Source organism: Protomyctophum bolini (assembly GCF_963924005.1).
Source record: "Protomyctophum bolini genome assembly, chromosome: 13".
NCBI lineage: Eukaryota > Metazoa > Chordata > Actinopteri > Myctophiformes > Myctophidae > Protomyctophum > Protomyctophum bolini.
Genome location: NC_137874.1, coordinates 26,261,499 through 26,333,587, shown reverse-complemented (window position 1 = coordinate 26,333,587; position 72,089 = coordinate 26,261,499). Strand labels below are relative to the sequence as shown.

General features: G+C 43.1%; 2 protein-coding genes across 2 annotated transcripts in view; both read left to right on the top strand.

The window, feature by feature from the left end:
- med13a (mediator complex subunit 13a) overlaps positions 1–18,487 on the top strand; it is an 81,313-nt gene extending 62,826 nt beyond the window's left edge. The window contains exons 14-30 of the mRNA XM_080780763.1: positions 1,096–1,307; positions 2,050–2,231; positions 3,835–4,775; positions 5,821–5,988; positions 6,324–6,547; positions 7,857–8,049; positions 8,326–8,770; positions 9,086–9,317; positions 9,424–9,615; positions 10,979–11,202; positions 11,563–11,705; positions 11,824–11,982; positions 13,183–13,371; positions 14,096–14,238; positions 14,824–14,988; positions 16,317–16,417; positions 17,297–18,487. Of these exons, the coding sequence (XP_080636889.1) occupies positions 1,096–1,307; positions 2,050–2,231; positions 3,835–4,775; positions 5,821–5,988; positions 6,324–6,547; positions 7,857–8,049; positions 8,326–8,770; positions 9,086–9,317; positions 9,424–9,615; positions 10,979–11,202; positions 11,563–11,705; positions 11,824–11,982; positions 13,183–13,371; positions 14,096–14,238; positions 14,824–14,988; positions 16,317–16,417; positions 17,297–17,429 (4,046 nt within the window). The 3' untranslated portion in view covers positions 17,430–18,487. The remainder of the gene's footprint in view (positions 1–1,095; positions 1,308–2,049; positions 2,232–3,834; positions 4,776–5,820; positions 5,989–6,323; positions 6,548–7,856; positions 8,050–8,325; positions 8,771–9,085; positions 9,318–9,423; positions 9,616–10,978; positions 11,203–11,562; positions 11,706–11,823; positions 11,983–13,182; positions 13,372–14,095; positions 14,239–14,823; positions 14,989–16,316; positions 16,418–17,296) is intronic.
- A 3,047-nt stretch (positions 18,488–21,534) lies between these two features.
- ints2 (integrator complex subunit 2) lies at positions 21,535–42,075 on the top strand. Its single transcript, XM_080779647.1, has 25 exons — positions 21,535–21,679; positions 22,355–22,669; positions 22,776–22,914; positions 23,609–23,711; positions 23,918–24,031; positions 25,402–25,532; positions 25,760–25,930; positions 26,230–26,447; positions 27,785–27,910; positions 28,248–28,319; positions 29,445–29,559; positions 29,990–30,058; positions 30,335–30,469; positions 33,073–33,252; positions 33,900–34,011; positions 34,794–34,898; positions 35,415–35,579; positions 36,832–37,036; positions 37,835–37,954; positions 38,844–39,048; positions 39,625–39,933; positions 40,446–40,553; positions 40,875–40,980; positions 41,200–41,376; positions 41,486–42,075. Exons 2-25 carry the CDS (start codon positions 22,377–22,379, stop codon positions 41,668–41,670), a joined length of 3,663 nt encoding a protein of 1,220 aa, XP_080635773.1. The 5' UTR covers positions 21,535–21,679; positions 22,355–22,376; the 3' UTR covers positions 41,671–42,075.
- Positions 42,076–72,089: the final 30,014 nt, after the last annotated feature.

Genomic DNA, 72,089 nt, shown 5'->3' with positions numbered 1-72,089 from the left:
CTCCTGTATGACTGTCACACTGACATTGTTTTGTTTGTGCTCTTATCCATATAAATGTGCCATAATCTGTTGCTCAGTAAACATGGAAGACATAAATATGAAAGCAGGATTTAGGCATAGCCGGATTGGATGGTGTTTGCAGTAGAATTAGATTTGAATTATTTAGCAATTTGAGCAGGAGTAATAATTTATGATCTCTGATTCAGGCAACACGGCAACATGTATTTTCCCACAACTAAACGGGCGTGCTGGTCATTTGGCACCACTGGTGTAGATGAATAAATGAATGCTGGTCATTCGGTACCACTGGTGTAGATGAATAAATGAATGCTGGTCATTCGGTACCACTGGTGTAGATGAATAAATTAATGCTGGTCATTCGGTACCACTGGTGTAGATGAATAAATGAATGCTGGTCATTCGGTACCACTGGTGTAGATGAATAAATGAATGCTGGTCATTCGGTACCACTGGTGTAGATGAATAAATGAATGCTGGTCATTCGGTACCACTGGTGTAGATGAATAAATGAATGCCATCTCAGGTCTAGTGTTTTCACCACAAATCCTGTTTGTGAGACGCCTCCCATGATGCATCTGGCTATTATGAGATGCCATTGCTGTTTTTACACAAGGCTTCTGTGAGAGGAAATTAGGGTGTTCAGTTGCAGTGTGACATTGTTCATCGCTGACTGCACTGTGCTGTAATTTGGAGTTGTCTTTCTTTAAACAGACATGTTGTTGTGACCTGCAGCCGTTCTGTTTGCTAGAAAGTTTTTAAACCTATTTTTACACACTAGCTTTTATGCTTTATTAGCCTTTATTGCATTTCTAAACCTATTTATTTAATATGCTATATGTTTAGAATTGTGTCATTTCATTCGTTTTACTTAACTGCAAAGCATTTAGTTTTAAAAGTTGCTATATAAATAAAGTTTATTTTGACACGCGTACTTTCAGTATCTCTACTCTGACAGCCCGTGTCTTTCCTCTGCTCCAGGCTCAGCAGAATGTGTCTCTGACAGCCTGTGTCTTTCCTCTGCTCCAGGCTCAGCAGAATGTGTCTCTGACAGCCTGTGTCTTTCCTCTGCTCCAGGTTCAGCAGACCTGCACCAGATGTTTCCCACGCCTCCCTCGCTAGAGCAGCACATCATGGGATACTCTCCCATGAACATGTGCAACAAGGACTACGGCAGCATGGAGGCCCACCAGGGTATGACCTCGCTGGACGGCACCTCTTCGCTCGGTGGCCACTTCAAGATCGAGGTGGAGGAGAGCTTCTGCAGCCCGAAGCCCTCTGAGATCAAGGTGAGGCTATGGCTTGTTTGATCTGTCTGTAGTCCATCTGTCTGTAGTCCATCTGTCTGTAGTCCAGTCTGTCTGGAGTCCACCACAGCAGTGGTTCTGTCTGTAATCTCCCACAGCAGTGGTTCTCAAAGTAGGGCCCGTCAATATGTTCTAAACTACCACACTACTGCTACTTTTATTGGACAGTCAGAACATAACGCTTGGCAACATGCCAACGGGACAAAAATTGTCAACAAAGTTGTGAAGAAAGTTTTACCAAGTCCCTACCGAGCATCCAAAGTGTTGCTGTAGTGGCAACATGTACAATGAAAGGTCTTTTTTCAAGTTCACAGTACATAAAGGTAATGGAGTTTTACACATTTTGACTCTCCCTGCACATGGACCTTGATGATGATTGTGTGTGCGTGCGAGAGAAAGAGAGATTTTGATTACTGTTTGTGATCAGTAAAGAGACCCAGAGTTGAACCGTTGATTACAAAATTTGATAATTAAATATTTCTTGTTTAAGTAAGTCACCAGAAAAAAAGAAAGAACGAGAAAACAAAAATGTGGTTTCAAAACTGAGGGACCAAAATGTTTCTGTACGGTCATACCTCTATTATTATTATTATTATTATTATTATTATTATTATTATTATTATTATTATTATTAAATGTTTCTGTACGGTCATACCTCTATTACTGTATAATATTGTACTTCTATGTGCTCATCGCCCTTGCTGTGCCTGCTTGTCTTCCTCAGGACTATTCATTTGTGTACAAACCAGAGCTGTGCCAAGCATTTGTGGGCTGTTCGATGTTTGCCCCTCTGAGGACGCTACCCAGCCAGTGTCTGCCCCCCCTCAAGGTGCCAGACGAGTGTATCTACAGACCAAGCTGGACCATGGGCACTGTGCCCATCATGACCTTCCTCAACAAGGACAGGTACAGCCATGTTTGTGCTACCGCTTTGAATGAGACTCCTCCCAAATGAGAAATGTTCAGTTAGTTCCACAGCTTTGATATTTGATATAACTGCAATAGAGAAGAAAGTACTGCCGAAGCAGACAACCCGCAACACTCCAGAAGCAATGCTTCTAGGTGTAAGGCTCAATGATGCATGATAAAATGAAGAAAATGCCAGCACTCAATATATGTCCTTTTCACAAGATTTATTTACGTCTGACGAGCAGACAACCACCATATACACCAAGGTGCCATTAGCTAGTGTGTAATTTGGTCTCTCTCTCTCTCTCTCTCTCTCTCTCTCTCTATCCATCTATCCATCTTTCTATCCATCCATCCATCCACCCCCCTCTCCCCTACCTATCTATATCTCTCTCTCAGTCCAGACACAGGTCTATCCCCAGGTCCCCCTTAGCAGGCTGCTTTGTTTCTCATGCATGGTTGCCATAGGGCAGGCAACCCATAGGGCAACCTAGGTTGAAGATGAGGATTCTGTAAGGAGTGCTTAGCTGGTGCGCATGGTGGCTCCATGTCATCTACCCAGCCCCTTCCTGAAACTAAACAGGCAACACACAAATTGGTTTGTAATGGGTGGTAGTCTTGTTCTTATTATTACCTGGGATAATATATGGGCTATGCAGGCCAGCCATGCAATAGGTACCTTACACACAGCGAAGACTGGCCATTAAAGTCTCAAAGTTTCAAAGGAGTCCTGGCAAAAGGGACTCCCTTAGTGTTTTTAAAGGCTGCATTATTATTTTAAATGCCTGCCTTCCTTAACCTGGTTGGCTGCAGGAGAGAGGCGTGCAGGGACTCCGTTCTGATGGAGCCTTGCCAGGAGTCGGTTCCCACATTCTGCTAGGGACAGGATGTGCTCCCTTCTCCCTCACACATACACAAAGTCTCTCTCTCTCTCTCTCTCCACAGCTGCTTGCCAGCCCATAAATAGACCTTACCTCACAGGGAACGCTTGTTGAAATGCTTGTCTCTTCCTTACGCTCTCTCTCTCTCTCTCTCTCTCTCTCTCTCTCTCTCTCTCTCTCTCTCTCTCTCTCTCTCTCTAGATCTCTCTCTCTCTCTCTCTCTCTCTCTCTCTCTCTCTCTCTCTCTCTAGATCTCTCTCACTGTCTCTCGGTCACTCACTATTTATCTACTCTTCTCCTTTTTCCTGTTCTCACTGTCTACCACTCTAGTTCTCTCTTGTGTAAACATGTGTGCAGTGTGAGCCTACACTGCATTCCTCTTGCAGCGCACGTTGTCGCTGTCGCCCTGCTGTTCTCTTATTATTAGTTGACCTATTTACAGGAATGCAGTCCGAACAATAGGATGGTGCAAATAAAATATTTTAGTTTGATATTTTACCAGCATAACATCAGCATTAGCTTTTTTCTTTTTATCCCCTCGAAAACAAGATTAAGTAAACAGTATAGTCTAGTGTGCATTTCTACATTATTGTTGTCAAATAAACATGTTCTTACCTTCGGCTTCATGAATCATTATTTTGATAATCCACACATTCCTGTCTCTAACTCCTCTTTTCCTGTTCTGCTCTCTCCCCATCCCCCCATCCCATCGTCTGCAGTAACATCCCCAGTGTGGGCAGCACCATGGACCAGGATTACAGCCAGAGTTACACGCCTCAGACCCATACGCCCTTCATGTCCAACAGTGCACCGCCCAGCAACAGCGGAGCTGGTATCCTGCCCTCCCCTGCCACGCCGCGCTTCTCTGCCCCAACCCCGCGTACCCCCCGCACGCCTCGCACACCCCGCGGCCCCAACAGCGTCCAGGGCTCGCTCAAGTACGAGAATTCAGACCTGTACTCGCCGGCATCCACGGCTTCCACGTGTCGGCCACTCAACTCGGTGGAGCCCGCCACGGTTGCGTCTGTCCCTGAGGCTCACAGTCTCTACGTCACGCTCATCCTTTCGGAGTCTGTGATGAACCTCTTCAAGGACTGCAACTTTGACAGCTGCTGCATCTGTGTGTGCAACATGAACATCCGTGGCGCCGACGTGGGCGTGTACCTGAGTGAACCCGTAGGCGAGGCCGAGGAGCCTTGCGGCTGCGGTTTCAGCGCCGTGGTCAACAGGCACTACGGCAACGGCTCAGGGCTCTTCCTGGAGGACGAGCTGGACATCATCGGACGTGGTTCAGACGCGGGCCGCGAGGCAGAGAGGCGCTTTGAGGAGCTGCGGCTCGCCTCGCTGGAGAGGACCGGCGTAGGTCGGGGCTCAGCCGAGCGCGTCCCAGACGAGCTGATCCTCCTCCTGCAGGACCAGTGCACCAACCCCTTTTCGCCCATCTCGGCCTCCTCGCCAGAGGCCGACGGGCCTCCATGGGGGCTGAGTGGAGGCATCAGCGCACCTCCACCATGCCTGAGGGTAGAGGAAAGGGACTACCACAGCGACTGCTACATGGCACTGGAGCACGGCAGGCAGTTCATGGACAACATGTCTGGGGGCAAAGTGGACGAGGCGTTGGTCAAGAGCACTTGCCTGCACCACTGGTCCAAACAAAATGGTAAGATGATATCTGCATGTTATTAAAATAAATCTACAATGTTCATCCCCAAAGCTGCCCAGTTCACACGCCCCTACTATCTGATAGCAGTGTTTTTTTAAGACACCTAAAGTCAACACAAACTTAAAAAAAACAAACAGATGAATATAGATGGCCAGTTACTGAAATGCAATTTATACTTTTATTATATGATTATTATTATGATCATTATGATTTATTATATTCATAATTTAAACAACTGTAATGTAATTCAAATATCAAATCATATAATGCAGGCAATTTAAGCAGGATACAACTTATATATTCCAAAAACAACTATTTGTGGGTATAAATTAAGCTCATCTGCTTATAATTTCAATGGTAGAGCAATAAACAACCGTTGTACATACTATAAGTGTGCTAGCACTTGTGTGTTGCAACAAATACCTAAATGGACATTGCACTTGTGTTCCCCCGCATGCAACACAACTTAATTCATCCAAACTTCAAAGGAACTGTAGAGATCTGTGGACTTATTATTCTTGGACGCACACAGTCTTGGAGTTTGCAATAGGAAGGTTTCAAGTAGGACGTGACGAACAGCTATCAGCGTATCACCCCCGGCTGATACACGTTAACCCAGGGGGGAGACTGTTCCATAACCTGGGAGCCAGGACAGCAAAAGCATCAAACCTGGTGCATAGCAGAGAGCAGCACCTGTACTAATTCACAGTAGCAGCTAAGCCCCTCCCCAAACTGCTATGGCCCAATCACAGCTAAGCATAACATGGTTTAGACAAACCTCTCCACCAATAGTTTTCCTATATGATAAAACATTGTTTTAAAACAGAAATGTCACGCACATATTTTTCCAATGCATATGGCAGGCCTTGTTGACTGATTTGGAAGAGATTTTGAAGGTTCCAAAAATTAACCAGTATTTAATGTGTAAATTCCATGATATTTACATGGAATGTGTGGGAGTGTCTAAGTGGGAGAGGGCGGGGCTTAGCTAAAGGTGAATTAATCTGGGCCCCCTTCCTTTTCTTCCTCGTCCTCTCTCCAGCGGTGGACGTCAGTGCACTGTGCTCTCAGGATGTTCTGCGAGTGCTCATGACCCTCCAGCCTGTACTGCAGGATGCCATCCAGAAGAAGAGGACCGTGCGCTCGTGGGGCGTGCAGGGACCGCTCACCTGGCAGCAGTTCCACAAGATGGCCGGACGTGGTTCCTACGGTAATAATGTCACGCACGAAATCCAGCTTGCTCTTTGGTTCTTACCTTAAAATCAGCGGATGTTAATTGATACCCAGTAGGAGATTGACAATCGCATTTGTTCATTTATTTTTTTACTGGGTTTGTGACTTTGTGTGTGCAACTGTGCACGCGCATGCGTGCGTGTGTTTTGGGAGTAGGGAGATGCTTTGCATGCTGTCAGATCAATAGGCAGCACAGTCCCTCTGCTGTGAGCCAGATGTCTGCTCTGTGGGGAGGAGAAGCTGCTAGCTGACACTTCCCTCGTCTTACACCACTTACTCATCACTCTGTCTGTCTCTCACTGTCTCCCACAGGCACAGACGAGTCACCAGAGCCTCTTCCCATCCCTACCTTCCTGGTGGGCTACGAGTATGACTTTGTGGTGCTGTCACCCTTTGGCCTGCCCTACTGGGAGAAGCTGCTACTGGACCCGTTTGGCTCCCACCGTGACGTTGGCTACCTGGTGGTGTGTCCCGACAACGAGGCCCTGCTCAGTGGAGCCAAGAGCTTCTTCCGAGACCTCACTGCAGTCTATGAGGTGGGTACTGCAGCCTCACTGCAGTCTATGAGGTGGGTACTGCAGTCTCACTGCAGTCTATGAGGTGGGTACTGCAGTCTCACTGCAGTCTGGGTACTGCAGTCTCACTGCAGTCTATGAGGTGGGTACTGCAGTCTCACTGCAGTCTATGAGGTGGGTACTGCAGTCTCACTGCAGTCTGGGTACTGCAGTCTCACTGCAGTCTATGAGGTGGGTACTGCAGACCTATCACTGCAGTCTATGAGGTGGGTACTGCAGACCTCACTGCAGTCTATGAGGTGGGTACTGCAGACCTATCACTGCAGTCTATGAGGTGGGTACTGCAGACCTCACTGCAGTCTATGAGGTGGGTACTGCAAGTTGCTTAGTCAAAAAGTAAGTACTTTTTTAATATATCTGTCTTAAAAGATTCCCCCCAAAATATCAATAATAGTGAAAATAGCTTCCCTCTCCAGTACTTTGTCCTTTCCTAGACATTTAGTGTATTCAAAACTCAAAAGTACAATATTTGTCTTTGAAATGTACAGTGTGACAGTCATAAGTTTAAAAAAATAGTATTCAAGTAAAGTACAGATACCCCCAAAAATATATGTACAGTTTTTAGTACAGTACAGTAAGTGTTTTTTTCTACTCTCCACCACTGACTGCCAGCCAGGTTGTGTGAAGTTTTTACCAGCAGACGGATCAGCAGCAGCAGGTCCACTGTGCCGCGATTCATATACCAAAAGAATCCCTGGCTAATAAGCCAAATATGTCTAATATTAGAATTGCCCTCAGAACAAAAAATGGGGGGGGACACAAGTTGATGATGTCATTTGTCCATGTGTGGTCCAGGTAGTTTTTTTGTCATATTTTTGAGGGGCTACCTACAGGTTTAATGTTTGTTTTAGTTCAATGTTTGTTTTAAAAACTCCATTGACAATGAAGGGAAATTTTACGTCAATTGTCCCTTGTCCCTAACACAAACATTAAATGCCATTAACAATAAAGAGAATTTTATGTTTGTTTTGTCACCATTACATCACCTAATCATAGCAACATGAGTTAGACTTATGTTAGCGCCCCTCACTTCACACAGGTGTGATTTTTCATCCCAGAAACTACTAGAGTACTATGAAAATCATGATATTACTAATGAACCACTAGAGTACTCGTAATAACTGTTATGTTAGTTGAAAACAGCTTGTTAGTGGAAAGCTTGCACCTCCGTATTGTAAACCATGAAGACGTTATAGAAATTCAGGCCTGTTACCATTTACGTGTGTGTGTGTGTGTGTGTTTGGTGTGTGTGTGTGTGTGTGTGTCACAGGCATGTCGACTGGGCCAGCACCGGCCCATTTCCAAAGGACACCCTGACGGCATTGTGCTCGTGGGCGGCAACGCGGCCAAGAAGCTAGCGGAGCAGCCGGTGAGCGACTGGTTCCTCAAGGCTGCCAGCAGTAGCAACAGCGACGCCTTCACCAAGCTCAAACTCTATGCACAAGTGTGCCGCCATGACCTCGGTAAATCAACTGCTGCCACGTTTCTGGGGCCTCAGTCACGTTCGGTAGGGGGGAAGGGTTCTTTTGCTGTTTAATGCACAACTTTGAATTCCTGAATGTACACCTGTAAAAAATCCTTGCTTCTTGAAGAAAGAATACTAGCTTTAGAGCATTGGCGTTTGGAAGTGAAAGAAGCTTTGATTTATGAAATAAGAATTAAGATGAAGTCAAATTGTGAAATCCTTTTGATCACAGTGTTCACAGTTCTCGTATTAATTACATTTGATCTCCCCTCAGCACCGTACCTTGCCTCACAGCCATTGGACAGCTCCCTCCTCACTCAGCCCAGTCCCCTGCCCTCGTCCAACCAATCCTCATCAACGCAACTGTCTGGCTCCTCCTCCTCTTCCTCCACCTCAGGCTTAGCTGGCCAACCAGGCTCTGCGACCCCCGGAGGCTCCTCCTCCTCCCTTCCCAATAGCAGTAGCAGTAGCAACGCACCTGGCAACACTTCCAGTTCAGCCAACAGTGCCAACAGCTTGGTGGCACCCTCGGGCCAGTCTGGCAGTGGGATGCCGTCTGCCAAGCCAAGCTCTTTCCCCCCCTTCGGGAGCACGGGTAACCAGGGCCAGGGTGGCCTCCAGAGCGGACAGCTGGGCCAGCAGGCTGGGACCCAGAATGCTGCTGCCTCAGGGGACAACTCCACCAGCCAGGCCCAGGGGCCCACTGAGCCTCCAGAGAGGTAATACACCAACCACACACACGCACATACGCACGCACGCACGCACACGCACACGCACACACACACACACCACAAACACACACACACACACACACACACACACACACACACACACACACACACACACACACACACACACACACATACACACACCAACACACACCCACACACACCCAAACACACACAACACACCCATGCCAAGAACACACCTCATCAACTCACAGAAAAGTCATGTCGTACATTTGGATGATTTTTATCGTGTGCTGTCGGGGTAAAAAAAAACGTCCCTCTCTTTTCCTCTCCCCCCCCCCCCAGCACTTTGGAAAGAGACAAGGTGGGCGTGCCCACAGACGGGGAGTCCCACGCCATCACGTACCCACCAGCCATCGTGGTTTACATTGTTGACCCCTTCAGCTACGAGGAGACGGAAGGGGGCTCTGGCCCCATGCCAGCTCCCTCCAGCGTGTGGACTCTTGGCCTACTGCGCTGCTACCTGGAGATGCTCCAGTTCCTGCCGCCACACATCCGTAGCTCCATTTCTGTACAGGTGAAAATAGAAACATGCTTTAAGATTTAACATGGCATTTTGTTAATTGTTTAAAAAAATGGTTGCATAAACTCTAGAGACCTTCCGTTGTTTGGCGTTCCCACAGATCATCCCATGCCAGTACCTGTTACAGCCCGTCAGAGGCGAGGACCGCCACATCTACGCCCAGCACCTCAAGTCTCTAGCCTTCTCCGTCTTCGCCCAGTGCAGACGCCCACTGCCCACCTCCACCAACGTCAAGTCGCTGACCGGTTTTGGTCCTGGCCTTGCCATCGACACAGCACTGAAAAGCCCAGAGGTAAATGTTGGCCGCGTACCATTGGTGTTCGCACGGTAACGACTTGTGTTTTTTCTGGATAATCGGCATTGGCCTATGCCTGTGCTCTCGGGGCTCATTAAACACATGTCTGCAGACACATCTCTCATTTCTGTGTTCAAGTGAATAATATATTAGTGTTTTATGTTCATTGGGACCACAAATGTTCGTTCTCTCAGAAACAAGGAGATGCTGCTGGATGAATGTTGTTGTTAAATGCAATATTTTTCATTCATGTTTTTTTATACAATTATCAACTATTTTGTATTAATTTAAAACAAGTGTACTGCTGACAGAGAATTTATTATTAAATTGTCGTATTCATCAGAGGCATTATACATCAGCCATCTGTCCTGCAATATAAATATTGGCATCAGCCATTGAAAAATCGGTTGACCATTTCTGGCAGGTGATGACAAGGGACAACGTTTGAACTCAGGCACGTGAGTCAGTGAGAGCAATTCTTCCATCGATAGCCTGTAAACATAGACTGACGACACGCCCCCGCAGTGGCAATTTCATCTTCCTCGGCTTGTGTTTGGCCCCGGCAACCTGAATTGACCTGACCTGACCCAGCCTGGCCTTTTGCCCCGGCCAATCACTCTACCAGAGAGAAGGAGAGCAAAGGCAATGAGACGCAGAGCTTTTAGCGCTAACCGTCCTAGTAGTCTTTTCCTTCCTGGAACAGCACCAGGGGAACCTGTAACCCACGGCTTCTTCAGAGTTTTCTTTCCATTATCTGCTTGGCTGACTCCCTGAGACCTCCCTAATGGGATCTCGGCTCCAGGTTTAGACAGGGGGGCGCTTCAGACCACGACCCAATTCAATTGACTTCCTCCTCCACAGTCAGTACTACCTTTTACACACGACACAGCGTGCTGCCGAGTTGCAAGAAATGGAGGAAACAAGATTTCATTGGGTTGGGGCCAAAGGCAGCGACAGAGAGAAGAGAATACTCGTTTGTTTTCCAAATACTAACTGGGCAGAAATAATATTCACGGCCCAGGCCGCCGGCATCGTGGTCCGGGCACCCTAGGCTGCAATGACAGTCTGACAGCATGTTGAATCCCGATCCCGACAACCTTTGCTGCATGTCACTCCCCATCTCTCTCCCCATTCCTGTCAGTCTACTACTGTCCTATCAATAAAGGCATAAAAGCCCAAAAACAAATAACGAGATTCACTGGGGAGACACCCCACAACCTCCCCTTTCATTGATATCACATGAAAGCTAAAGAATTCTAAAATATGTTTATTTTTCCTCCAACCTCCGTGTATGTGAGCATTGCCACAGACTGAATAATCCCTGTATTTAACATGTGACATTGTGCCCCGCCGTCCACAGAGACCTGAATGTCCACGTCTGTACACGCCTCCCTTCATCCTGGCGCCGGTGAAGGACAAGCAGACGGAGCTGGGAGAGACGTTCGGCGAGGCGTCGCAGAAGTACAACGTGCTGTTCGTTGGCTACTGTTTGTCTCATGACCAGCGCTGGCTCCTGGTCACATGCACTGACCTCTACGGCGAGCTGCTGGAGACCTGCATCATCAGCATCGACGTGCCCAACAGGTGGGTGGGGAGCAGGTCTACAAGGAGCATTATCATCAGCGTTCTCAATGTTTATTGTTTAACACCATCGTAGTATCAGATTGTCATAACAACGGATGAAGTTTGAACAAACTTGTAACACAATATACATATACGGTACACAGGTATGTGATATTAGAAGAGCAATTCAAAGAGCATAAGTATACCACATACTGTAGTCTATTATTTTCCATGCAGAATGTATATTTAGAGGTCTTCTGAACAGCTGTTGTTTTTCTGTGTGTGTGTTTGTGTGTGTGTGTGTGTGTGTGTGTGTGTGTGTGTGTGTGTGTGTGTGTGTGTGTGTGTGTGTGTGTGTGTGTGTGTGTGTGTGGTCCACAGGGCGCGGAGGAAAAAGGGCTCTGCACGGAGGCTGGGACTGCAGAAGCTGTGGGATTGGTGCTTAGGGCTGGTGCAGATGACATCAGTCCCATGGAGGGTGGTGATAGGCCGACTGGGCAGGATGGGGCATGGGGAGTTAAAAGGTAAATGTTTGACTGTTATACAAAGCCTTTTTTATCACCAGAAGTTGTGGTTAAAAATGTTATGTCATTTGTGTGTCTATTTTTTCTTCTTTTTTCACTCATTGTCTTCTTTTTTCAGACTGGAGTATCCTGCTGAGCAGGAGAAACCTGCAGTCTCTGAGTCGTCGTCTGAAGGAGATGTGTCGCATGTGTGGCATCTCCGCCTCGGACACCCCCAGCATCCTCAGTGTGTGCCTGGTGGCCATGGAGCCACAGGGATCGTTTGTCATCATGCCAGGTACAGTGTGTCCCTGCATGTTGTCGGCCACAAGTGTGAAAGAAAGAGTTGGACGAGCTCATGCAGTCCATAAACATGCCATTACAATCTGTTTTAAATCTGGGGCGATTCCTGTAGCCCTGTGAGACATATTGCTCCACTGAAAGTGGCAGCCCTGTCATGTCTTGTGTGTGTGTGTGTGTGTGTGTGTGTGTGTGTGTGTGTGTGTGTGTGTGTGTGTGTGTGTGCGTGTGCGTGTGCGTGTGTGTGTGTGTGTGTGATGGATGGCACTAGCATATCACAATGCATGTCCCCTCCTTGCCTGGGCAGATTGATGGCAGAGAGGATGGTGTAGCCACTAGCCCTCTCTCATAAAGCACTGCCTCTCAGATGCCCATTGATCTCAGTGTGGCGTGATGGAGAGCTAGATCAATGAGTTTATTTTCAGAAACGAGGCGGGGGGTTATTTGTCAGCGCATCACACCAGCATCCTGTTGAGAGGTGTCAGGGCCTGGGGAGCACTCCCTCCCTCCAAGCAGTCTCCTCAGGCTGATGGAGATTAGCCAAGGCTGTGTTAGCCATATACACTGTGTGTGTGCGTGCGTGCGAACATGCTGCTCTGTAACTTTGTTTAAAGACAGATATACAAGTAGTGGTTCTGAGAGTGATGCATTGACTTTTCTGGCTCAAACTATCATATATAGGGTAGTTAGTTGTGTTTGTTGTTTTGTATCTGTTTTTCTCAATATGTTTTGTTAACTGTAGCATGCATGGAGGAAGGACAGGAAATTGAATATGTAGATGTACAGCAAGCTTGCCGTTTGCAGTTTTATACAGATAGGACTGTGATGTGGTTCTTTCATGGAAGGTGAAATACACATACCAAGGAGTAATTCCTCAAAGGGCTTTTTCGGGTGACTTTTTTAGACAAAAGGAGCTTAGTGTTTTGTGTGATGAATCAGAATTTGGTGTCCAAAAAAGACGACCTGGTAAAATATTAATAGTTTTTTGTTTTAGCCATTTAACCCTCTGTAATTAGTCAAATGGATGTGAGTTGCAACTGTGCCTGGCTGCTCCTGTTTCTTTCTACACTGAATCTCACTGTTGCGATGTGTTGTGCGCTTGTACATTGTCTATTTCTGGTGAATATTCCCCCCAGAATAGGGGCCGTTGGTGTTCAAGTGGTTAACCGACCCGTCTCTCTCTCTGTGTGTGCCTCAGACTCTGTGTCGACCGGCTCAGTGTTCGGGCGGAGCACCACCCTCAACATGCAGACGTCCCAGCTGAGCACGCCGCAGGACACCTCCTGCACCCACATCCTGGTCTTCCCAACCTCCGCCTTCGTCCAAGTCGCCAGCTCCAGCTACACCAACATTGATACCAACATCGATATTCTCAACGCCACCACCGGTCCGTAGCACCTTTTTAAAACATACGATCGCCTCTTTGTGTTGTGACTTGATTGTGTTGATTCTGGGGGTCCTTGAAATGAAAATGTTTGAGAACCACTGATATAGAAATGTTTCTATATCAGTGGTTCAAGCAATTTCAAGGACCCCCAGAATCATCTGTATTTGGCCGCGGACCCCCATCTGAAAATGTTTTTTACCAGGGACCCCCAGAAGCAAACATTTGAGTTAAAAAACGTCCGCTGTGAGAATATATTCAAAGATTTGTGCCACATTAAAAATAATATAAAAAATACAATATCTACATGCTCATAGCGCAGCACTGCTGTTTTTCAACAGCTACAGTTTTAAATAATGGTTAAAGTGGTTAAAAGCTATAAGCTCAGGTCTAAGTGGGTTGTCCCCCAGGGCTCTAGGTCTGCTACTTTTTTGTCTACACCAAATATCTTCGTTGATAATAGCCAATCTACATGCTCGCAATGCAAGCTTGTAGATCTGCTATATTCGCCCCAGATTAGGAACATTAGGGTTCATGTGGTTCAATTACAACAGCAAATGTACGTTTCCAAGGAGTTTAGTAGTTTAATTCCCATTAGAGGCGTTGCAATCTATTCTTAAATTCAACGTTTCTGACCTGGATAGAGGCGAATGAAGAAGAGGCAAATCCCACCTCACTGAGCATGGGCAAACAGACTTCTATTAACTGTTGTCCTTCCTCTCTTCAGATGGGTCCGATGCCATTGGGATCTTTGATCTGCTGGACCCAGCAGATGAGCTGGTCGACCCGGATATCATCAACATCTCACCCACCACCTCGCCAGTGCACTCCCCAGGCTCTCATTACCACCACGGAGGAGATGGCAGCAAGGTGAGCACGCATGCACACAAACGCATATACATGTATGTATATACTGTACATACATAAACCATTTGACCATTTGTAGGCAGCATTAACCCAACCAATGAAACCTGTTTCTGAAGCCCTATCCTATGATACAATCCATCTTCTTAATAATATAGTATTCATTAATAGTGTGTCTCACTTTATTGCGTCTCTTTTGCGTGTCGTCCCTGTCCCCCTTCACAGCAATATGTCCAATAAAGCAGAAATTACTGTTAAACCTAATTTTTTATGCCAAACATAGCTATGAATATGACTATGGGTTCACACATATTGGTAAACAGTGCTCTTATTTCACATTCCACAGATCAGAAGTCTGAGTGCTCTGGCCACGTTCAGGTAGACAGATATCTCGTGTTGTTTATAGATGGTTGCGTCTCCTCTCAAACGAGCACTTGCCCGGTCGGGCAACCTGAAAGCCAACTCCACCGGCCTGAAGCTTTTATTTACCTGCCAGGGGCAGGTGGGCAAGCCTTAGTGTCAACGCCTGAGAATTGTATACTTGTTCCATTGAACCTACGGTGTTTTTTTTGTCTTCTGTGACCATGGCAGGGCCAGAGTACAGATCGTATGGAGTCTCATGAAGAAGTTCCTAACCTCCTGCAGCAACCCCTGGCCCTGGGCTTCTTTGTCTCTACGGCCAAAGCTGGTCCACTGCCGGACTGGTTTTGGTCAGCCTGCCCGCAAGCTCAGAACCAATGTCCACTTTTTCTCAAGGTAGGGAGACTGGCTGCAAAGAGCCCAACCATGCAGCAGTTGAAAACCCTGTTTAAAAGTTGAAAAGGTGTGAATGTGTAGTCTAGCACCTAACTTACGTTTATATGACTAATTCTCTGGACCTTAACACCTTTTCATAAGCTTTCCCCAATTGTCTTACTACACACTGCAAGACCCGGATTTATTTATACTTTTTTAAATATTTTTCAAAATATATCAATATTGTTTTTTTAAGAATTAGTTTTCTGGTTCTTTTTTCACCTATACATCATCATTGGGTCCTATTGTTTAGTCTTACAATGCAATTGGCCAGGATCTTTGCATATAAATACCCCCCACAGAGGCAGCAATTCACACAACTTCAAAATATAAATGTGAGAACCTACCATCGCGCAACCTCCAGCTTTTCAACAGAGAAGAAAAACTTTTAAATCCAAAATGAGTTAATAGCACAGGCAGACACTTCACATACTAGAGCATGTCTGAAATAAGTGTCAGAGCTGAAATCGATGTACATATGAAATAAATGCTTAAACATGTAGCTAGGTGTAATGTTAGAGACCACAGAAGTGAACCTTTCAAGCCTGTTTTCTCAACTCGCTGTTTTCTGCAAGACATTACTCTATAAGCCATATCTCCAAAACTGGTGGGTCAAACTGAACAACCAATGTCAATTTGAAGTCAGTATTGGCCACAAATGTTGCTCAAAAGCATCAGTGGGCCTTAAATGGTCGCAAACTTATTTTATATCAATTATACACCCCAAGAAGCCTTGAATTTAATAGATTGTTTTAGTTTTTGAGAGTGACTCAAAAGTTTTTTACAGGTTTGTGAGAATATCACACAATGAAACCGTTTTCAGACTGACTTTGTAATAAAAAAAAATAGAATCACCCCGTGGAACTTCAAGTTGTGTAAAAGTAACCCGCAACTAATTCTCAGTAATGTCCTCATCTCCCTCATGTCATCTCTGATTATTGATTCCTTCTCCTCAAAGAGGAGAAGGAATAAAATAAAATGTGTCCAGGCATGTGGGTGCATATGTTTGAGGGCTGTATGCTTGCTTGAGACATGGCTGAAAGCAGAGGGAATACCAGATATTCTCCCGCAAACCTAATCTGGTTATGATTTGTGACAGATCTTTTCCGCAGGCCAAGGGGAACAGCAGCAAGCATACATACACCCATGTACTGACATGCCCCTGATTTAAGAGTCAAGTACTGTAGGCACTCACTGTGGAGGAAAATACACTTTGTTTAAAAGCAATGTAATGGTGGATATGTTTAGACGTATACTGTTGACACCTCTTTTCCTCTTGTCATGTTCAGGCCTCTTTGCACCTCCACGTGTCTTCAGTGCAATCAGATGAACTACTGCACAGCAAACACTCCCATCCCCTTGACTCCAATCAGACCTCAGATGTTCTCAGGTAAACAGCAAGCATTTACTGCTTATCCGCTGACAGGGCCCTCATAATGATCATATCAGTTACAGTTACACATCCTAGTCCCACTACTGACTTTGTGTTGTTATTTGTTTGGTGGAAAGTTTGTTTTATGGCAGAGGTTTACAGTTGTAATGTTTGGGCTCATTGTAACGATCATGACGTTTTAGATGATGTTTAATTGTCATACATATAATTGCGATTCATTTGTGTGTTTTTGACATTGAACATTGATGCCACAACATACAGTATAAATATAAATAGCATTTCTCTTTGCCTTTTAGGAATAACTTAAATATGACAATGAATGACCAGTACCAATAATCATAAATTAATAATGTACTATGGTCCAAACTGTCCATATTAAATAATGTTTTACTTTGTGTTGTGATGTAATACGTTGTGAGCGTGTAGATCAGCTATTTCTGCTATTTTTAAAAAAATGTATGAAAATAAATGGACAGATCAATTTATACAGTTGAATGGAAACTATTCTGATCATGTAAAGAGAGAAAGACTGAAAAACATAACATACATTTACATCAACCAATAAAACCACTGCAAATGGATAATGACACGATACAAGATCTGCATCAAAATAAAGTGGAATTTTGAAAAGGTTATCACTTCTGTAACTTTTAGCATGACATTTTCTTAATGCATCAATTGTGAATGACTGTTTATCATCAATTAATTGTGTGTGTGTGTGTGTGTGTGTGTGTGTGTGTGTGTGTGTGTGTGTGTGTGTGTGTGTGTGTGTGTGTGTGTGTGTGTGTGTGTGTGTGTGTGTGTGTGTGTGTGTGTGTGTGTGTGCGCGCGCGCGCGTGCGCTCGCACTTGCATGTACTTGCATGCACTTGGGCAGATTTGTGCTAGAGCAGTACAACGCCCTCTCCTGGCTGACGTGCGACCCAGCCACACAGGATCGACGCTCCTGTCTGCCTATCCACTTTGTGGTGCTTAACCAGATGTACAACTTCATCATGAACATGTTGTAACCAAACGGGGCGTGCAGCGAAGCACGGGGAGGCGGAGTAACGAGGAAAGCGGCTGTCCTCCAAAATGGGTTTCATCCTGACAGACGGGAAGCACCGCGAGCACCAAACCCAACGAGCAACGGAGCTGGATTTGGCACAGGGTGTGGATCGGAGCGCTGCTACCATTGTGACAGCCCCTGTCACTGTGAGACACACACATGCACAGGCGAGGAGAACTGGAGTCGCAATGAACAAGAGAAAGCGAGACGATGAAATGGGGTTGCCACGGTATCCAACGTGGCAGCGCAGTGATTGGCCAGTCTTTGGAGAAACATGTCTGTATTTGTAAAGTTATCGGACGATAAGGGACATAATTTGATTGAAGAAGGAAAAAGAAACTCAGAAAACTCAAGTATGGATTTTTTTGGTTTTAAGACCTGAAATTCCTTTTTATTCCTTTGGATGAAATTGTATCCAAATGAAATGCCTGCATCTATCTTATTTATTGTAAGTTTTTAAGTGTATAATTTGTCTTATTTCTTAACCTCTTTTATATATAAGAATGGAGAAGGTTTATATCACCTTCCTGCTTTAAAGCAATTGGTCTAAGATATATGTAATCGTCTTAATTACAAAAACAAACAGGAGAGAAAAAATCCCATAAAAAGGAAATAAAGTCACAGTAGGATGCTTATAGAGTATTATTTTTTGTAATGGAGACAGAATATTTGTATTGTCACAATGTACAGAAGAATTAGAGTGGAGAATTATGTTCCATGCTTTTGAGCATGGCGGACTTACAGCAAAGCTGTAGCTATCAGAGGACTTGTACAGCAATGAAGTTCACTGTGTTCAAATAAAGAGGTACATTGTCGTATATAGTATTTTATACCACACATTTAGACACAAAAACCAAACGGCAATATATATATATAAATAATTATATATGAATGCCATGCCAGCGGTTGGTGGTGCGGCTTCTGTTTTAGGAATAAAGTACGTCAACTTATTTCCCTGTGCTTGTGTGTATTACTTCGGGATGAGGACTGTGATGTGCAATTGGACAAGAACACCAATAGTGGAGTTGACGTTGGGTGAACTATTGGCATCTCTTGGAAGTAAGTAGCTGACCTCAGGTTTGACCTTTTAGTTTTTGAGGGGCACTAGCCCATTCAAAATCCATGGCTTTTGAAGATTACGTCATATGGCAGCCACGTCTATGTTTTTTTTATGTTTATTTAGAGCACTTATGACCTAAATCATTTGCAAGCCAAGTCTATGGACTTTGAGGATATTATGTTTGTAGAGCACTTATGACAAATCCTTTGCCAGCCAGGGTTTGTTTAGGGCACTAAATGACGTAAGATGTCACATGGCCGATATAAATACAGTGGACCACCTCTGTTTCTCAAACATCCCATTTTCTTATTACTACATTTAAAAAGTATATATTTCAAGAGATTATTCTTAACTGTAGACGTGCCTGCTGCTATTTCCCGATAACACCACAAGGTGGCAGGAAATCCTTATAGCTTTTCCTGCTTTAGAAATGACGTTATAATCCTGCTACCCTAATAGACAGGGGGTACATGAGCACATGGCCGTTCATTCGTGCTCTATCTCCGACCAAACCACACTTCCACCACACATCTCTCTATGCAAAATAAAACCTGCACACTCCCACAAAACATATAGACTACATTGCATTCGCCAAAAATGTCTTATTTACTGTTTAAATATTACTTTTCTGACCTAATAGACAGGGGGTACATGAGCACATGGCCGTTCATTCGTGCTCTATCTCCGACCAAACCACACTTCCACCACACATCTCTCTATGCAAAATAAAACCTGCACACTCCCACAAAACATATAGACTACATTGCATTCGCCAAAAATGTCTTATTTACTGTTTAAATATTACTTTTCTGACCTAATAGACAGGGGGTACATGAGCACATGGCCGTTCATTCGTGCTCTATCTCCGACCAAACCACACTTCCACCACACATCTCTCTATGCAAAATAAAACCTGCACACTCCCACAAAACATATAGACTACATTGCATTCGCCAAAAATGGAAATTGCGGAAATGCGGAAATGGAAATTGCGGAAATGGTAATTGCGGAAATGGTGGAAATGGAAATTGCGGAAATGGAAATTGCGGAAATGGTAATTGCGGAAATGGTGGAAATGGAAATTGCGGAAATGGACATTGAGGAAATTGCGGAAATGGAAATTGCGGAAATTGCGGAAATGGTAATTGCGGAAATTGCTCTTCACTTATAGCTATCTATTTTCAGGTAGATTGTTTTATTTTACTCAGTCAGCCATATCACTACTCATTTTTTTTCATGAAAAAGGTCATAGCTGGGTAATCTATTTTCAGGCAAATTGTGTTTATTGTATTTTAGTGGACAGGCAGGCAGACAGCTACTCATGGACAATTGGACAGGCAGGAAGGCAGACAGCTACTCATAGACAGACAGACAGCTACTCATGGACAATTGGACAGGCAGGAAGGCAGACAGCTACTCATAGACAGGCAGACAGACAGCTACTCATGGACAATTAGGCAGGCAGGCAGACAGATACTCATAGACAGGCAGACAGACAGCTACTCATGGACAATTAGGCAGGCAGGCAGACAGCTACTCAGACAGGCAGACAGACAGCTACTCATGGACAATTGGACAGGCAGGCAGACAGACAGCTACTCATAGACAGGCAGGCAGACAGCTACTCATAGACAGGCAGACAGTAAGACAGCTACTCATTGACAGACAGACAAATAACTACTCATGGACAGACAGACAGACAGACAGACAGACAGACAGACAGACAGACAGACAGACAGGCAGGCAGGCAGGCAGGCAAAGAGCTACTCATGTTATGTTATTATGTTATTATAACAGCTACTCATGTTATGTGCAATAATTTGTGCAGTTATGGAAACAGCTCTTTGTGTTTATGCAAGAAAATGTAACACATTTATTTATTTACATATTGTGTGCATGCACATTGTACTTTGATACATTTTGCGAAAATAAAGCAATTGAAAGAGAGAAGTTATCAAGTATCATTAATGTCGTAATTTTATCTACTGGCCCCTGGCCCCTTGCCATTTTTGTAATGTGGCCCACAGGTAAATCTATTTGAGTATCCCTGGTCTATAGTACTGCAGTGGGTTTTATCAATTAAACATCTTCGCTTTAATACAATTTGCTGAATCTCACGACTCTGATTTCTGCCAAAGCATCAACTTGAAATACACTATAGTTTTCAACCCTTTTTGTATCAAGGGTCGTTATTTATTCAGCATTTGAGCCAATAGGACCACCATTTGATGATATTTACCTCAGACCCAAAAAGGTTTTGTTGGATAGGTTGGATACAATTCCACGCTGTATTGTGTTGGTATGATAGAAGAGATAACAGGCAACATTGATCAAAATAACAATTATTCTACAGTATGTATTCTACAGTAGCCTATCTAATTGTGTATGTAGACTTCTTGTAAGTTAAGTAATGCAGATATTTAACAATAATGTAACTCTTGAGAGTGTAAAATTAAACCAAATGGACACGTACAGGTCCATTTGGTTTCAATTTACACTCACAAGAGTTAAAGATCTAGAAGGGTCCATTTGGTCACAAACTCTCCATCATTTAGCTGGGGACCACCTGAATCCCCCTCAAGGACCACTGGTAGTCCCCAGACCACTGGTTGAAAACTACTGGACTACTGGAAGCCCCCATAGGTCCCAAAGGCTCTGGGTCCCATGCATAGACTGTAAAAAGAAATGTTGCTTAGTATAAACCTTTATGATTCAAATGTTATATTATCTATTGTTTTTGACCATCTACCTTTGATGTCACAGCTTTGAATCAAAACAATATGGTCTTATGATGTGATCACTGCCTGTCCAATACTGCATTGAAAATATATTGCACAGAGATCTCTCTCTCTCTCATATATATTATTAACCCATTTCATTTTGAGATGTATTACCCTACCCCCATCAAACACAAATGTTTGGTCAAACCAGTCCCATTGGAAAAGCATTGAGGCGGCCATCAAACACAGACAGAACACAGAACATGCGTTTGGTACGTGTGTATGAGGCCGGATCATGCAGCCAGCACACAGCCACAGCCAGTGTGTTTGTTGACAGCACTCCTTTGTAACGTTAGGAAACGCATTCGCAGTCTGAGGTCTCAAATAGTACATTTATATTAAAAAGACACAAATCATAATCATACGTATAGGGTAAGGCGATTATTTGTTTGTTTGTTTCCGTGCACGTGAAGACAAGAAATACTGAACTCTCAGTTGTTAGCCTAGCTTGCCTTAGCCTATAGCTTGCTGTGATACCAATGAATGGAATGTTAGCTGGCTTTAGATAGCTACTGTACTGTCATGTGTTTACTTTTTAGGCAGTATGTTTGCGGTGTTTCTTTGCTAGCATGATACAACTCGAGTTTTCGAGGTTTGCTTAAATGAACCGTTCGGCAAAGCAAGTACATATTGCAATTTAATTGAAGTGACAGTGAACTTTAGCCAGCCAGCTAACGTTAGTTCGTTAGCTTAGCTGCTGGTTGTTGATATAACTTCAGCTCTGCGATAAGATAATGTAGAAAGTTAGTATTCTGGTCAACCTTAGCCAATTTAAATTTGAGATACATTAATCCTATAATACTGTAGTTTGAAACACATCAGCCCAAGACAAACACATCCATCAATATCTGATTTAGCTTAAATCATGATCAAATGTATGTCATTAAAGGCTTTGGGTTCAATTATTGTTTGTTGTGTGAAACCTTTAATTTCATGCAGGCATGTTATGTTACCCAAGTCCCACAAAACAGATTATAATTTATGATGCCTAACTGCTAGTACGAGATGGTCACCAGTAGATTCTTTCATTGTCTTTGTTTCCTCCAGGTTTCACCCAGTACTTGCAGAGATGACGGACAGTGCAGGGCTGCAGTTTGTCAGCCCCTATGCTTTTGAAGCCATGCAGAAAGTGGATGTAGTGCGGCTTGCTGCTTTAAGTGGCCCAGAGCTGAGGCTGCTTCTGCCATGCCTAGTGAGGATGGCTCTCTGTGCCCCAGCTGACCAGAGCCAGAGCTGGGCTGAGGACAAGAAGCAAATCCTCCGCTTGCTGTCTGGAGTGGAGGCTGTCAACTCTATTGTTGCATTGTTGTCAGTTGACTTCCATGCTCTGGAGCAGGATGCACGGAAGGAGCAGCAACTCAGGTAAACTTGGTGTTTGTGAGATGAAGTACTTGCCCATTCGTGTTGTACACACAGGCTATATATTTAAGCTATATTTTATGCTATTAATGTTTTTGGTACCCTGTAGACACAAAGCAGGAGGCTCTAATGGAGAGAGCATCTTAGTTTCTCAACTCCAACATGGCCTGACCTTGGAGTTTGAACACAGTGATCCCCTCAGGCGACTCCGCCTGACCCTCAGTGAACTGTTGGCTATCATGAATAAGGTGAGATTGCTCCTTGATTGGCTTTGCCTCCCAGATTATGAGCTCTTTCTTCTTAGGAAATGTACAATGGATACTACTAATGGCTTTTAAGGACACTGTAGTATGCCGCTATGTAGCCCCCACGTCTAGAGTTCTTAACTTCTTGCCGCTATGCAGCCCTCTCTCACAAACGTTGCACTGACAATCTGACCAATTTGCCCATATGGAGATCTTTATCTGTCAGTCCTGTTCCGACACATTTAGGTTAGACAACACACTCCATATTTGGGCGTAGTTGGGAACTCCTTAGTGACATTTGATAGTGTGACAACATGGACTGCCAGAACTTTACCCGTTTCCTATCTTCATTATATGTATATGTAATTTGTAAGTTGATTAGCGGGTATACTGTGGTTATTTGGGTCGTTTGATGCGCAAACCACAGGGGCTCCTGGAAGTGGTATTTACTTTCTTCTGGGGATTTACGTGTATAATTGGGATACATAATTATTTCGCCCTGGAGGGGTACAGATAGTACTACATTTACTACATTTATTAACTATGTACATTATGGCGACATACATTACTATTTTATGTATCTAAAAGACATTGGTATGAATCCATTGTACGTTTTTTTTAATGAGATTGTGTTGAGAATATTGAACTTATCCCATATAGTTTAATTTTAAAAGCCTTTTTTGCTTTTCACTCTCAGGTGGCAGATTCAAATGGAGAGTTTTTCCTAAAGTCATCTGAACTCTTTGAAAGCCCTGTTTACTTGGAAGAGGTGGCAGATGTACTTTGTATTCTACAAGCAGGTACACACAGAAGTGCATACGTTATTCAGATAATTATTACGTGATTATTCAAGTAATTAATTAGTTCTTTCAGTACAACAATAAATCTGAGACTGAGCATCAGCTCTGAATGCAGTTGTTGGCATCTTTTACATATTTCTTTATAACAACTTAAGGATGTCCCGATATGAGCATTAGATTGTTTTTCAATTCTCTCTTTTCTGTAGAGCTGCCCTCCTTGCTGCCCATCGTGGATGTGGCAGAGGCGTTGCTTCATGTTCGTAATGGGGACTGGTTTCTATGTTTGCTGGTTGCCAACGTCCCAGACAGCTTCAATGAAGGTAATTCTTCTGTTAACGTCATGAGCCACATCACCTGGTTATTACAGTTAGTACAGTGCTTCATATACTTTGTAAGCTGATCCACCACATCAGGAATGGACCCTTCACTTAACATAGGCTACAGCAGGAGTCTGTCTTTGAAAGCTGTAATTTTATGCAGACAATTGACTTGTCATTACATGTTTTTGTAGTCCATTTAGTTGTTGCCATTCTAATTCTCCTTTTGATTGATGATGAACATTATGGTCTCGCTCTGGCCCACAGAGTGTTCTGTGTGCTTGCAGAGACACATTAGCAGGAAATGGAATGTCCCACTCCCTCCAGTGCATTTTTATCACACGGAGGGTCAGTGTTGAGTCAATAGCTTATTTGCATGAGTAACATAGCAGTCAACATCATGGAATCCTTTTTAGCTTTGTTAATGGAAACGCACACACATTTTATTAAATTGAAAAGGAAATGAATCAATTTTGAGGGTGAAGCGCTGAAATTGTCTCTCCTCTACAAGCATCAAGTACCATCATATTGATCATGAGCGGGTAACTATAAGCTCATTTCATGTGAAATGATCCAGGAGTGGTGGAGATGGAAGCTAATATCATTTCAGTGTCATCATGTCACAGTCTCAGCCCAGCTATAAACATTTTGCCTTTTAAACTGTCAACCTTGGTGAAGTACAGGCAAAGTGAGACGTGGCTTTGGAAGTGCTGTCTTCTGATGGCTGTTAAATCTTATTTACGGGCAAATAAATGAGTCAGGATTCTACACTTTAGTGTATTTATAGCTGTTCCAGAACCATGCCAAAAAGCAAGCAAGGAAACCCAGAGCTATGGCTTACAATATAAAAGCAATCATGACCATACAAGATAAAGAATTCAGTTACCGGTATACTAAGTACTGGGATCACATATTGTTGCAATGTCAATTTGTGTAACCACTTTCCATAAAATCTAAATTTATGCTAATTTAGGAATGAAAGCTGCATTTATCAATAAAATATTTGCTTGTTTACTTTGGACACTTGCTGTCTTTGATGTCCATTGCTCTCCATCTGGTTATGCCATGCTTGAGAAATTCATGTCCATATTCCACAATTTATAGCTTAACAAACACCAGAGGGTAAATACATTCTCAACAGGCAAAGAGAATAGACGGATTTGTACAGTTGCTTTTAGTTACCCTCTGATAGAGTTAGGCGTTTCAAGTTATATCTTTGGTGTAAAATATTTCATTCTGAAATTGCTTTTGGCTGTTTCTATGACAATGAGCTTTTTCCCTCAAATTGATAAGCATCTTCTTTTTATAACTAAATCCAATGTAACTGATCTAACCGATTTAAACAATGCATGTGTGTACTACTGTGTCTGCAGTCTGCAGGGGTCTGATCAAGAATGGGGAACGTCAAGATGAGGAGAGCATTGGGGGCCGTCGCAGAACCGAGGCCCTCAGGCAACTGTGTCAGATGAACCCATCACAGGCCCTCAACATCCGAGCTATGGTGGTCAGTTCTAACTATATTACCAGCATACAGCTGTAAACCCATTCTGTTAGAAAATACTGCAACCCACTGTTTTTCCCCCTGTTTGCAGGTTGGACAATACACAAACGGATCAATATCTTTCTTATGACAGCTGCTAGAGATGAAGACTATTATGTAACCTAACCTAATCCCAGTGTATTTATGAGGTTAGGCACTAGTAATGGGTGACTGTTTTACCGTGTCTGCAGGTGGAGGAGTGCCACCTACCAGGACTGGGTGTAGCCCTTACTCTGGACTACAAGCCAGACACTGCAGATGAGGCCGTCAGCCCCCTGGTCGCCTACGTCAGTGGTCTCCTGCTGGGCACCAACACCAAAGTCCGTACCTGGTTCAGCATGTTCATCCGTAACGGGCAGCAGGTGAGAGACTGGCCATTAAAGGACCCAATGCAAGGGTGTAATTGGTTTTCGATGGGGGCGTAATGACGATATGTTTTAGTGTCGAGAGGATTATACATGTATATATACATGTATATAATCTGACACCGCTGCCATATCAAGCACAAGTAGTCATTACGTCATACTCTGGCACGGCGCATACACATCAAACAGCGTCATACGCATCGAAGCACTGGACGAAAACTATTACTTGCGCACTCTGCTTGCGCAAGTAACACGCACGCACGCACCAGTTGACTTCTTTGTGTCTTTGCTGCTAGCGTAAGAGGGAGAGCAGCTCGGTGCTTTGGCAGATGCGCAGACAGCTGTTGCTGGAGCTGGTGGCTATCCTGCCACGCTCGTGCAGCTCCCGAGTGCCCAACGACAGCAACATGGAGGATAGCAGCTCAGGCTCCTCTGGACTCAGAGAGGAGCATGTGGTCAAGGCCAGCGCCCTGCTCCGCCTTTACTGTGCCCTCATGGGCATTGCTGGTCTCAGGTATACTGTCTCTAAAACCTCCAAGTCTGTAATTACACCTAGCAGGTTCTGTCTGTTTTTAGATGTTGTGTGTTGACAGACACAGCTCGTTACTGTGTATAACTTGTGAAAATACAGTATTTTCCTGACTTTTGTACTGTATCTTCATGTTAATCCAGTTAGTACCTTCCCCATGTTCACTCTAGCCTGTTCACTCTAGTCTTCATAAATGTAAACACCATTTATAAAACTAATATTTTGCTGTGGCAGTAATTAGTATTATCAGAGCTGTGCATGGCAAAGACATGCCCATGTCTCCACACACACACGCACACACACACACACACACACACACACACACACACACACACACACACACACACAAACAGTATGTAAACAATAGTCAGGACTTTGGTGCTGATTGGTCCATTCATTTGCAAGAATAGCAGCAGCCACATAGACGCCTTGCACCTATAGGCCAGGACATGGCCACACCTTTCTCGTATGAAGGCAGTTGGACAGGTGCTTGTCACTTCTTGGTAGCTATGTGTGCCCCCCCCCCCACACACACACACACACACACGCTCGCACACAATGTGCATCATGTGTTTCTATATTCTACATCTCCAATCCTGTTCGAAGGTGTTTAATGTTTATTTACAAGATCACTTCACTTTTTTTTTGCCGGGGAATTTTTCATAATAAAGGAGCTAGAGTGCCAAGCAGATGAGGCAGATTTTACTCTGAAAAGCCATTACCCCCGAAACCGGGAGGATAATCTTCCGTTACCACCTAGAAGAGCTTATATTCCAAATGAGATGCTAGGTTAAGTCAGAAATGAAGACAGAACATTGCCGTTTTCATTTCGATATACTTCGATTGTTGAAATTAAAATCAATTTTTCAATGCAGTTACTATATCGTTACACTCCTAAATGATAGTCAATGGACCAGCGCTGGCAAGAGCTGCAATGACAAATTCGGCCACTATGTCCATTTCGCCTCAGGGTTTCTTCCGGGTGCCGTCTCTATTAATATATACTCTGAGGTCCAAGCCCCCCACGGTTTGATTAGAAAAGACTTGTCTATGCAGGGTGCAGTAATTAGTTCAGAAGTCATTGGTCTGACAAACGACAACCTACCTCAAACCATAACCGCAAGCATGGGAGCAGCGCATGTTCGAGCGGTTCCCACTTCCCGCATGTCGGACTAATGCTCCGTCGGAATTACGTGCGGATCCCGTCTACGCATCCTTAGCATAATTAGTGTTAACTTGAAGCTCTCTTACGAGCTCACTTAAGTGAAAGAGCTCTCTTAAGTTAAATGGCTCACTCTAAATGTCTCCCTGGTTGCCCTCAGGCCCACAGACGAGGAGGCAGAGCAGCTCCTTCAGCTGATGACCAGCCGCCCACCGGCCACCCCTGCTGGTGTGCGTTTTGTGTCCCTCTCCTTCTGTAAGCTGCTGGCGTTCCCTACACTGGTCAGGTAAGTGAAGCTCAGCCACACTTCAGCCTGCCCTACACACATGGAAAAGCTGTTATCCTCGTGAAATGCCATTTCATGGTGGGTCTGGTCTCACTGCCCCACTTGAATAACCGGTAGTCTTGTGGTTTGATTCCCGGCCAACGCAGGCTTCCTGCCAAAACACTGCAGCCTTTTACGATTCAGTCCATATCCTGGACTATCTTGTTCATGAATGGTGTTTTCTCTCTCTGTCTGTCTGTCTGTCTGTCTGTCTGTCTGTCTGTCTGTCTGTGTGTGTGTGTGTGTGTGTGTGTGTGTGTGTGTGTGCGTGTGCATGTGTGCGCGCACGCGTGTCCAGCACCCCAGAGCAGGAGCAGCTAATGGTGATATGGCTCAGCTGGATGATTAAAGAAGAGGAGTACTTTGAGAGGTGAGTAGAATCTAATCAGACAGTTGTGTGACTGCTCGGAAAGTCTTCAAATTCTATTAGTCTTTAATGATTTATTATTCGTTTTTGTCATGTGACAGTATAAAATGAAATATTATACAACAGGTAGTTCCGACCAAGCAATCTGACTGGTTGAAATAGGCTCTCTACCTGTGCTTAAACCAGTATGATGAAACACCTGATAAACTTGACCTTGACACCTGGACAAAAAATAACTCTGCAGTCCGCACCTGATCAGACCATTATATGGCACAGCTGCGATGCTCACTTCAGCTGCGATGCTCACTGTCGTACCAATAGCCACTGTCATTGTATGGGCATACATTTTTTTTTGTTTTTATTCCACAGTTTTTTCTTTTAATTAGCTTACATTATATTATATTATATTATATTACCGACAAAGGACAAGAAGACAACCGATAGCTAAACATGAGATCATGAACAACGTTGAATAATGTGGATCTCTAGATCCTCTAGATCTAGAACAGTGTGTCTCCATTGTGGACGTCATGTAGCCAGCGATTGATGTCAGACATCTATTGTCTATGACATATTCATGACATGACTCTAAACGTCATATGTAATCAACTCTAAAACGTTTCAGCCTGATCACAGTCACGTTGACTTCCATTATGAAATTCAAGTTATAAATATTAAAGAAAACAATTATTAGATGTACTTCTGTGGCCTATAGGACAACCATTCACCCACACACGTTTTAACATATAACCATATTTATGGTTTTCTAATTAAAGTAGGGCCCTATTTCTTACAAAAGTGCCATATTATCATGAATGAACGGACAACGGACATTCAATCAACTCCAGATTGTTATTGCATGTTGAGCGGCCTGTATAGAGTGTACCTCCAAAGCACTTTCACGTCTGCACAAACTTAAACTTAGAGGGTGCCACAAATGCAAAAGGTTGCACCATATATCGCAGAAATGCTATTCTCTCCCCCAGCTTCCTTGCATCGATTCGTGACGGCTGCAACCCACATTTACATAAGTTAATACAGTAGGCATATTCAGCTTGTAGCGCTCTCCTCAATGAATGCAGAATTAAAGTTTAAGTCTCTTGTGTGTGCTCGTCTCCCTTCTCCTAGTGCTGCGGGCGTATCTGCCTCTTTTGGAGAGATGCTATTACTGGTTGCCATGTATTTCCATAGCAACCAGCTCACCTCCATCATCGAGTTGGTGTGCTCCACTTTGGGGATGAAGGTAAGGTGGGGGTGATCCATACATAGTGTCTGTCTGACTGGCCCACCGGCCCTGTTCCTTCTCTGCAGTGGAGGAAATTATACAGAATAGACCATAGAAAAACACCCACCAGCCAATGCCTTACCTAGCAAACACCACTCTGCACCCTGCAGCCAGTTCTGCTGTTTGTATTGCTAGAGTCTGCAGCTGTTGTCCACCCTGTCAGCGAAGTAGGTTTTCCCCCTGTTGCAGTGTGTATTTCCCTGCTAAGATATGAACACCCAACCCCCAGGGCGGTCTTATCAATTCACCCTCTATGCCTGCCATGTAGAATTTATCTTCTGAAATGTGAGGGGAGGGAATTACTAAATGCCCATGCCATTTCCTGCAGGATGTTTTTCATTCACTGAGTGTGTTGATCTTCTTGTGTTTTTTTATTTCCTTTCTTCAGATTGCCATAAAGCCTAGCTCTCTGAGCAAGATGAAGACCATCTTCACACAGGAAATCTTTACTGAGCAGGTACATATGCCGCATAACCACCCACAGGAATGACATTGCCTCACGATATATCCCTTAACCACATTGACCCTAACATCCATATTCTGATACGATGTGAATATAGGCTAAACTTATGTGAAAATCAAGCTATTTGCTTTGCAAATTGATTTTGTGTAAATGGGTAAAAAAGAGTCGATCAGGTACATTCCCTGTTTTTACTTTATATTTGATACTTATCATAGTTACTTTCATAAATCATTCTTGTTTGTTTTTCTTGGTGTTGTCCTTTATTTTTAGGTTGTTACTGCCCATGCTGTGAGGGTTGCAGTAACAAACAACCTGAGTGCCAACATCACAGGTTTCCTGCCCATTCACTGCATCTACCAGCTGCTGCGAAGTCGGGCTTTCACTAAGCACAAGGTCTCCATCAAGGTAGGGATGGTCTACTCTACACCTGAACGGCTGCTGACTGCTTCACTGTCTTTAAACACAGCTGTCCTAATGTATACATGGCTGCATCTGCTCCATATGTTGCTGCAAGCCCAGCTCCAGTATAGGGAATGTTGGCGATTCAGTTTATTTCAAGTGAAACTAGAAAAAGTGCCTTAATGGGCACAGGTCTCCACCAGGAGGATAGGAGTGTGTGTGATGTTTGGCAAAATGTTTAGGAGTAATATAAACATGTTTTTGTGTTTTTGTGTGTGTGTGTGTGTGTGTGTGTGTGTGTGTGTGTGTGTGTGTGTGTGTGTGTGTGTGTGTGTGTGTGTGTGTGTGTGTGTGTGTGTGTGTGTGTCACGACTTGGCCTGTTGTAGCGCCACTATGATGTCTTCCTCAGCCTAGTGGGAATATGCATGCACAGTTTTACCGCAATTGGACGCTGCGTTGAGGAGTTGTGGCGATTTGTACAAAACGGGTACAAAGCGGGCTACTCCTAAAAACTTTAGAAGCCAGTCGTAGCCAATCAGGATGGATTATGAGAAATTAAACAAACCCGTCTTGATCACATGACTCTGGAGAGTATGTGTACAGATTTACGTGAAATTTTGATAAAATCAAGGGGCACGGTGGCACAGTCGGTAGTGCTGTCGCCTTACAGCTAGAAGGTCCTGGGTTCGATTCCCGCTGGGGGCGTGTTCCCTCCTCTGCGTCATCAGTGCCCAGTTTGCATGTTATCCCCGTGTCCGCTAGGGTAGGTACCCTCACAAAAACATGCAGTAATCCTGGTCTCTAAAAGCCACCCGGGGCGCCTGATGGAGGGGAAAGGAACTGGTCGGAATAACGTGTTCCTTCCACGTGCTATGTCCGGCCAGGGAAATTCCCCCCTGTCAGATGAAAAGAAGCAGCTTTTCCTCATGCATAGAAGGAGGCATGAGGTCAGTCCGCTGCCACCCCAGGTTGGCAGAGGAAGTGTAGCGCCCAGGATTACATTAGATAATTGGCACTGGGTGAAAAAACTGGGTTGCAAAATCGTGGGATAAAAATTATATAAAGAAATTATAATAATTTGGATAAAATCTGATAATAATAATATAATCTTTTTTTTTGTTATCAAATGTTTTTTTATTAAAGACAAAAAATCACAATAAGATACGTTAACATCATGAATGACTAAAGAAAACAAGAAACAAAAAACACAAAAACAAACAAACCCACCCACCCCTCCCCCCGAGACCAAAGATGCCAAAAAATGTCAGTACTCTTACTACTGTGCAAATGGGAACAAATAATAATATAATCTGAAAGTAATATGACAATGTGTTTTATATTATGTCGGCCTCCTGGTGGCACTATAAAGAGCAGATGTGAAAAATTCCAGGCAAAGGTTTTCTTTGGTCTCTAGGGAGTGTGCATACAAAGTTTTACACAGATCAGTGCAGTTAGAGGTACAAACACTAATTGGCCAGTTATAGCGCCACCACTCGGCCTAGTGGGAATGTGCGTGCACAATTTCACGGAAATCACACGATGTGTTCATGATTTGCGGCATTTTGTTTGAAGCCGTGCACTCCTGAGAACTTAGCCAATCAGGATGGAGTCTGAAAAATCTGAAAGACCCGTTTGTGTGATGTTTGGACAAAATCTGTAGGTGTACTGTCCAATAAATTGTTTTGCACAAAGCAGCCTCCTGGTGGCGCTATAAGAGGCCAATGAGAAAACCTTGGGGCAGAGGTTCAGCTGTGGCATTCAGGGAGTGTGTGTGCAGAGTATGGCTGCGATAAACCCAACGGTGCCGGAGATTAGCTGTCCACACATGCAAAACATACTCTCTCCCCATGCCTTCGGCCTGGTGGAGACAATTAAGCGCAGTGTAGCTGCATGTCTTCATGAATACAGATTAACTGCTCCAGAGCATATTATTAATTATTATTATTTCTGTACTAGTTTATAGAGAGGAGAAGCCACATTGCATTAATTGAGGTATGGCCACAATAGTGGTTTTGTGATGTATTGGGTTTGAGAATTGTTTAATCCATGGATTGAGAGCATTATGACACATACCTGCTGAAGTTATTTAATATTTTTTTGAAAATCACTAATAAAATGTTAATAAAACAAAACCCACAAACGACTACATATTTTACTTATTTTCCAGTGAAGTAAATATTTACTGCTTATACTTGTCAGCAGCCTGGTTCTTACATGGGGGCTGGAAGTGCAAGTTGTAAATTCCAGGGCGCTTTCACAGGAACCTGCTTTTTACAGGTGTGCAGATTATTTTGTTCACTCAACTTACTTTGCAGCTACAACTCAACCTTGTAAGGAGCGCTTGTATATATTGGGAAAAGGTTAGGCGGTCAACTATATTCTGTGCTACAAAACATGGTCACCACCAGCTAGGTACTGTAGCGCGTTACCTGTTTACTTACTTCACTTATGGATAGGGTCCTCTATCCTGGGCCTTGTGTCCCAGCTGTTTCCATGTCAGTTCACACTGCTTGATGTCAGTCTCAAGGTCGCTGTGCCCGGTGTTCTTCAGCCTTCATTTTTACCTGTTTGCCACAAATTAATTTCATGCATGTGTTGTCTGTTCTAGGACTGGATCTACCATCAGCTATGTGAAACCACCACCCCTCTCCACACCCAGCTGCTGCCCCTCATCGACGCCTACATCAACTCCATCCTCACCCCGGCCTCAAAGGCCAACCCTGAAGCCACCAATCAGCCCATCACAGAGCAAGAGATACTTAATGTCTTCCAGAGCTCTGCTGCTGGGGTGAGTTGTTGACTCAGGTCTAGAATACAGCACACACACTAACTGCACTAACAGAAAATGTGTTAGTATTGTGTTATTTTGCATGTTGGTTGCATCTGATAACCGCACTGGTTGCTACTTATTACAGTATTTGACATCCACCAAATTAGGTGCTTGTTTCATGAAGCTATAGAGCGTCGCGGTCCCTCCCCCTTTCATGACGCATTTTTCCCATAGATATTTCAAGAGGTGGCTTTGTCCACTGCGTAAACGTCTTTAAATAAATACTTTTTGAAATGTCTATGAGGAAAATGAACGGAGAATCATTTCCTGGGCCCTGGTAGGGGGCGGGACTGCGACGCTCTATAGAGGGTATGCACAAAGTGAGGGGAAAATTGAGTGGCAAAGTTTAATGTTGTTTAATGCAATCAGATAAGACTTTACTGTTTGGATGTATGGGCCAGAAAGTAGTTTTTTCATTAAAGAATGTTGCGCGCACACAGTGTTTTCATACTGTGTACAGCGTAACTGCACACTGAAAGCTTTCAGCAGATAATCTTTAACAGATTATTATTATTATTATTATTATTTTACCTAACCTAGTGATTGCTGATGTGAAACACCTGACCCCATGTGTTTGACCCACACCCTCTCTCTGTGATTACCAGGGCGAGGGCGGTCGAGGAGGACGCCAGGGTTACAGCATCACCAGCCAGCTCCTCATCCTCTACTACATCCTCACCTATGAGGAGAACCTCCTGGCCAGCACCAAGCAACTGGGTAAATACAGCATCAGTCCTCTCTCTCTCTCTCTTCCATTGTCTTCTTCTCCTCCTCTGCCAAAAGAGGCATTGTGTCAGAGGAAGGAAGGGCGACATTTGTTTTCTTGTTAAGTACTAGGAAATGCACTCTGTGGCTGTGGAGTGATTCATGCATTTCTCGTACGACTTGTAAGAGCTAAGCTAATCAGGACAGCTGCAGGTTAGGTTAGATGGAGCAGCTAGCTTGGTAAGTGTTTTTTCTCAGATCAGATCAGATTCCTTTATTTGCCATTGTGTAAAACACATAGGAATTAGCTTCCTGTTAGAATCTCTCCTTCGCCCCGCCCTTCATTAGTCCTTAGTCCAGATTTATGCCCGTCTCTTTTAATTGTTTACCCAACTGCTCCTGCAGCCTTCAAGATAGGAGTAATGATGCCCATCAGCGTTGGTAATGAACCTGACCTCCCCTCCTCCATGCGTTGGCAACATACTACTGTTACTACAGCCAAAATAGAAACACACTTCTCCCCCTTCTCTGTTCATGTTTATTTTACTTTCATTTAACCAGGAAAAAGCCTTGTTGAGATGAAACATTTCCAATTAACTATAATTTAACTAGGATAGGAAAAAGCCATATTGAAACCCTTGAAAAATAACATTTTCAAGGGTGTTCTGTCCAACACGGGCAGCAGCATGTTTAACATGGCATATAACACATTTCTATAGTTTTCTATCCTCTCATTTCTCCCTGTCAACACAGCCTTTATGATGTCTCGTTCTTGGTTTTGATTTGTTTTGTAGCCTTGATGCAGAAGAAGCCAAAGTCCTACTCTGCTGCTCTCATGGATCAGATTCCCATTAAGTACCTGGTCACCCGCGCCCATGGACTACAGCAGGAGCTGGGAGGTGAGACGCACACCATCTATTCTCTACACAAGTAAACACAGCTGTAGTTCCGTAGTGTCTGTGTATGTGCGACGTGCGCACTATCTATTAGATCACCATGCCAAAACCTGTACTCGCATTCATTGTATTCTTTTGGGGAACACGGTTGGCCAAAATAAATTCATCTTTTAGTTGCACATCTTCCCGGGGGTTGATGTAGCCACTCTAAAATTTCCCATTAACATTCCCTGCCAACCACGTGTTTTGATGTGTTTTTTTTTCAAGGTCCACACCGCCAATCACGTGTGTTTTTAGTTTTTACACTAGATGTCGCTCTTCGCTAACCTACAGTATGAGTCACAATCAATGACTTATGTGTGATGTTTGTAGAATTTTGGCCACAAGATTCATTGACTTCTCTGAACTCCTTTGCTCTCCTCCGCTCCACATGCCAGGAGGGTGTGGGCTGGGGCACCACTAGAAGTCACACATACAGTACGCACAGTCAGTCACACAACGATATGTTTGCTGTTCCAGTTCTCCACGCTGCCCTGCTTCGCCTGCTGGCCACCAACTACCCCCACCTGTGTCTGGTGGAGGACTGGATGTGTGAGGAGGAGGTGACGGGCACCCTGCCTCTGCTGAGGAGGACCATTCTGGACAAGGACACCTGCAGATACACCCAGAGCCAGCTCCACCAGGGTGAGAGGAACTAACTAACTGTACTAACAGAGAGCCAGCTCCACCAGGGTGAGAGGAACTAACTAACTAACTAACTGTACTAACAGAGAGCCAGCTCCACCAGGGTGAGAGGAACTAACTAACTGTACTAACAGAGAGCCAGCTCCACCAGGGTGAGAGGAATGTCCACTGACATCTGTCAATGTTTCTTTTTATGTTCAGAAATGATGACAGTGGGAGTGTAGCCTTGGGAGTTGGGAGGGGGTGACTATTGGACATTGGCATAATGGGATCCTAGCATTACTACAGTACCATACTACTACTACCACTACCCTTTATTATTAGCCTTTATCACCACAATGGTCTCTAATGCAGATCAGACCATCCATGAGTGTCGCCCCTCCAGTGTCTGCAGGATTATGTGCTGCTAGAGCGTCTATGTCTGATAGAGACCCTGCCAAAATTGCCTTGCACACACTGATGATGATCAGTTTCACGCATAATTATGTGTGAATGCATTTCCATAACCCTAATTGTCTGCATCTCCTGGATTATAGTGGGCAGTAATACCATAAGTAAAATATGGCTGTTTAGCCCGATCATAGTGGTCGGTGAGATGAGTAAAATATGTCTGTTTAGCAATACACAGATCTCTGAAGGAGACGAGAGGGGGATTTAATCCTGCAGTTAACAGCAGAACCTCTATGGTTGTAGCGCAAATTGACCTTTCATTTCAAATGGAAGAAGTATCAGATGCCTGATGAAGGTGACTGAAACATTGCATCAGTAAATGTTTTACCCTTTTGTTTGTTTTTTACCTCCTACTATTCTAGTTAATTTCTCTGACGCACCTGGCTGTCCCTCTGTAGGTGTGCAACATGTATAACCCAATGTAGTCCAGGATTTCCAAGACATTCCACAATGCCATTGTGACACAAAATTCACAAACCCATACATGTTAAAATATACTAACTTATTGAAACAGCCAATATATTTAAATGTCTTCAAATTAGTAGTTTGATTAGAGTAAACAGGCTGTTCCATTTCAGTAGCACCAATGTAAGTAAAATATCCCTTTCCATCAATACCTTTGCATTTATACAGGTAAGTGGAGATATTTAGTTTGTGCGTCCCTGACCTGAGTAAATTCAGGGACCTGTCCTTGAATAATCTTGTCGACCATGCTCAGCCTGGCCAGAGTGACCCCTGAATGTCCACTGGAATTGAGCTCTTTGAAATGGTTCTTATTCATTCAACTTTGTGTTTTGCCCAGCCTTCCAGAAGCTGCCAGCCAGCAGTCCCAGGCTGATGCGCATCCTGGACCACCTGACACTGTCGCCCAGTGACCTGATCTCCTATGCTGAGCCACTGACTGCCAGCATGGGCCTGCTGCTGGAGTCCACGGTGCCCCGGCCCCGGCGCATCCTGCAGACCCTAAACAAGCTGTGGCTGGGCCTCAACACTGTCATGCCCCGCAGGTAAGCATGCTCAAATCACAGCACTTGGTCAGAGGTTCTGTGTCAGATAGTGCTGCCGTTCACTAGGGGAGATGTGATTAATCGAAAACACATCGGTTAATTGATCGACAGACATGTGATGGATATTTACCATAATTTTGTGCTTATATTTACATGACTTTACAGTCATGGTGTCAGTTTTTCTAGTTTTTTTGGCCATTATTTTCAATGTATGCCTTACATTTACCCATCCTACAGTGTATGTGAACAGATTCAGTAAAGGGGTTAAACCTAGACCTACAGTATGAAGGAGTATTGTGTGAATGGATAGCAGCAGCTACTCTTTAATTCTTTAGAGGTCCCAGAGCTCCTGTGACCCAAACACCCCCACAGAAACACCAATGCATCCTATCGACCCATAAATAAAGAGGGGAAACAGAGGGGGTTGGGGGTAACGATAACTACAAAGGGTTGAAATAAAACGAGTCCGACTCTCCATTGGGGAAGATTCCCCTTCTTCTCCAGGATGTTATTGAAGGCCGGCGGGAGGAGATTGTGAGCAGTCTGGGAGCAGGTTAGCCATGTCAGATCTGGCACAGACTCAGACATTCAGGCTGTGTAGAACCTGAAGTTAAAAAGCTATGGCTTCTTAACTTGTATTGATTCTAAAAACAGAAAGGAAGTTACATTTGTATGTCCAGTGGATATTACGATGTTGGAACAAAAGTGTTCCTTGTATCTCAACTTGAAACCTCGAGGGCATATATTTTACTCATCCCAATTGTGATGCGTCTGACAACATGAGTGTGTCTGTTGCAGGTTGTGGGTGATGACGGTGAACGCATTGCAGCCTACAGGCCTCCGACAGCAGAAGTACAGTCAGAACGACCTGATGGTGGACCCTCTCATTGTACTGCGCTGTGACCCAAGGGTCTATAGGTTGGGCCTGTCACCATTATTACATCATTGTACTGCGCTGTGACCCAAGGGTCTATAGGTTGGGCCTGTCACCATTATTACATCATTGTAGTAATAAATTGAGAAAGTCACAATTGTTTGGCATAATCATCATAATCGTTTCCATGTCAAAACATTTTCATACATTTTCAAATAATTGAAAGACATGGCAGATCTATGAGCTCACAATGCGTTGCAATGTGATACCTTGTGGCCTTTTCCCACCATTTACTACACATTATTCTGAAACATAACTTTTGATTATTAACATTTTGCAGCCCTACTTCATTTATTTCACAACATGTCTTGTCTCCATTGATATTGAACAGTCCACTCTCTCTGTCTCCATTGATATTGAACAGTCCACTCTCTCTGTCTCAGGTGTCCTCCATTGATATTGAACAGTCCACTCTCTCTGTCTCCATTGATATTGAACAGTCCACTCTCTCTGTCTCAGGTGTCCTCCATTGATATTGAACAGTCCACTCTCTCTGTCTCCATTGATATTGAACAGTCCACTCTCTCTGTCTCCATTGATATTGAACAGTCCACTCTCTCTGTCTCAGGTGTCCTCCATTGATATTGAACAGTCCACTCTCTCTGTCTCCATTGATATTGAACAGTCCACTCTCTCTGTCTCCATTGATATTGAACAGTCCACTCTCTCTGTCTCAGGTGTCATCCATTGATATTGAACAACAGTCCACTCTCTCTGTCTCCATTGATATTGAACAGTCCACTCTCTCTGTCTCAGGTGTCCTCCATTGATATTGAACAGTCCACTCTCTGTCTCCATTGATATTGAATTGTCCACTCTCTCTGTCTCAGGTGTCCTCCATTGATATTGAACAGTCCACTCTCTCTGTCTCAGGTGTCCTCCATTGATGGACATTGTCCTGCACATGTTGAATGGGTACCTGCTAGCCTCCAAGGCTTACCTCCACTGCCACCTGAAGGAGACGGCTGAGTTCGACCGGCAGAGTCAGACCATCTCTAACCTGGGCCTGACTGGACAGCCTGACGGTCAGCCTGAGGTCACCAGGGAGGAGCTGAAGAACGCCCTGCTGGCTGCACAGGTTGGATAATGGGCCACTCCAGCTTGTCACTCTCGAGCACCGTATGGGTCACGTGACCACGCTGTTTTGTGCACCCTCAATGACGGCACAATCTCTCTAAAAACTCTGGTCTAAGGATGCTTGGCTGTGTGGCAGCGCCTGTGTGTTATCATTATAAAGTCGTGTTTCTACAACGATTTCTACGTGGGTTTTATTGGTTTTTTACCACCATTTTTTAGAAGTTATATTCTCCCTTTTTTACATGGATTCTGTTACAGGAATACAGTACTGAGTACAGTATTGCGTCCCAGGTGATACACGCCTGCATCCATACACACAATTAATTGATAAAGGACGCAATCATATCCCCCCATATGATTGGGTCCTTTATCAATTAATTGCGTGTATGGATGCAGGACGCAACATATTTGCATCTCTGACTCACAATCTCTCTCTAATGTCTTTGTCACGGTCTGCCTCTTTCTTTCTCTGTCTCTCCCTCTCTCTCTCCTCTATATCTCTCTCTCTCTCTCTCTCTTTCTTTCTCTATCTCTCTCTCTCTCTGTGTCCATCTCCTTCTTTTCTCTGTCACCTCAGGACAGTGCGGCGGTGCAGCTGTTGTTGGAAGTGTGTCTTCCCACGTGTGAGGAGCAGCAGCAGCTTGGGGCCGGGAACACAGAGAGCCTTCTGCAGAGCATGAGGGCTCCTCCAGGGAAGTGTAAAGCACCAGGAGGACGGCCCGAGGTGCTGCTGGCGGATGAGGAGATGGAGGTGGTCGGCAGCGGTGCTGAGGAGGAGGAGGGAGGTCTGCTCAGTAACCTGCGGGAGGTGCAGTGTCTCATCTGCTGTCTGCTGCATCAGATGTTCATCGCTGACCCCAACATTGCCAAGCTGGTCCACTTCCAGGTAACGGCAAGGGTTTTACACCATGTACTGTAATGTGTAATGTCATGTCGTCTTTTTGTTTGTGTGTTCATTTTCTTTTTTATAAGGAGTCTGTGCACTCTGGGTGTCGATGTATTCGAATAGTTTTTTTAAATAATTAGCTGAATTGATTAACTGATTAATCTGCTTAACCACTTAAGCCCTATTTTATGCTTTGTTGTACCCCACAAATAGCTAAAATAGCCAATCTACAAGCTCATGACATTTAGGCTATTAGTTTGGTTAACTGTGTAGCCCTAAAAGCCACCACTTTTATTGTAATTGTCTCAGGCCAAAGGGGCACTTTTTCTAGTTGCTCATCGGTTTCCTTTATTGGTGTTCTTGTAAATAAAAGTGATATACAAACATAAATGTGTTTATTTTAATTATTACTCACTAATCTCACTTGATTTATGTGGTTTTGTTGAAGTTCTAGTTTCTTATTTTCTCTTTTCTCTCCTCTGTCTGTTTGTTTGTCTCTCTCTCTCCCTCAGGGTTACCCTCAAGCTCTGCTGCCTCTGACTGTGGCTGGCATTCCCTCCATCCATATATGTCTGGACTTCATTCCAGAGCTGTTGGCCCAGCCCCAGTTGGAGAAACAGGTTAGCCCCAGTATCCATCTCTCTCTCTCTCTCTCTCTCTCTCTCTCTCTCTCTCTCTCTCTCTCTCTCTCTCTCTCTCTCTCTCGTGACTTCACTCATTAGATCGTAAATAAATTAAAATCCACAAATATGCATCCGTGGCCTAACGCCTAATCAAACTGCCCTTGATATTTAACAGAATCACTGCACTGCACCACAGCTCCAATATCGCTTTTATGGGGTCTTTGTTTACTTGAGTTCTTTCATTGTTCATGCTTTGTTAAATGTTTATCTATAACATTGTCCTGACCATGTTGCTGTGGTTTTGCTTTGTCCTGCCAGATATTTGCCATCCAGCTGCTGTCACATCTGTGCACTCAGTACGCACTGCCCAAGTCCATCAGTGTGGCCCGGCTGGCGATCAGCGTCATGGGCACCCTGCTGACAGGTTAGCATGCAGCCAATGTTTTTTTTAATGTATTTTCATTACTTTTGAGACTTCCTCGTCGCAGATGAATACATCTTTCCATCATTATCCCATTTATACAGTATATATGTTGCGTTATCCCTCTCAGCCTTTGTTTGGTCGCCATCTTCTGGTAGCTGCCTGTTAGTGCTGCATAATATTCTCCATTAATGTAAGTATACTGTAATGTTCTTTTTTTAGTACTGACCCGTGCCAAGCGTTTCACCTTCTTCATGCCCACCTTGCCCTGCCTGGTGGCCTTCTGCCAGGCGTTCCCACCGCTGTACGACGACGTGGCAGCTCTGCTGGTGCAGGTGGGTCAAGTGTGTGCCTCCGATGTAGCATCCAAGGCCAGGGACATCGACCCCATCATCACCAGTAAGTACAAGTACACCATGTCCTGTTTGTTGACATTCCTGCTGTATTTAAAAAGGATGCCGATTCAGAGAGTCATGTCGTTTTAACCTTGCGTCATCTCTGTCCTTAGGACTACAGTATCTGAAAGAGAAGCCGCAGGATGTGTTGCTTCCAGGGGGAGATTCTTCTAAGCAGAGTGTAGCACAGAGAACAACAGAGGAGCTAGTAGGGGGATCAGACCCAGACGTCCAACTCTGCTACCGTGTAGAAGCCACATTCATGGACATCATCAGCTCTAGTCTCCATGGAATATAGTACACACACACAAACAAACAAATGCACTGTCAGACACGGGAGAGGTGGACTAAATCGACAACTCACTGCTGAATGAGATTCACTCCCAGGAAGGGCTACTGTCAAACAGTTCCGTTTATCTGTAAACGTATTAGATTCTTGGATGGGTGGAGGCTGTCACTTTTGTCAAGATTTTTTCAGGCTGTTTTCAAGCCTTTGATTGGACATGGGCTCACTCTCATTGTTTTCTGTTGAATATGGATTAGACCTCCATTCCTTCTGTAAATGAGTCATGACATGGAAGTTATATAGAAAATATATGTCGTGTGTAAGTGCTTTTTTTGTAGGTGAAAGGTTGCATTTTAAACAGGTCAATTGTCATGACCACTGTAAAAAGCATATTTTTCTAAGTTCCTTGAATAATATAGTGCTTTTGTACTGTATTTGTTTGTAATAAAAATATATATATACCTGTGTGTGTGTGTGTGTGTGTGTGTGTGTGTGTGTGTGTGTGTGTACGTACGTACGTACTTTAAACTAGAGCACTGTTTCCCAAACAGTGGGTCGTGACATCCCCATGTTCTTGTGGGTCACTTCCCCTTGACTTTTATTAATTTTCCCCTAACCCGGGGCAATTTGAGCCACATGACCACTTTTTCAAGTCATATTTTTATGGCCCTTTGTCATAGATACTCGTAATTTCAATTGATAGAAGACATCCTGAAATATAAGGGTAGATTTTCAGATTGTACTGCTGTCTAATTTTGCCTTAATTCCAAGGACAACTTAACTTAAGTGAAAAGCTCATCTTACCCCATTCTCACCTACATTTACAGCTACATTTTGCTCTTTTGTTGAAGGCATGGCAAGAAAACCCACAGGTTGTCATATCTGCCTCAAGCAAAGCCCCTGTCTGACAGAACCCCAATGTGTGGAAAGCCTGGTGGAAGTTTAGACTTACGGTAATAGACCCAATGCACAAAGTAACAATTAAGGTATGACAGACACACACACACACACACATGTCGGCAATGCAATAGTAGTATGGTCCTATTGTGTGCAGCAGTGCATCTGTGGTTGCATGCATCCATGCATTTGTGTTTCATGCCGAGCAATGACAAAATGACACCTCTGCTGTCATCTTTGCAAAAGTCAGACAAAAGTGCTTATTACATTCTCAAGACTTATTGTAGTGTATGCAAGGTATTATTGTTTATTAATTGACAAGAGGTTTGTTTTCCTTACAAAATGTAACTATTCACTGTGAAAGTGTTCATTTTGACAATAGTTATAATAACTGATATATCTCTGCTGTCCGGAGGAAACCTCATAATTCCAAAATGTTAATTTTTCAATAATAAAACCTTATATTTATTTTATATACGCACGCACGTGCACGCGCGCGTGTGTGTGTGTGTGTGTGTGGGCGCATGTGTGCAATTATAGTAAAATAATAAGCGGGATCAACACTAATTATTGTTACTTTATTTTGTAATAAAACCAGGTAATCCAAAGATTACAATACTGCTTTTTAGCCTCTAACTGTTCCAATCCCACCTTACACATTTCTACCAATGGTAGTCAAGTACAATATGTAAGGTTACAAACAATGGTGTGTTTAGGACATGCCTGGCAATTAAGAAAGTAAAGACAGTTTCTCTGGGAGATGCCATCATTCAAAGCTCCACTGGAAGCCCTTTATTACCCTCATCCTAATCATTTCCCCTTTGTGGCAGATTGAAGTTATTACATGATAATGATAATAATTCAGGAGAAGGGCTCCAGAGAACATGCATGCAAACACAGATACACTTTAGTAGCTCCCAATGCAAATGTATTTGGTTAAGGATGACAACGTTTTGACCCCAACTGTGTCTTCATCACCTGACGAGGTCTGGGGTCTTTGTTTACTTGAGTTCTTTCATTGTTCATGCTTTGTTAAATGTTTATCTATAACATTGTCCTGACCATGTTGCTGTGGTTTTGCTTTGTCCTGCCAGATATTTGCCATCCAGCTGCTGTCACATCTGTGCACTCAGTACGCACTGCCCAAGTCCATCAGTGTGGCCCGGCTGGCAATCAGCGTCATGGGCACCCTGCTGACAGGTTAGCATGCAGCCAATGTTTTTTTTAATGTATTTTCATTACTTTTGAGACTTCCTCGTCGCAGATGAATACATCTTTCCATTATTATCCCATTTATACAGTATATATGTTGCGTTTTATCCTTCTGCCTTTGTTTGGTCGCCATCTTCTGGTAGCTGCCTGTTAGTGCTGCATAATATTCTCCATTAATGTAAGTATACTGTAATGTTCTTTTTTTAGTACTGACCCGTGCCAAGCGTTTCACCTTCTTCATGCCCACCTTGCCCTGCCTGGTGGCCTTCTGCCAGGCGTTCCCACCGCTGTACGACGACGTGGCAGCTCTGCTGGTGCAGGTGGGTCAAGTGTGTGCCTCCGATGTAGCATCCAAGGCCAGGGACATCGACCCCATCATCACCAGTAAGTACAAGTACACCATGTCCTGTTTGTTGACATTCCTGCTGTATTTAAAAAGGATGCCGATTCAGAGAGTCATGACTGATTCTATTCAGAAGGAATTTTAAAATCGATAAAGGTTATATCTGGTTGTCTAATGTGAATATATTGTACATATCCCTATTTCGGTTTGTCACCTCTACTTCGGTAGACTCGATGCGAATGGGCGGAGAAGTTGCATCGTTCTTGCATATTTAATTTGCAGCGTTTGCCTTCACAGTTCACACTGCGCTGTCATCCGCATCAACAAGGAACTTAATCAATGTGTTCAATTCATAAACTACACAGTGAAATCTATGGTGTTAAAATTATACTTTGAGTAATAGTTAGGATGTAAAATTAGGGTAACGTCATATGCAGTGTGTCGGGGACTCTGCAGTGTGTCTCTCTCACTCTGTGTGCGTGCGTGCGTGCATGCATGCGTGTGTGTGTGTGTGTGTGTGTGTGTGTGTGTGTGTACATATGCAGGTTTTGGTATACCATTTAAATGGTTTTCTAGTTACTACTGTATATCTACTGCAAGATAATTCAATAGTTATCTGAGTTGGCATCAGCAAGTCTTGCACTCATTCCCCTAAATGTCTTGTAAAAATGTGTAGTATGTATGTATCCCTTGCAGAAGCAGGTACTACAGTAGTTGTGTATAGTTACAGAATGCTAATTTGACCACATAGACTTAATCTGGCAGAAGGTTATCTGAGGTCATATTTTTAGTGAGTAGTCATCGCTATAATTACTTTGTAATGATTATTCATTATTTGTGTTTATTGTCTGGACGTGATTATGTGTAGAGTAGCGCTAATGTAAAAGTGACTGATCAAAAAAGGGGGCTGTATAAGGGCCGATTCATACTCCTATTTTACCGCTGTTTCGGCGCTGTAGTGCCGAAATGATTTCGGCTCGTCAGAAATTTTCAGTAGCACCGAAGAGCCGACTTTAGGACGGTACCCGCCCCCCCCGAATCGGCCGAATCGGCCCTATGATGAAGACATGGCTGAGGTGCACAGAACCTTTTAATTTGCAGTATGCTCATTTGATTTGACACCATACATTCTCCACTGGGGATGTTCACCCTCACTGTCACAATGTGATGCCATTCATGCACTAATAGCAGAGGTTGTTGCTCCTTTAGTGGGCCATGGTGGGATGTCAGTGATTCTTAACCTTTAGTGGGCCATGGTGAGATGTCAGTGATTCTTAACCTTTAGTGGGCCATGGTGAGATGTCAGTGATTCTTAACCTTTAGTGGGCCATGGTGAGATGTCAGTGATTCTTAACCTTTAGTGGGCCATGGTGAGATGTCAGTGATTCTTAACCTTTAGTGGGCCATGGTGAGATGTCAGTGATTCTTAACCTTTAGTGGGCCATGGTGAGATGTCAGTGATTCTTAACCTTTAGTGGGCCATGGTGAGATGTCAGTGATTCTTAACCTTTAGTGGGCCATGGTGAGATGTCAGTGATTCTTAACCTTTAGTGGGCCATGGTGAGATGTCAGTGATTCTTAACCTTTAGTGGGCCATGGTGAGATGTCAGTGATTCTTAACCTTTAGTGGGCCATGGTGAGATGTCAGTGATTCTTAACCTTTAGTGGGCCATGGTGAGATGTCTGTGATTCTTAACCTTTAGTGGGCCATGGTGAGATGTCAGTGATTCTTAACCTTTAGTGGGCCATGGTGAGATGTCAGTCATTCTTAACCTTTTGAATTTCAAAGACCCCAAATGTCTTAATTTATTCGTTTTTCATTGTTAAGAGAAGCATTCATTGTACGACTACAATCAACATAAGATCATTAAATGGCTTTGTTTGTATGAATCCAAAATTGCATTAACAAATGGCATGTAAACAAGAAACAAACAAACATGAGAACAAACAACAACAATAAACTTACAAAAGCACTAACACAGACAGAAAACACCAGTCAACAGAGGACTACTGACTGACATTCACCAGAGGGCAGTCTTGCCACAACAAAGACAAGTGAACTGATCTCCAGCTTGTAGGGCTTAAAAGGTGAACAATTAAATGTCTAAAATACACATTACAAGGCTTGCAAAAAATGTTCAACTGGAAATGTGACATTATCTTTCTATGTCTTGCCATCTTATATGTATGTATGTCATGATTCTTAATCCATTGCAAGCATTTGTTTTGCACAAAAATCTAAACTAAATATAGCCATAGCCATCATCACACATGTGATGAGGTCAGCACATTTGGGCACATTTGGGCAGTGGCTATGGCAGAATTTAGCCCAAGGAGTGTTTTCGTGCAAAACTAATGCTTGGAATGGATTCAGCATCATGAAAACCCCCTAGTTTGACATGTCACATGCTACTTAAAGCATAATGAAATTTGGGGAATTTTGCCTTTATTGGATGTTTATGGTACCCCAACTTTCAGCAGCTGTCACAAAGTTTCCCAAGAGAGTTGGGTTGGAACAAATTTATGATGTGATAGTAGACACCTTTATGAACACGTTTGTGAAGAAAGCTAGTGGTAAGCATTTTTTCTGCAGATTCGCCACACATTTAGCACTATAAAAGGAAATGGGAAAGTTATAATCTCAATGGACATAAATGTTTTATTACCACACTGCCCTATTTATTAAACCATTATTATGAATATGGTTGCACTAATTTTGACTGTTTTACCTGCCCTACTCCATATGTTCCCTAGGATGAGGCCCATGATATTTTATTTGTTTATAAATCTTTACATTGTATATTTGGATTCATTGGCACTGTCATAGTGGGTTGATTTTTGATTGGTACATCTGCTATATACATTTATATTTTCATATTTCTGTATATGGAAAGAGATTTTTTTCAAATGAGTTTCCATTTGATCTGTTTGTTCATTTGTGTCTGCATATAGCATCTTTGCCTGCCCCTCCCATACATAATCCCAAACGTAATTAATTGAATCATTTATACCACGCCTGGATCTGTATAATTAATGGTATATATATATGCTTGACGAAGCTCATATATATATATATATATATATATATATATATATATACACACACATATACTACTATAATTGTAGACGTGTCTGTCTGTCTGCTCCTCACTGGACGAGACCAGCCAAAGGCTGATCGAGATTCTAGTGTATATATATATGTGTATATATTTGTATATATATATATATATATATATATATATACAGTAGTGTGTGTGTGTGTGTGTGTGTGTGTGTGTGTGTGTGTGTGTGTGTGTGTGTGTGTGTGTATACAGTATATATGTGTGAATTATTCTTCCATGACCTTCCCATACCACCATGGATGAGTACCTCAAGAGGTGGCTGTTTGTAGCTACAGTGGAGTCAGTACTGCTGTTTGAGACTGAGACAGTGAGACATGGACCCTCACAGCACAACAGGAATGGAGTCTACACCACAAAATACTACAAATGGCACAGATGTCAAATGGACGGACCGCAATGGACGGTGTGTGTGTGCACACACGCGTGTGCACGTTTGTGTCAGAACATAATTGTACCGGGCAGTTATGGCATTTCCCTTTCTTCACATTTCCTCAGTGTAAGAGAACCTTGCTGTAACTGATCAAAGAACAAGCACAGACCAAAGTTTGCATTCTCTCAGATCTTCTATGTGCCTTGTCTTCTTTGTCTGGCAGAAGCTGAGGGAATTGATTACATGGAGCAGGAGCACTTTGTTGGGCTTGAATGTATTCTTCACAATGTGTTGCCTGGAACAAAGAGATGCCATTAAAGCTGTCCTGGTAACACCCTCCCAAACTTTTAATTTACCTCAGTGGAGTGGGGAACGGGGGAAGTGTTGGAAACGAGCCGGCTGAAAATTAATTGGCAGCGTGTCAGCAGCGTATTTACACATTGTTCTTTTAAAGATGCAATTAATTATAACAGATGAAGAAATCTGCAGAGAGATAAGATGTGTTGAGCTAGCTCTTCTCCCAGCAGACATCCCTTCACTCTGGGGGAGTGCAGGCAGGCTTGCCAATTAGCAGCAGACTAAAAAAGACCTGACGCTTCCGTGTTTCAGCAGGTAGAAGACCCGTGTTTTAAATTGCTTGGCATTAGAAGTAGCAGACAGTGGTATGTGGCTGACATCCTGTCGTGCTTCAAGCGATACAGCGAGAAGATGTAATGACAGTTTTCTCTTTCAAGAGTAACACAGAGAAACTTGTATCACAGAATTAGTTGCTTAGAGCCATGTGCAGCTGTTTGGGGCCTGTCTAAAACGAAGACAAAATGCATTGTCAAACTCTAGACAGGGTTCTATTTCACCCTGGCCGCCAACTTTGTATAGTTGCGAATGCAGTGAGCACTTACTATGAGACCTAGCAGATCATGTCTGTCTGTCTGTCTGTCTGTCTGTGTGTGTCCGTGTGTCCCCCCTTTGTGCCCATATATGGAGCTGAGTGATTTGTTTGTGATTGATGCATTGTTAAGTTAAAAACTTAACTTAAAAATAGACCCCAGTATATCCAACTGTAGTCTATCGGTCATTATGTTTTATTCCCGACTTGCACCCCCCCTTTCCTGAGAGTGTCACTAAGACAAATGGGTCTATACAGTGTGAATTATTATTTGTTTTGTTTGATGCTGCCTGTTCAGTTTCAGGCAGCATCATCCTCTCCTGAGATTTAAGACTTTGGAAGTCTGGGTAAGAGCATCTGCTAAATGCCCAAATTGTAAATCGCAGACAAACAATGAAAGCAAATGTGAACAACAAAGCCCAATAGAGATTATTGTCATTGCAAAGCAAGGGATTTGTTTGGTCATTCCTCTTACGTCAAGGTATAAAGTAGAGCTGTCAAAAATACCCTGAGGCAAAATGACTATTTTGGTCTCTGTGACTGTCCCTTTACCCCTAGCGACTACTGATGAAGTACTGCGTCACAATCTGGGGGTTGATGCAGAGGTTCTTTAGTACTGAAAATACACCAGTCATGAGAAGTGGGAAGAGTAAGATGGGGCCTTGCCCCCCAATCGTATTTTTTGTAACTGAAATGCTCCACATTTACACTCCTGCAGTGACTGTGGAAAAGTTGAAAATGAAAGTTTGATCATTGAACATGAAAAAGGAACCGCCAGAGCATCCTTGGCTCTCCATACTCAAAAATAGCTGATCTACAAAATCTATTTTTGCCGGATTAACCATAGTCCGCTGGGTGCAGCTGCACCGGGGCACTTGGCAAGGGGGGCATCTTGATTTAGTTTTTTGATGGGCCTATATTATAATTATTATATGCTCAGAACGATCAGCCGCAAAATTCACCCATCCGTAAATCCGATCAAAAAAGCTAAAAGCTGCACAGTTTCCATCTAGTTTACATGTCACTCTCTCAGTTCTGCATAAGTATAGCACTCTCGGTTCTGCACCGCTTAGTGGAGAAGTATATCACTGTCGAGGGCAGCGCAACTAATCTCCCCCCACCCACACACAGCACAGCACACACACACACGCACGCACACACACACACACACACACACACACACACACACACACACACACACACACACGTTCACCCCATACCATGGAGCCTTACTTTATAACCTTTTTCTCAAATTGACCAGCAATAATCCACATTGTTAGTAGTACAGTATGTCCTTGATCCAATTTGCTTGGAAATGTGCATATTGCCAGCAGCCAGCACCTATGTAAGTCAGATGACTTACATAGGTCCCCCCCAGGAAGGTTGATATAGGGCCATGAGTGTCCATTTCAAACAAAGTGTTTTTGAGGAATTGCCTGTCATAATTAGACCCTGTATTAGGATGTATTAGGATGTTGATATCCCCCCCCCCAGAGAGGACGTATAGGGCCTTAGTCCTACTCCTCCTCCCAGCCAACACTCCCCACTGACAGTTAGTTACCCCCCCTTTTTGATTTTCATCAAAAGGGCATGTGAGCTCAAACCCACAATTCAACATTTTGGTTTTAAGATGTTGATATTCATTTTGTATTCATCCTTAGGACCCCAGTATTAGGATGTATTAGGATGTTGATATTCATTCATCAGCCAACACTCCGCACTGACAGGTATTACGGTTATGGGATAGAGATAATAGTGTTCACTTGGTTAAAAAATATTGTATAATTGATTCCACCCAGAGGTAACCCAAGGCAATCACCCACCTATCCAAATGCATCAATTAAGTCTTGCGTAAAGGGAGTCTGTTTTGTGCCATGCTATTTCTCCCCGGGCTCAAACATTTTCCAAGTATGAATAACAGCCAACCGAGGCAAAGCTGAATAAACATTGTCTGAATGGGTGATTGATGGATCAATTTGGCCCCTGGTTTCCATGCACTGGTGGTGGCATTCACATTGATTATGTTGCCTGTGGTTGGAAGCCAAAATACAGTCCTTGAAAATGAGTATGTCTGTTGGAAAACGTCCAACGCTCCCTCAACCAAACAGATGGCTCCCAATGCTGCAGTCATATCCATATTAATAGCGTGATTACAATCGAGAGATCTTGTCATTAATGTTGTGATTTAAAAAGCAATTATGGGTTTTGATTATCTTCAGTAATACTGTGTGTGTGTGTGTGTGTGTGTGTGTGTGTGTGTGTGTGTGTGTGTGTGTGTGTGTGTGTGTGTGTGTGTGTGTGTGTTGCCTTGCCGGTGGGCCTTTAGAGATTTAGAGATGGCAGATTGATTTCCTGTGTGAAGGCTGTTTTAGGCTCTCCTGGCTGACTGACACTTAATGAGCTGAAACAGCATTTGCATAATGATCTAGGGGAGTGGGGTCGAAGGCTGAAAGTGGCGCAGAGGAGAATATGGTGATACTGTATAGATGAAAATGGATAGCCCACATATGTACGTACGTACATGTGTGTTGGCTTGAGGTTGCCCAAACTTAGGAATCAATGCTGTTCTCGATTGTGAAACATGATAGTGGCCACACAGTAGACTCTGCATTAGAGCTGGGGGACATGGCTATTGGCTCATTTATCCTGTGTTGAATACTGTGTATTTTCAGATGCTTTTTTTTCAAGTTGGGGACATCATTTTTGTTGTCCGACATGGTCATTGACAATGATGTCTGAACTACAATAAATATGGCTGTGCATACTGTCCAAGTAAGTGCCCTGTCTGCTTCAAATAACTTTATTTCCTTTGTCAACCAGTGTCTATATCTGCCAGTTGCCACCAGGGTCAAAATGTCTCAATGGAAGAGTAGGAAGATCACGTCCAACCACTGCCAATGTACTGATAATGGCATATTATGAACATGACATGACTACACCCAATGGAAAATATAAACTTCACGGAATATAAACTTCTCGTCCTCAGTGTTCCAACTTGCAAAAATGCTGTTTGTGGATCATCAGTCTATCTGTCCGCTTTATACCGCTGCACCTTGTCAGTGCGGAGAGCGCTCTCCGTGGTGCTGAAACCTTTTTCTTTATACCGCTGCACCTTGTCAGTGCGGAGAGCGCTCTCCGTGGTGCTGAAACCTTTTTTCCTGAATTTCCAGAATTGTAACGTGTGAGAGATGGGATCTGTCACGGGGCAGCCCGTGCCCGGCGGTCCACACCCCCGCAGGGAGTGCAGTGCCCGGTATCGAGTCGGTTGGACCCACGGTTCTCCAGAACCACCACAAAAGGCTCTGGTCAGGCTCCTCCAGTGGGAATCCCTCATTGGGAATCCCCTCACCTGTGCAATTGCCAGCCTCTGCCTCAGCAAATTGAGGCTCAACCAATTGAGGCTGCTCTGGGAATCCCCTCAGTGGGAATCCCCTCTGCCAGTGGGCCTAATCAGCCTAAATCCCCTCACCTGTGCAATTTCCAGCCTCTGCCTTAGCCAGTTGACCCCACACCTGACAATTGATTACTTAACCAGTCCACTTTTCACAGTCAGTCAGTTTGCCCTCTTCAGACACAGGCAGATACAACAGAGATCTCCATGTGGGGCACAGACAGACAGTTAAAACGGGTGCTATGACAAGTTGACAACGGGTATCATTAGGTTCCAAAGTTGCATCGTTCTCAAGTAGGCTGGTGGCCGACAGGCACGTACAGGTCTAGTAGTGTTATAAAGTACTAGACCTGTATACGTATACGTGCCCGTCGGCTACTGGCCTACTTGAGATTATCCAGAAATAACTGTTCAATCTGAATCAAGCATTACAATTAAACACTGTACAATAGAGATGTATATAGTATAATAACATTTTTTCAAAATTGTAGCTTTAACTACATGAAACAGAACCTAGAGTGTCCCTATTTTGCCGCAAAAAGATTCTACAGTTCTACAAGATCCGTGACGATAAAACCTGATTCAATCAAGCTGACAACTCTCAGCCTGTACTAGAATGACCCAGAAACAGCAGCGATTTCCTCTCCAGCCTTCAGGCAAACTCATTTCATGTGATGTTCAAGGAAAGGAGGTCAGTTCAGTAAATAAATGTAAGACTTCGTGTTGCTCTTTTAAAGCATGTGCTTACTTAAAGCCTTTTAAAGAGTGAGAGATCACATTCCCTGATGAGATCAGTAGCTGTGTGAAAATGTGATCCTGTGTATTCCCTCCGATTGCTTATTACCTCAGCTGTGAAATCCTCCCCTCTGCACACTGGAGAGCCAAAGCGGGTGTGCTCAGCTGTGAAATTGTATCTTTTCTTCACTACCCTCCGTCCCTCCGTCCTACCCTCCATTGATAGGGTGGCAAAACGCGTTCTCTGTGGATAAAAATAAATGTAGGGCTTCCTGTATAGTGAAGTGATCCTATATGGTGTTCTCCTGCACAGCTCAGTAGTCGGGAGGCTATAATCCAAGTGGCCCCATACGGGTGTGTAACACTACTAACACACCCGTAAGGGTCCATTTGGTTCCATTTGTACTCTCAGAGTTATTGGGTTTTAAAATTAAAATAGTTTGAGAACCACGTACACTGTCACTAAATGGAACAGAGAGCTTTAAATAGCATTAGGTAACTGTTAACACCTGTGAAGGAAGTAGGGAAGGTGCTCGGAAGTAGGAAGAGTTCTTACCAAAATGGCTGCTGTGAATATACCCTAAATATATGCTTTGTCGTACACTGTACTTAGCTGGCCTAGCGGCCTCACATTGCATTGCAGATGCAAAGCGTTGTAACCTTGTAGATTTGCTATCCTCTCAACACCGCAACACCATTGTACAGTATGAATTGTGCTTGACTCACTATAGTGTCTCACTCATTATGAATGGCTAAGAAATTGCAGAAAGCTAAGGCCTAGCCTTAGCTACAGCAGTACAGTACAGTACAGTACAGTACAGTACAGTACAGTACAGTACAGTACAGTACAGTACAGTACAGCACCACTCACTCAGGGGAGTTTGGTGGGGGTTCAGAGAGGATGTTAATATAGCAGGGTTAGTTTTCTCATAATTTATGTGCTGAGATGTGTACTTTTTGTGTCCTGGCTGGTATATTAAAAATACAGGGCATCATGTCAGTCGCTTGATGCGTTGGGACGTCATGAAAATGCTGTAGGTCAAGGTTTTTATGTTATCGGTTACATTTTAAAACAAGACAGGCATGCATAGCCATGGCATACATACTGTATAGCATGTGGCTGCCCTGAGACCAGCATTCAAATGCTGCCCTCAGGGCAGCAATTTAACATGGTTGTATGTATAGCATTTAAGCTGCCCTGAGACCAGCATTCAAATGCTGCCCTCAGGGCAGCAATTTAACGGGTATGTATAGCATGTGGCTGTCCCGAGACCAGCATTCAAAAGCTGCCCTCAGGGCAGCAATTTAACATTGGTGTTTGTATAGCATTTGGCTGCCCTGAGACCAACATTTAAAAGCTGCCCTCAGGGCAGCAATTAAACATTGGTGTATCATTTGGCTGCCCTGAGACCAGCATTCAAATGCTGCCCTCAGGGCAGCAATTTAACATTAGGGTACAGTATGGAGATAATATAAATAAACTGGAATATCATGTGGAATGTTGATATAACTAGCAATATAGTTCATATAGGACAAACACAGTCCACCACGCACGCACGCACTTAACGGCAAATCACACACCAGGTGGCCCCTTGATTTAATTAGCACGGTGGCATTCCAATTAGCAGCGATGGTAAATCAGATGGTGCTTTTCATCAGGGCAAAAAGCTGATGGTCTCAACAGGCCTTGTTTCTCTTATCAGGGGAAGAGTAAGTCCTGATGTATATTTAGATCTCTTATATTCTGTATCGACTGGAGCATGCAAGGCAAGACAGTAAGTTATTTGAATGGAAATTCACCTTTGATTTGGAACCACAGCTTGATTGAATTAACCGTTTGCAAAGAGGACAGGAGAGTACAATTCAATAAAAGTTCTGGAGGATTTAAACCCAAGAAAGCACTATGGCTAGTTGTTTCCATTGGGGTCCTTCGTACATCAAAACATTTAATGACAAACATCATATAAACAATTAGAAATTAAAAATATAAATATGTACAGTAAACAATTGGGGGGGGGGGGGGGGTTGATAGGAGAGTAGGGATTCACATTTTTTAGGACTGTTGGTAGGTATTCAACATTTCTTTTTGAAAGATTTGTTTTAGGCTTTTCTGCCTTTATTGATTGTGTGTGTGTGTGTGTGTGTGTGTGTGTGTGTGTGTGTGTGTGTGTGTGTGTGTGTGTGTGTGTGTGTGTGTGTGTGTGTGTGTGTGTGTGTGTGTGTGTGTGTGTGTGTGTGTGTGTGTGTGTGTGTGTGTGTGTGTGTGTGTGTGTGTGTGTGTGTGTGTGTGTGTGTGTGTGTGTGTGTGTGTGTGTGTGTGTGTGTGTGTGTGTGTGTGTGTGTGTGCGTGCTTTTCCAGTGAGGCCAGGCCCATCAAAGGACCAGATGAAAGGCTGACCCTCAGATCTGCACTCGGCTCACCAAACCAAACACTGACATATGCTGCTGAGGTGACCAGCAGACCACTGGGATATCAAGCAGCTGGAGGGCAGCCTGGGAAGGTAGAGACAGGGGGAGGGGGGATGGTAGTGACGGCTGGCCAGTAGGGATTCTGGAAGTGTGTTCTACCAACAGTGTCTCTCTCTCTCTCTGACACAAACTTACATTCCCCTGCATGTACATAAGCATACACAAACATCTGCTGTGTGGACCCATGTGAGTTGCTGTGGGTGTCCAGATGTTCTGTTTTTGCATGTGGGTAATATTCTAATGAGATGTTTGTCTCTGTTTTCTGCAGGTGGTGTGCATGGTTTGTTTGCATTCCCCTACCTTACCCCAACGACACACCTGGAAATATGTCCTTAGGTTCTGTACGCACGCGTACACATATACACACGCATACGCACAAATACAGCATCAAAACTTTGTCTTGAAGACCAGCTGAGCTGACCACAAAATGTTTTACCGCAAATAGATCTACCTGAAAATAACATATTTTACAGCTTAATTTGCTGCATAAGCAGTGAATCAGGCTGGAAACCAGGCTAATAACTTGTTGCCTTGGGGGAAAACATGTAAAATGACCAGTTCAAAATTTTATTAATGAATTAAAATACAACCATGCCAATTGTATACGTTATAAGAATTTGAAGATTTTCAGAAACCTTAAGTTAGGTTTTAGGTGTGTTTAGAATCGGCATGAGGCCTAAATGGGTTAAAGATAAAAGCTGTATTGCTTCCAGACTCAATAAAAAGTACTTTGTTCAATTACAGCCTGTTTTCCATTTTCCTCCAGAAACCAACATTCAAGGATTATTTCCTCCAATATATTTTTGTGGATGAATTATATTCCTTGCAGACCCATGTACAGTAAACTTGTACAGGAATTCGATTTGTATGGTGTGTCCCTTCCCAAAGCCACCTTCTTTTGTTGGGGACCACAGGTTTGGTACGTTAACTACGTTCTGGGTCAAATTCTTCTTCAAAGAAGAGTTGCAGAGTTAACAAGATTACCTTTTTCCCCTCCATCAATGTGGTTTAGTTTCACAGACATTACGTTTTAGGGCAGGGGTTCTCAACTCCCCACCCCAATACAAACGGACTTAAAAAATAACCTTAATAATAGAGAGAATATATCATAAATGAATACTGAAACCAGATATAATCATTAAGGAAAGTTTATGTATGTACTATGTAAACTCTTCATTTCCATTTTTCCAGCCATTCAGTTACAAAATAATAATTTGGGGAACCACCAAAATAATTTGGGGGGTCGTGACCCACAGGTTGAGAACCCCTGTTTTAGGGGACCTGGCATGGTCTCTACTTCTCTAACTTCCTTTTTTATGGAATACCCACCTTATTTAAAAGGGTATTTAACTCTGCTTTTAACACTTTTACAGTGTTTAAACTTTAAAGGCAAATACTTTGTGTTGTATGTGGAATGGTTCTGCACACATTCACACTTACCTTGTGTGAATGTTACAAAACTTATGTATGCTAACCACTTTAACCCTGGTGTGTCATTAGGCATACAAATAAGAGTAGAATACTTTGTGGAAGGTTTTTTCAATGAAGTGGGTCAACTAATCTATTCTATAAGGAAGCCGATGCAGAATGTAGCATGCACTGAGATGTCCCTCCATGACCAGCGTTCCAGCATAATGTTTTTGTTGCATCTTTCCATACCCAATAACATTTCAACCAAGCTGCTGTCAAAACCAATCGCCGCTGCTGCTAGCTTCCAATAAAGCTGTGTCTGCCTGTGCTCCAAGGCGCAGGGAGATGAAGGTGCTAGATTACAAGAGGACACATACATTTACACAAGTCAAAACTTTGAGCAAAACAAACCAAATTGTGTAATCTCTGTCAGACACAACAGTTGCTCTCTAAACACACCCAATTAGGATGACGGATGACTTGACAAGGGTCCCATGAGAGGAACGAACATGCAACTTGAATAACAACAGAAACAAAGTGTGATAACACAAAGCAAAGTGGAATATCTTTCATTTTGGGATTTTGTGTGCTTTGACCCCTCCATAGTCGGTTGTTCTTTATCATACTTGACACTCTGTTCTATTTGAGATGTGTAGTGGAGGTTTTTGAGTCAGATTTTGGTACCACCTAAGGTGACTGTAATTTATTTGTATTCATGTCTCTGGTTTATATTTTGGTGATACGGATTCCAATTCAGTAGCTTAATGAAAAATAATGTTAACTGTGATTTATTTTCACCCGTTCCTATAGTAGGCTAGTAATGTTTTTCATTCTTTCTGAATTGTGTACACACATACCCACCTAATTCAAGCACAACACAATATTTAAGACCTGCAGACAACCTGCTGGCTGATTCTGAGGTCTGAATTGTTATTTAAGAATTTTTGGCTTTCTGTAATATCTGAACCTGTCCATCAGTGATAGTCAGCAGCTTTTCTTTTCCTTTACTTCTTATTTTGTTAATATCCGCCAGTCCAACAAGCTATTGACTGACCTCCATTCATAAAATGTTTTGCAAAAAAATATCTGTTGCCAGGCAGGCTGTCAAATCCTAAGGCCATTCAAGTGAGAACTTCAAGAAGCAATTACTGTACATAAAAAGCACCTCCTGCCTCGACCTCTGGAAGGATGAGCAAGCTCATTTTCAATGAAGGAATGAAGAAGGTTGTCAAGCAGGTTGACATGGACAAATGCAGTGAGAGGTGGTCTGAGAGGGAAGCTGACTGCAGGGCTTCCCAGCAGACTATTGCTCCATTGCTCCTGTCTGAATGTGCACCCTCAGTTTATGTTCTATGCAAAGTTATGAAAATAACAAAAATAACAAAAATATATTCGGAATATTATAATTGTCATAGAGATCACAATAAACGTATCGAAACACACATCCCCCCCCCCAGTAATATAGCATATAATTGTATCTTGCTCGTTGCAGCGAGCTCCCATCTAATCCCAATTTAAAATCACCTGCTCGCTGCGGCGCTGCTGCCGCAGTCAGCAGACTCAGCACCACGGAGCTGTTTAGTGACGTCCTCGAGTCTAGGCTACACCCACCGGGAAGTGGAAACAAAGCGCGAAAACCTAATTTCGCTGTGGACTGTGGAGCCTACATAGAGACAGCAGAAAATGGACATTAGAAAGTGGTTAGGAGGTAATAAAAATAAAGAAAAGACTGAAACTACCCGTGTAGCAGCACTAGCGATGAAAATAATAACACCACCGATCCCGGCCCCGAAGACCGAAGAAATGCCGCCTCCACCCCGTGGAAAAGCCGGCGCCGGTGAGCAGCCAGCCACACCAAAGCAAAGCAAAGTTACTATATTTACCCACGGTAACTGGACTAAGCTCAATAACTTGTTTACAGCCAGGCCCTGCTCATAGAACATTAACATTAACCACACCACAGTTACCACACACACACACACACACACACACACACACACACACACGGTTATGTTAAGCAATAAAATTGACTGCGGCAAGTCACATGGGTAAATTAATAAATATGATAAGCTAGGCGGCAAACTAATGTGAATGGTTACACTGCCTTGCCTACCCACAAGAGTAGACGACACAGGAAGTGTGAGAGCAGGGCAAGCTAGCAGGCTGTGTTGTTTACCTGTGAATAATGAGAAATAACTATGAGTATGAGCCACTTTCTGTCAAGAAATTCTGTACAGGTGATTATTTTAAGTAACATATTGAAAACGAGTGCTTCCAAACTCTCCAACACTAGAACAATATAATCACCTGCATGAAACAAACACTTATTTGTAGATAGAAGATAATTCTAGACGCAATTTGAAACTCTGTTTTTGTAAGTCATATTTTATGGCCCTTTGTCATAGATGCTTACTCATAATTTCAATTTTCAATTGATAGAAGACATCCTGAAATAAGGGTAGATCTTCAGATTTTACTGCTATCTAAGTTTGCCTTGTCTACATTTACAGTATAGCTTAACTACTTTTTGCTTTTTTGTTGACATGGCAAGAAAACCCACAAGTCGTCATTTGCCTCAAGCGAAGCCCCTGTCTGACAGACCAATGTGTGGAAAGCCTGGTGGAGACCCAATGCATGAAGTAACAAGGTATGACTGATAAACACACACACACACACACACACACACACACACACACACACACACACACACACACACGGTGCGCATGCAATAGTAGTACGGTCCTATTGTGTGCAGAACGGCAGTGCATCTGTGGTTGCATACATCCATGCTTTTGTGTTTCATGCCGAGCAATGACAGAATGACAAGGCTTGAGGTGGGGAGGTCTCAGCCACTATCACCGGCCTCCACCTCTGCTGTCATCAAAAGTCAGACAAAAGCGCTTATTTCATTCTCAAGAGTTATTGTAGTGTATGCAAGGTATTATTGTTTATTAATTGACATAAGAGGTTTGTTTTTCTTACAGTAAACTATGTAACTATTCACTGTGAAAGTGTTCATTTCGACAATAGGTATAACTGGCTATACGTACATGTACCTACAGTAGTGTGTGTGTGTGTGTGTGTGTGTGTGTGTGTGTGTGTGTGTGTGTGTGTGTGTGTGTGTGTGTGTGTGTGTGTGTGTGTGTGTGTGTGTGTGTGTGTGTGTGTGTGTGTGTGTGTGTGTGTGTGTGTACGCACTGCCTAAGGGATAGAGGTAAAACAAATTACCCTAAAAACAACAAAACTCAGTGGACTGTTAGTAGGCCTCTCTCGCTCCACTCCCACGAGATCCCATTCTGAAACACACCACACACAGAAAATGTGCCACTGGGAGTAGGAAAGACACTTCGGGGGTGACTGTTTCCCATTAGAAAGCCATCATTATTCAATTTATACCACACATTACGTGTTAAATTAGGTCTCTATGAGGTGACAGTAGCCCCTATTAGGTGCAGTGTGGGGATGGAGCTTTATCGTAAGGCTGGCGCGAGGGATAAGAGGGAGGCTATTTGTCAGCTGTAATGCATTGCTCACAGCAGTTTTAATCAAAGAGCACTTTGTGCTTTTGATGAATGATCTGGGTTGGGGGGATGGGAGGGGGTGTTGAAGACTAAGGTTTATTGGAGGGTGAATGTGTTAGATAACATTAGGCCTCAGTTAACGTGCTTAACTACTTTTTGCTTTTTTGTTGAAGACATGGCAAGAAAACCCACAAGTCGTCATTTGCCTCAAGCGAAGCCCCTGTCTGACAGACCAATGTGTGGAAAGCCTGGTGGAGACCCAATGCATGAAGTAACAAGGTATGACTGATAAACACACACACACACACACACACACACACACACACACACACACACACACACACACACACACAGTGCGCATGCAATAGTAGTACGGTCCTATTGGAGGTTGAATGTGTTAGATAACATTAGGCCTCAGTTAACGTACTTAAAGGACAACTTTAGTTTTTTTCAAGGTTCATGTTTTAGGTTGTTATCAGAGAAAGTAAAAGACGAGTCTTAATTTTTTTTCATTTGCTGCTTTCTTTCGTTTTAGGGATTTTAGCTCTTTTTGACAGGGGGGCGGGGGCATTCGAGCATGGGGCAAAATATGTATTTTTTTACAACATTTTATGGTGATTTATTTTTGTATTATTTACTATAGTCCTAATAAACCCCAGGAAATTACATCTGGCCACAGCAGATCACAGGATCTACTGAATGTGAAGGTAGCCTCCTGGGGGAAGGCTTATACTGTGTGTATAGGCTCAATATGTCAGTTTGTCCCATTCAATAGATCCCGTGATCTTTTGTGGTCAGATGTAATTTCTTGGGGTTTATTAGGACTATAGTAAATAATAAAAAAATGAATCGCCATAATATTTTGTAAAAAAATACATATTTAGCCCCATGCTCGAATGCCCCCGCCCCCCTGTCAAAAACAGCTAAAATCCCCAAAACAAAAGAAAGCAGCAAATGAAAGAAAATTAACACTCACCTTTTACTTACTCTAATAACAACCTAAAACATGAACCTTGGTTGAAAAAAACTAAAGTTGTCCTTTAACTACTTTTTGCTTTTTTGTTGAAGACATGGCAAGAAAACCCACAAGTCGTCATTTGCCTCAAGCGAAGCCCCTGTCTGACAGACCAATGTGTGGAAAGCCTGGTGGAGACCCAATGCATGAAGTAACAAGGTATGACTGATAAACACACACAGTTCTGAAAAGTATTGATTTTTGTTCTGATGCAGAGCAGAAATAGCGAAAAAGCAAGGGTAACCACAATCACTCATAAACAAATCATTATAGCACGTTGTCTTCAGGTTTTGTATATTTGCAGGCTTTCTATAGACCTGTAAAGAGCTGACAGCAGAGAGAATTAGTTCACCCACCAGCACACGGTGGAGAATGTGGTATAATTAAACCAGTCCCAAGATGGCCGTTACCTTTTTATAGGAAAATTCATTACTTCTAATCTAATTGGCAATGGGTTTACAAATCATCTCAATTAAAATCATTGCAGTGCTTAAAAGCTCCCTGAAAATCCCTTTCTTCAGATGAATTGCATAAAGGCGCATCTTCGTTCTTTAGTTTTGTGCATACATTACATTACATGCCAAACAAGCACATGCTCTTGGACCATGCAGTACTCTACTTAGACTAACTACATGAATAGCACCCCGTTGCGACGCATTGTGGGCTTAATAGGTCAGCCACTTTCAGGGGAAAGATTTGGTGTGTAGAGGCCCGGGGAATAAAAGAAAGGTACCAAGCAAGCATAGGCATCAGGTCTATATTCTTTTCTTTTTAGGATATTTTTGGGGCTTTTGTGCCTTTTATTGATAGATGTACGTACAGTAGGTAGACAGGAAACGTGGAGAGAGATGGGAGGAAGACAAGCAGCAAAGTTCGTTGGGATCGGGACGCGAACCCGCAGTCACTGGAACCCTGTCAGGCTGAATTAGTCTAGGTGCACGGTCTATCTTCTGTCAGGCTGAATTACCAGCCTAGGTGCACGGTCTATCTTCTGTCAGGCTGAATTAGCCTAGGTGCACAGTCTATCTTCTGTCAGGCTGAATTAACAGCCTAGGTGCACGGTCTATCTTCTGTCAGGCTGAATTAGCCTAGGTGCCCGGTCTATCTTCTGTCAGGCTGAATTACCAGCCTAGGTGCACGGTCTATCTTCTGTCAGGCTGAATTACCAGCCTAGGTGCACGGTCTATCTTCTGTCAGGCTGAATTAGCCTAGGTGCACGGTCTATCTTCTGTCAGGCTGAATTAACAGCCTAGGTGCACGGTCTATCTTCTGTCAGGCTGAATTACCAGCCTAGGTGCACGGTCTATCTTCTGTCAGGCTGAATTAACAGCCTAGGTGCACGGTCTATCTTCTGTCAGGCTGAATTAGCCTAGGTGCCCGGTCTATCTTCTTTCGAGCGTATATAAATGTTTGAATGAATGAATCCCCCATTCGCTCAGAGACACTGTGCTCTGCATTGACTCCCCAACCAATCGTGTAATATTTGAAATAGCTGAAATACTATTAATACTATTGACTGGCAAGCTGGGTAATCTGAAGCATGCCGTGAATCAATGTCTGGATGAATGAAAAGCACTGCTAAAAAGTGTCTGGGTTTGTTTCGGTAGCTCTCGCCAGTGATTAAACGGAGAGGGGGAAAAGAAAATCAATAGTTGAATTCATCCCTCAGATCACAGGAATGTATTAGCGTTGTTAAACACATTCCACTTATGGCAGCAGATGAGCACTTCACAGACAGAGTCATCATTAAAAAAAAAAACGTTTTTAATAGCATGTCTCCAATAGCCATTAAACGCTGCCACACCGTCATTAAGCTACGACTCATTTCTCGTCAAACGTTCTTGTCAATGATTGATGAATGATCCATAGCCTCAGACATCTCTACCGGGACCAAGACTGTGCTGAGAGGGTCACATCAATTTGCACTTAGTCCTCCTTTGACCCTCAAGCCCCCCCCCCCCCCGACACACACACACACACACACACACACACACACACACACACACACACACACACACACACCATGTAGAAGTGTGTCATTGAAATGCATTATGCAGAAAGCATCAGGAGAACTTAAATGGAGGCCCACCGTAAGATTCAAGAAATTATCTAATGTTTAATTCAGGTTGATCTCCTCACATGCTGTGTTTGAAAACAGTTCTTCACCTGCACATGTCCAACAGTAAGCTATAGTGCCCATTCAAAGCATGTTACAGTATTGCATGTAAGCAATCAGTGGTTTGGCCTCTTAGACCTAAAACATAAAATATGTTGTCATTGGATAAGATTTTGTCCACAATTCCATGCTGTATTGATGATGGTACCATTAGAAGAGATAACAGGCCAACGTTGATCAAAATAACAATTATTCTACATTCTCTAATTGTGTAGACTTCTTGTAAATTATGTAATGCAGAGGTTTAACAATAATTGAACTCTTGAGAGTGTAAAATGAAACCAAATGGACCCCTAAGGTTTCATTTTACACTCTCAATAGTTAAAGATCTAATAAGGGTCCATTTGGTTATCAACTCCCTCATTTAGCTGGGGAGTCCCCAGATAGGTACTAACTATGCGCTCCTTATTAGGCCTACCTTAAATCAATAATACTGCTTTGTGCCAAAAACTTTCCCCTTATGACTCCTATTCATTAGTTTATTTCAGTGACTCTGCTTTGGTAATTATTTGAGCTGTAAAGTGATTATAAATTAAACTCACAGGTCAAGGGCAGCAATGAGCTATGTGGCTAAACACTGCACACCTTTTTTAGTTGATGTTACAAGAGTTGATGGAGTGTGGCTCTTCACAAATCTCAGAAAATGTTGTAGAAAATATACTAGACGGTAGACCTGAAGTGCAATGAGTAATTAAATTATTTTCGCCAGCTGTGTCTGTCTCATTATATGCCTCTGCCCAGTGAAGCATCCTTTTAAGATCAGGGTTAAGGGGTAATTGCTGTAGTGAGTGCCCACTGATAATTGGTATTGGCCACAGGGGGGTGATGTTTACCTATAAATTCTCAAACTAATTACACCTCAGCACATCCTGTTTGGCTACATTAAATACCACTGTTGTGGAGTTCAGCACCTTATTTTGTGATAATTGTGAATCTCAGATTCTCAATCAATTCTATCTCTCTTAATAAGCCCAACTCTTCAAACAATCCTGCATCCTATCGTATGTTTTCTCCTCTCATTGTTTTAGAACTGTTTGTTCTTAGCATTGTAGCGCATTCATTATTGAGACACCAGTAGCAAACGCGGGAAGCGAACGCAGCTCGTACATGTTTGGGTTTTGGACGTATAGCTGCTTTGGGGACTCCTTATATGGTTATGGCTGAGTCATGGTGACACAAATCACTCAGCTCCATATATGGGCACAAAAGCGGGACAGACAGACAGACAGACAGACAGACAGACAGACAGACACACACACAGACAGACATGATCTGCTAGGTCTCATAGTAAGTGCTCACTGCGTTCGCAATTATCCACCAAAGTCGTTTAATACTGTTAAACAACACCTACTTCAAAGAAGCATAGGATTTAAAGGCTCTCCATGAAGCTTCATTGCTGTGACATCAGCAGCGCTTTGCCAATTTAATGGAGCTTTTGGTTGTTATGGAAATCACTTAGGAACTACTAGTCACCCAGGCAGCATTCCAACATTATGTGGAAACCTCTGGGCCCATGATGATTCACTGATTCCATAGTCAATGAGTATGTGTTCCTACTGCACTCCACTCTGGCTTCAGTGGCTCTCTCTCTCTCTCTCTCTCTCTCTCTCTTTTCCCATGTCACATTGCATGCAAAGGCAGGGTCTAAAACTCTCAACAAAGCGTGACAGGGTTGGGTCCAAAACCTCTGTTGCGGTTTCCCAGTCTGCTGCTCTCTCTCTGCTCAAGTCTTAAGTACAGCAAGGTATTGGTATTTGTAAATTTACTCATGCAAGAAATGAAGTCTTCTAAACCTCTTCCTGGAGCATGCCACTGATATTTCAAAAGGAAAATGAGTGACAGGCAGCCAGATGGACACAAGGGAAATACAGGCTTGCCAAAAGATCTCTCTCTCTCTCTCTCTCTCTCTCTCTCTCTCTCTAAGCCTGTCTTTCTACTCAGAAACAGTAATTTATACTTATCACAAGCCAACAGATTGGCTGCTTCAATTCAGAGGTATCAGAAGACATCGGGAACCAGCGAACAAGGTGTCCCTGTGTGTACAATGCGTAATACACTACAAAAACACGAAATTACATCTCAAAGTTGTTGTACATTATAGATGAATGTATAGTTGTCACAGTAACATAACGCATATGCCGGAGAATACAACAGGGAGATATGAGAGAGAGATAGCAAGTCTGTGGACAGGGGTAGGAGGGACCTTAAATTAAACCGACTACTTTATTTGAAAAAGTTGTCACCTAGTTTTGTCTTGCACAAACTCTTACTCTGATTCAGCAGTTCTGTTATAGCCAGACAGATCAATACTTAGTACTGTAGCGTACCACCAGACATTTGGCACAATCACAAAATCAACACAGAAAGTTGCAATTATTCTCAATCCGGGGCGGCAGTGACTCCAGACTAGAGTGGCTGGTAGAGCAGCTGGAAGGGAACTGTGAGGTTACCAGTTCGATACCTGGCTCCCCAGAGTTTGGGTCGACGTGTCCTTGAGTAAGACGCTGAGCCCCTAATTGCTCCCGATGTGCAGGTTGATGCCTTGCATGGGTGAATGTAATGCACAATCTCTGTAAAGGCGCTATATATATATATATATATATATATAAATGCACCATTTACCAATCCCTAGCCCTAATAATGGCTATATGTACGCAGTTAGATTTCTACCTACACCAATGAAAGAGTAGCATGGCATGTAATTACCAGCTGTATATATTCTCTACTGTCTTTCTCCCGGGATGTCCAGATCATCGCCCAAAATATGTTATTTTCAAATCTAGCATGCTGGCTTTAATACATTTTTAATACACTTGAATGTGTGCTGCAGACATTAAGATTAATTTTGGGTATGAGTATGGTGTCATGTTCATGAATGTATGTTCTGGTGTTAAAGGAATATTCAGTGATTTGAGGGATTTGGAAAAACTTTTAATGACATTGAGTTGACGTGTTTTTTAGGGTAAATGTTGCATGGTTGCAAAATCATACTCGACTCCCATGGTCCCCCGTGCCCTACAAGCCCTGTTCCCCATGGGACGTTCTAAACTTCGGACCAAAAATGTCATGGTTGAGAGACCATGGGACGGGCGAGCCGAGTACATTATTTATAAATGACGGGTGGTATTGTATTACCGTTATAGAGGCCTACTAGCAATAGAAATGACTGTTTTGTTCAATGTTGTTTGGTTCTAGCAAACATCGGGGTAGCCTAAGATTTATACTCTCGTAGATGTATTTTATTGATTCTGACGCTTGTAATGATTCATTCGTCAGAATCATTACAAGGGTCAGAATCAATACAATACAGCTACATCTAAAGTCTAAATCTTAGTGTAGCTGCCCTCGGTTATGAAATGACGATGAAGTTGGATGGTCTCAACGCGTGTATTTATTTCGAAACTTCTCACATAGATGAAGCTCGAGTTGTCAACACTGAAAACTATAAGAATCGAATAAATATGACAATTAGAATAATTACAATTAATTTTGTACATAATTTCACATCAAATCATAAAATGCTTTCAATGTGTCATTCAATAAAATCAGTGCATTCCAATCAATGACCTTTCAATAATCGAGATCCTTGGGAGAGCCCCGAACTGAGCTCATGCTTCCTCCAATACATGAGGAGTGAGCAGGCCACTTCTTCTCCTGACAGGGGGGATCGTTTACCCGTGGAAGGAACACATTATACACATTTTACAGTTCCTTTCCCCGCCATCAGGTGCCCCGGCTGACTGGCAGTATAGAGACCAGGATTACTACATGTTTTTTGTGGGGGTTAGGTACCTATACCCTAGGGGATACGGGGACAACATGCAAACTCCACACAGAAAGGCCCTTTCGCCAACCCCACCTAGGGGTCTGGGTGCTGATTATAATGCAGAGGAGAAAACACGCCCCCAGCAGGAATCGAACCCGGGACCTTGTCGCTACCGAGTACCGACTGTGCCACCGTGCCCCCATATAAAGCAATTTATAATTACTTTTAAGGTCAAGTATAAAAGCATTGTAATCTTATAACACCGTATAATTACAGTTATAAGCACTCATAATGCTCTTTTATCCATCTTAAACCGCTTATCAGGAGTCTGGTCACGGGGGCAACCGTTTCCCAGACTTCCCACTTGAGCAACATTAGCCAGGAATCCCGAGGCATTTCAAGTTCAGTGTGGAGATCTAATCCCCCTATCTGGTCCTTTGGTCTGCCAGTGGTTCTCCTCCCAATGGAACGTGCAGCGAGAGTCCCTAGGGAGACGCTCAGGAGGCATCCGTACTACAGATTGTACTGGGGTAGATCCTGTACACTGGGATCTTTTTCAGACCCTATGTGCGTTCCTGTGAATATTACTGTGAATATTAACGTTATATATTGTACTTTCATGCCTGCACATTTAGGGCTGTATTTTGCGTGTCTTAAGTACCAGGTCTTATTCCCTAACTTGAGTAAACTAAAGACCTGGAGGTGTGATCAATGGCATTTGGCTATTCTGAGTGGCCAAAGAGCATTGATCACGCCTCCAGGTCTTTAGTTTACTCAAGTTAGGGAATAAGACCTGGTCCTTAAGACACGCAAAATACAGCCCACAGTATGAAGTTACCAAACAATACAAAAAAGTATTCACATGTCACGGTCCCATCCATTAATGGGGACATTTATCTTTAAGCTGGTGAGGCCTGGTCTGGCAGATAATTCAGCTTTACCTCAACTACTCTGCATAATTCCTTCCATTCAGTCAAGATCAATTCCCCAGGCAGTTAATTGAGATTGAAACGTGGTGGCTTACACAAGGGTGAACAGCTCCAGATTTTCCTCTATTCTGGTCCTTCCAGGGTAGAGACGGATCAGCTTGGCCGTGAAGGCAGCCCCAGAGGCACAGAGACAGCACTGCCGATGTGATGGAAGACTTGTGGAGGGCTTTTAAAAGCTATAGCTGTTGCAGTGCAGCCCTAATTATAATACATTTGTCCTTATTAATGTGCTAGGCTAGCTTTTCTTTACCATTTAAGGGAAATGTTGACTTAAGCTGGACTCACACTACTGGACTCACTTTTATCTGTCCTGGTGTTTCTCCTTTTGTGCTGGTGGAGGTATTGTGTAGGATTAATTAGCTGCTGAGAGAGATGTCCTGTAGTGGGAAATTCTATTGACAGAGTGAGCTATCCAGGGGCGGCCTTAAGGATCGTGAGGTTCATGACGTCATCATTTTAATAATTAATAATAATAACTACAAAAGTCGCAATTTTGGCAAAGTGTGGTTGCCGCAGTCGCTCACAATAGGCCGCTCCCTAATTTGAAAATTTCTATAACGCTTGAATAGTTTGGTCTTCTGCTCCTGCAAGGGAATTCATGTCTTTATAAACGAGGCTTGAAACATATATAAGGCCACCACTGGAGCTATCAAACAAATCTGTGTTGATTAAGTACTGTAGGAATTTGGAGACTTTTCTCAACTTGTTTGGCGGTATAGCTTCTGTGTCTGTGTCTGTGTGTGTGTGTGTGTGTGTGTGTGAGAGAGAGATAATGGTAAAATAATGGGTAAGCGGGATCAACACTCTTCAGTATTACTCTATGGAACAGCTGATCCAATTAGTTTTTGTTACTTTATTTTGTAATAAAACCAGGTAATCCAAAGATTACAATACTTGTAAGATTTTAGCCTGTTCTGTTCCAGTCCAACCTTACACATTATTTCTACCAATGGTAGTCAAGTACAATATGTAAGATTACAAACAATGGTGTGTCTGCCTGACAATTAAGAAAGTAAAGACAGTTTCTTTGGGAGATGCCATCATTCAGGGCTCCACTGGAAGCCCTTCATTACCCTCATCCTAATCATTTCCCCTTTGTGGCAGATTGAAGTTATTACATACACCATGATAATAATTCAGGAGAAGGGCTCCAGAGAACATGTTTAGTACACTTTAGTAGCTCTCAATGCAAATGTATTTGCTTAAGGATGACAACGTTTTGACCCCAACTGGGTCTTCGTCACCTGACGAAAACCCAGTTGGGGTCGAAACGTCATCCATAACCAAATAAAATTGCATTGAGAGCTACTAAACGGTGTGCGGACAACATCTCCTATTCATGTACGTATCCTCTTGTTCAGCACCTGAAAGCTTTTTTTAGAGATTTCTTTTGGAACACACGTACCAAAGAAAGAAAGATGTGACAGCTGCTCTCATCTCCGAAACATTCTACCACTGACACAGGGTTACTGTCAGAGAAAAGGAAGAGAAGGTTTTTGATTTCTCTCGTGGTATACAGTACGTGGAAGGCGGTAGAGTGGGATGGGAATGAAATTCATTAATTCTAGTGATTTGCCAGTCAAAGCTAATTTTTCTTTTCTCACCACCCCCCCCCCCCCCCCCATCCAGACGGAACACAAACAAGCACAATCATGTGCAAATGAGTCCAAATGAGATGTGACAGTTCTATTGGGCTTAATTCATTAGCAGTGATTATGCAGGCCCGCTTTCCACTGTCAGCTAGCAGCGATGACGGAACATAAATAAAATAAATCACTGGCTAATGGTGGCATGATGGGATTCATTTAAATACTGATTTGCCTAAAAGAATTGTATTATTTTAGATATAATCGCGTACCACGCTGTTTACTGCTTTGTGCACACTAGGACACTGAGGCCTGCTCTCCAGCCCTGCCAAACACTATTGTCAGTTAACTACGTGTGTTTTGGATACAGTAGGTATGTAATCATTTGGAACATTTTGATCTGTGATGTCGTTCCAGATGGAAGCACCTGAGAATATTCATTCTTGCAAATACTTGAGTATTGATTGCTGAGCCTTTTGCTTGACAGTGATCATCAGAGCAAACGCAGTATTTTCTAGAAATAAAGAAGATAATTAACATGATGCAAGTCCTGTTGGTGTGAATTTATCAGTATCACCAATAATGTGCAGAGATAAAAGGTTTTTATAAAATAAAATGTGTTTTAAACTTTACTTCCACAACACATTTTTTGAGTGCTGCGATCTCTCTCTCTCTCCCTTCTCTTTTCTTTTCTTTTAAGAAATCAATATGTATTGTTATAGACCCATCATCCTATTGCATGACCTCTAAATTGAATCTTGGTCCACTCTCCTCAGAGCTGTCCATCTGTCAGTGCCCATGTAAGGAAATAAATACCTAATCAGGAATCAAGGCATCAAGTAAAATACTCACAACTCCTACATTAAGACTGTATTTGTGAAGACAGCTCTTCGCCCTTCTACCTACCGTAGCCTATTTGTCACAAGATTTGTCTTAAGGTGACTCCACACCAAAGACTACTTAAAACTGCCAGATTGCAACAGAGTAGACTAGCATTTTTTAATCAACACAAAACCAGTCGCCCGACGAAACATTATTTTCCCCCATGCAAATTGCAAAAAGCAGCCTGCAGTGTTGCCAGTTCTGCTTATTATAAGCGACTTTGGACTAGTTTTCCTGTAACAGCTTAATATTCATAGTTGCCTGTTGCTTTAGTTTGGGCTTATTTCTGAAGTGTAGTTGCTTATTTTGGCTTACTTTCATGATTTTTTAAAAATAGCTGATGCAATATAGGCTAAAACATATTATAGTGATAAAACTGGTTGCTTCTTTTGGGCTTGTTTGCAACAAAACAATTAAGTTAATCAATCAATCAATTGGTATATGAATTGAGAGTTGACAATTGACATTGAGAATACGGTATCTACAGTAGTTCACACTGCACGAGTAGTCTGCACTGAAACATGACAAGATGAGCAGACAGTAGAGAACCACTACAGTGGAGCTTGTCGTCGGGTGTCTCCTGCCGACAAGCTGAATCTGCAATGTGGAGTTGGCTTTAGGGCTGTGATGAACCTCCATAATTTAGCCTGGTGCGTGATCTAATGTTATGCACCTGGGTTTACAATGCTTCCACTGGGAGTCCTAGACAAAGATTGAGCTAAAAGGAGAAGAGTGGAGAAGGATAGGGGCTATCGATTTTTATCTGTGATTGCACTCCGTTCTGACAGCCTGTCGTTAGTCATCTCAGGTGGTGCAGATGAGCTGATTTCATACAGCATTAGCATGGAGGGGGCTCACCTGTCACCTAGAAGCCGGGCAGTGGTGACTGCATAGAATTCACTGAGACGACCATTTGAGATCAATACCCTCGCTTTGCTGGATGGCAGTGACAGTAGGATAGCTGTTTTTATTAGCTGTTAGGACTAGTTTAATCAGAGCTGTCAGCCATGGCAACAGTTAGCCACAATAAACGAGTTAAGGCTTTTGTGAATATTTAGTCTTGTCTTTGTATTGTATTGCATGTTGGTAGATTTGTTTCATGAGTTGTTTAATTTGCCAGAGTGCCATCATTTGCATGTTGGAAATGAAAAATGAAAACAATAGACAGGCGAAGAGCATTAATTAGGGCTGTGAAGACGCTCCCTAATTGCATGAGTTGTTCTGTGTAAACAGAAATTGTGTACACTGCGTAGAAAGTGTGTGTGTGTGTGTGTGTGTGTGCAAATCCACCCTCCCCAACAACAACACAAAAACAAACAAAAGGAATGTTGTTAACCACTGTGTATGTCAAATAATGAAAATAGCTAAGTCTCAACACAAATTGCTAAACTGCAATTATGCTTTGGAAGGTCTGCTATAATATTTGCAGAATGTTTGCCTATTATGACATACCCAAAGTGGGACTCGATCAGGTTCCTCTTGGAAAGCTCGAATGCAGCCCACGGCCCCTTCTGACCATTTTCAGAGCATTACATGTTATGATGAATCAATCGACGAATCGAATGTTTTTGTATACAACTAAATAGTTTCCATTTAGTTGATGTTTAAAGAAGAAAATACAGTGACCTTTTTTTAAGATTGTTTTCAATATTATTTGTGCT

Coding starts and splice junctions, on each gene's coding strand:
- ints2 (XM_080779647.1), top strand. CDS start 22,377: ATGACGGACAGTGCAGGGCTGCAGTTTGTCAGCCCCTATGCTTTTGAA. Junction 22,670..22,775: donor CGGAAGGAGCAGCAACTCAG/GTAAACTTGGTG, acceptor GGTACCCTGTAG/ACACAAAGCAGGAGGCTCTA. Junction 23,712..23,917: donor ACTTTGTATTCTACAAGCAG/GTACACACAGAA, acceptor TCTTTTCTGTAG/AGCTGCCCTCCTTGCTGCCC.